Below are 72089 nucleotides of genomic sequence, written 5' to 3' on the forward strand. Positions count from 1 at the left end.
GGCTAATGTAGATATTGTACTAAAGATCAGCCCCCCACTCAGATCAGCTGGTATTATGTCTATAATGGAGTGGAATAGAAATTTGTAAATGACCCCAAACTTTTGACCGGTAGTGTATATTCTTATTTTATTTTAACAAATGGGCCTTACAACTGGCCTGAATCTCTGAATCTGCAGCCTCCTCTTCATCCCTCACAGTCAATTCTTCCTTTCCCTCTTCTCTTTCACTTATTTCTGCATCTCCTTCTGTGGTCTTTTCTTTCAGCTCAGTCGCTCCAGTCTTTGCCGGGATGCAGTGTGGTGATGGTGTTTAACAATAAAAACTACAACTCTAAACTATAAACATGAAACTGGAGGAGCTCTAAAAAGACTTTGCTCCATAGTTCCAGACAATGACTGATATGTTTGCGTACATGGCATCATTTACTTCATGCTTACTGAACATCAAACAATTTTACTGTATTTTTTTGGCAGATTTTTTAAAAGTAAACTCTCATACGTATACCGGTAAATGACTAAATACCCATGGACCCCCCCCCGTAACTATCCTACTGCAGTAACGTTACTGCAGTGTGTATTTGTATATTGACAGTTTCAGTGGCACAGATTTGAGGTCAAGTCGGTTAATGCTGCTACACTGACTTAGCAAAGAGAAAACTATAAAACACCCAACTCTGAACAGTCTTGAAACACAACGCAGGCTAAAGTTGTACATTTAGGGAATATCTAAGGTTACTCACAGCTCCTCCGTCACACTCCAACTCCAAATCCAGGTTATCGTATCGATTCTGTCAAACAGCGGTAACATTTCCAACGGTTAGTTAACGCAACCTTACTGCCTGGAGGATAAAAGCGACAGAAATACGAACGGTAAGCCGTTTTAAGGACGAATGCAAACGTTAACTCACCATTAAAGCTTGTGCACGCCCGTCCGTGTTCACCGGTTGTTGTTTTTTTCCGTTGGTTAATCGATGTTGAAATGTTTCTGTCCTCAGGGAGTTGTGTCTGTCCGTCCCAGTGTTGGTACTGACGTTGTTTTCACGCACGAGCTAAAGCTGGAAAGTTAAAAGGTCCCCCCCTCCTCAGTGGAGAAAAAACATCCTGGAAATCAAAGACTCACCCATCTTTCTCACTTGTGTGGGTTCACAAAGCACATATTACTGAAACCGAACAGCGGTTACTTTTCTTTTTTTTTCTTTCCCTGTGTTGTCCTCCAGGAGAGGGCGTGCGTGTCTGTCTCACCTTGGAGTTTGACACAAGCCTGGTGCTGCGTTCAAGTGCTGCAGTTGCTGCTGCAATTTTAACTGCCCCAAGGCTATGACAACATCACTAGCTAGCTAACTAGGGAAGAATTACTCAGATTTCAGAAGTAAAAGTAGGCATACTACACAGAAGAAATACTCTGTTACAAGAAAACGTCCTGCATTTCAAATGTTAAGTAAAAGTAAAAAAATAGTATTATTATCAAGATACATTTAAAGTTCCAAAAGTAAAAGCACCAGTATTAGTAATGCAGTACAATTAAAGCACTAGAGTAAATGTAGGCCTACTAAACCGGAAGTTACACTCCACCAGGTGGAAAAATAAATAATGAATTGCATGTGGTTGTGAAACAGTAAATAAATATTGGAGAAAATTATAAAATCTTAGAGAAACGCTTAACTGGCAGGTTTCTACAGTTGCAGTTTGATTTGCCCCTGACAAAACAAGCATTGCATAATTTCTTGTTAGCAGGCTACAAATGGGTGGAAAGTAGAAATGCAGGTCACATAATGCTGTTTTAATGTGTTCAAATATATTAAAAACAATCTTGTTGAAATGGCCTAAGGCAAAGAAAGGGATTTTGATGTTGTGTTGATTATTGTGTGATTATTTACTGTCTCATTAAGGTGCAAATTTCTATTAAATTTAAGGTAAAACATTCAAACCTGTGAGCAACACTGCTTATAGTCTTATTTACTGAACATGTTTTATTGCACTAAATGTGACCCATTGTCAATATAACAGAATCAATAAGTGCAGATAACAGAGTTGTAAAAGCATTGGCTGATAACACACGTCTACATGTCTGCCACTGATGTCTCTCAGCTGAAAGGGTCTCTCGCCGTGTCCAGTCAAAGAGCAGTTTTATGAAAATACCTATAAATGCAAACATTCCCACACAACCTGACAACAACAAGAATGTCACTATACCCTTTATTGTCCCAGGAACATAAAAAAGTACTAATTATTAAAGTAATTGATTATTGATGTGTTAAATGAGAAAGTATTACATCCACTATTTAATGTGTTCTCATTTAGTCCTTCAAAAAAACAACATTAACCCAAACAACAAAGTGCAGATTTGAACATTTAAATTATTGTCAAACAAAAGATCTTCTGGTGTGGTTATTATCCCACATATTTTCATGCTGTTACTAATTTCAGATAAAATAAACATTTACATAATGAAGCCGAACTGATCTTATTTTTAAGCACATTCTTACTTGATTTTTATACTTGATTACATTTGCAAGTTTGTTTTGCCATAAATATTAAAGGCACATGTAAATATATATTTGCAACTACTAAGTTGATGCTAAAGCCCTGTGCCAGGTGTAAATATTTCACCCTATTCTTTCTTAATATATTTATTGCACATCCATCACTACTGAAGCAAGGAGGAGGTAAAACATTACTGCCAATCTTTGGTTAGTGTAGCATTGAAGTGTTTTTTGTATATGCTGAAGTTAGTGTGTATGGTCTTAAGGATTATTCTTTCCAGGAGAGGAAGTAGAGCTTTCCCTGTCCGTCACCACACACCAGTTCAGTGGCTTTTTCAGGGTTGACCTCTAAATGCAGGACAGGACCTCCACACACAAACATACCCACCTGGAGGGAGAGAGAGAAAGAGAGAGCAGGAGGCAAATAGTTATTGGAAGACCGTCTACATCTTTTGGATAAATTAGTTAGTAAGAGAACAGAACTTTACGCTAACTTGCTTTCTAAGTTAGCGTAAGCGTTGATAAGAAGTCTGATACCACTCTCATCTCTGGTGGTCAAATATGAAGCAACAGCCAGCAGCTGCTTAGCTTAGCTTAGCTTAGCTTATCTTAGCACACAGACTGGAAGCTAAGGTAACAAGTGTCTAAATATATTTCTTACTTTGGACAGAGTAAGGCAAGTAAATCTGTTTTTAGTCTTTGTGCTGTTTGCCGCTTCAAATTTCACCAACAAATATGAGGATGGTATTAATCTCCTCCTCCAACTGTCCGTCAGAGTGAACATATATTTCTCATAATGTCAAACTGTTCTTCTAAGACTCTGGCGTACTTGTTTCTTGGTGTTTCGGTCCCACAGCTTCACTGTCCTGTCGTAGGAGGCGGAGATGATGGTGCGCTCGGTGAGTTTCAGCACACTGATCCGGTCACTGTGAGCCTGGGGATAAAAGGTAAGCCCTGGCTTAAAACAACGGCTAATTATATCTGATGTTTGCTTCTATGTCCTAACCGGTACAGGCAAACAGGATAGGCAGATGCCCTTTTTCGTCTTGTAGTTCAGTAAGATTTAAATGTAGGCCTTTCTACAGCTCAGAGTAGTGCGAAAACAATAAGTCGATCAAGAGAAAACTAATCTACAACCATTCTAATCATGGATTATAAATGCCAAACATTTGGTGGTTCCAGCTTCTTAAATGTGAGGATGCGTTGTATATCAAATATCTTTGGTTGATTGGACAAAAAACAAACAATGTGTAGACATCAACTCTGGCTATAGAAAAATGTGATGGGCTTTGTATTATTTTGTAAAAAGTAGGACTTACGTAGACACTTAAAGCTATATAGGCTGGGTGCTGGATCTTAAAAGGTGAATAGCCACAGATAAAGTTAATAGGATGGCACTCCAATTTAATATTTTTATTGCTACACAACAAAGTTGTAATGCATGCACACGCTGTGAAACGCCCAATGTGTTGCAATAAAAATATTAAAACTGCACTAAAGTGCTGTCCTAGTCACTATTTTTTACTATTTTGTGTATTTTTTTTTTTTTTTTTACTATCGCATTAACAAAATCAATGATAACCAATAATCAAACAATGTAGCACCCATTGTTGAAAGTAGTTGCAATACTGCACTAAAACCTATACCGTATGTTTCACCAGATGTATCTATAGTTTTCTCATTCAAGCAAATGCTGCGTTTTTATGCTAAACGTCTCATGTTGTGTTTCAGTCTCTCAGCCCTTACAGGTTTTCTGCTGCTCCACGAGGAAACCTCTGAAGGTTGGTTGTACCACATGTTGCCGCTCACGTCTCCCCACACGACAAACTCTGAAAGAACGTACAACACATTGGATAATCACGCAATTAACCAATACAATAAGAGCTGCTATGTGAAGGAGTGGAAGTATGCTTGAAGTAAACATAGTAATTGTAACCGCTGCGGCGGACACGTTATAGACGTCAGAACCTCTGTCCACAGTTCCAGCGGTTATCAGGCTTCCCTTCTTCTCCTCTTCCTCGGTCTCTAGGACCGTTGAGCTGAAAGCTGTATTCAAAGCACTTTTGGGGCCCATGGCAAACTGAAGAAAGAGAGGACAGAGGCATCCATCAACATTAAATTAAGCTTAGTGTTAGTTCATGCAAGACAGGGAAGTCATTCGCCCGCTGATTGAATTATCATTCCTTTCAGACACACACATATTACAGTTATTCTCACATCAAGGCAGTCCTTTTATAGACTCCCTCCTCTCTGTTCCCTGCTACACTGACGCTGCTTCACTCACTGCTGCTGCTGCTGCTGGCAACGCTTTGCCTCCATGTCATGTCACATCACTCCACACAACCCCCCAGCCTGCACCTTTCTAGTTTAGAGTCCTAACATGACTAACAGTTTCATTCAAACTTTTATTTAACCAGGATAAAAAAAACTATTTGAGATTAATAATCTCTTTTACAAGAGTGTCCTGGCAAGTGGCAGCACCACAGTTTCAAATAGACACTTACAGGTAAATACATAAACACACTTTCACTCATATTTAAACAACAATGTCATCATAAAATACCAGGGTCCTAAATCAATTTTAAAACAGTGACATACAGACTGCCTTTCTGCAAGGTCCTTTAAAAAGCCTTTAAAAGAATAAAATGAGACCAACTCCTTCAACTGGAGTTCATTCTGAAGCTGATTCCATGCAAAATTAAAAGCCTTTTTGCCAAAGTCAGTGCTGACTTTGAGGGACTGTCACTAAAACAGATCTGATATGTCCCTGCAGACCTCGAGAGGATGTATGTGTTCAGATAAGAATGATTAAGTCCTAATACTGCCTTATAAATAAAAAGATGCCAGTGCATCCAACGCCGAATGGAGTGAGAAAACCACCCGACCCGAGAATACAGCTAACAGTGACGAGTGAGAGATTTTAAGTTTGTGATGAATCTCAAGGCTCCATGACACACAGTTTAAATTGGTTTTCAATGTCTTTCTTCTGGCTCATTTTTCTTTCTTTTTTTACCTAGGGGGGGGTTTCTGATTGGTGCACTCTGTTTCAGCAGAGCATGCAGCCCGGCTGGTCCAAGGAGCACTATCAAGAGCGCAGCACTCAGGGCCAACCTGTATTTCCTGACTTCATTTCCTAACTGCAGTTGTAATTGAAATGTAGGGATTGAATTGACAAAAAAAAAACATTGTTCTTTGCCAGGTGGTACCATTTAATTTGCAATAATATATTTTCTTTTCGTGAATAAATCTGAGAAACATTTCTTTGGAGTTAGAATATTATGAGTATCATTTAGAGAGAAGTCGGGCAAAAACACACCATGAAGCCAATGTGGACCTTTCCGCCTTCTTCGCCCATCAGCCACATGCTTTTCTCGTCGTTACTGATCAACCCCAAAACTCTGACACTTCTGTTCCAGCTGCAATACAAGACAAATAAACAAAGAGCTTTAAGGTTGGTTTAATTAGTCAGAGCTTAAAAAATATACCCCTCAGTGTATAAGAAATAAAACCAAACTGCACCATATCTACAGCTGAGCTGAACTGTGTCAATAGTAACTTAAATCCTGTAAATATTCAGAATAAGCATTCTGACCCAGGATCCAGAGCTCCTCTAAAGTCCTGTTAAATTACTGTGCATTAAATGACTGATATTTACCACTTTTAGCTAACTGGGCAATTGTAAACTGGATGTTTTTTCAAAAGTGACAAAAGCCAGTAATCAAATGTGATTAAAAATACTTCAAAAAGCTAACAAATACATCACCAGCAATATGATAGACAGTTTCTAAAACTGTATGATCACCTCCACCATAGTCTATATCCTCGACGTTCCACTTCCGGGATCGCTTCGGTGCTACAGGAAATTCCGCCGGATGCGTGTATTTTTGCATATGTCCATTACCTTCCAATTTCTTTTTTTTTGGCGTTCTAACCTCCGGTGGATTTCTGAGGACTATGGTTACCTGGTCCTCAGATCTCTGCAGGGTAAATCCATACAGCTAGCTAGACTATCTGTCCAATCAGAGTTGTTGTTCCACGACTAAAACAACTTTTGAATGTACACGTTCCACCTAAACATGTTCCTTCCGGAGGCTATTTTGCAGCCGCACCGTGGCTACGTCCGACGCTAAGCGCGGCCTAAGACGATTGTGATTGGTTTAAAGAAATGCCGATAAACCAGTACATGTTTTTCTCCCATCCAGGAATGCTGAGTGGACTAGCCAGACCCTCCTCCATAGCCCTGTGGAGGAAGGTCTGGCAAAGCGAGACTACCTCCACTATGAATGGGTTTGCCTTAATTAACGTTTCCTCTGCCTCAATTCAACAAGGCCAAATTCAAATTCATATTAAAATGATAAAATATGAATGTATTCTTAAAATTCAACAAAAACGTAGACACAGAGTTTGATGAGTACTTAGTTATCGTGGGGTCCAGACGTCATCTTTTGTGACATCTGAGATAGTTCCAGAGTCGGAGACAGCCATCAGGACGGAGCAGAAGTGGAGGCGGACCATGGGCTCGGTCACTGTGTACGTGGTTACCTTCACCAGGCTGAGAGCAACAGAAACACATGGACAGAGCAGTTAACTCCTCACAACGTCTTTGATTTATTTCCATGTTTCTAAGTCTCCATGGAACTGACCCTAACCCTCTATTCCCAAAATGGGTTTCGCTTATTGTCTCATGGATGTTTGAGCTTTACTCTGCAGAAAGATGGATGTCCAAACACGTCTGGAGGGAATCTTCAAAAGGGTGTTCATCACTGGTGGAAGTAAAAGTACTTATACCACACTGTAAAATACTCTGTTAATGGTAAAGGTCCCGCATTGAAAATGTTACTTATGCATGTATCGTATGTATCATTGTATGTATCATCAGGAAAATCCTCACATTTATTAACTGGAAACCATCCAAACAGTTGTGTCAATCAACTATGTGTTTAATGGTCTAATCATTTCAGCTGGACTTGATTTAATTTAAATTAGCTATTAAATCAATTCAAATTTTTTAATTTATAATTTAAAAAAATGTCAGCTATGTGTTTTGTGAGTAAATGTCTTAATTTGTAATATAAATAGTAACTAAAGCTATCAGATTAATGTAGTGGAATAAAAAGTACAATATTTCTCTATTGAATGTAGTGGAGTAGACGTAGTAGTAATTTTGACACAATTTAATAACGAGAATGTGTAATTGTCAATGCACAGATTATCACTGCTTTCAAAGGCCAGCATATTTAAGTTCAAAATGCTTCAATATTTTCACATTTAGAACAGAGAGAAAGATAAAGACAGTTTGATTGACAATTTGCATTTCCTCCCTCATCTCATTCATTTGTGAAATGCAAACAAACGCTGGTAACACTAAAAGTTTTTTTCTTGTTTTCTTACGTTGCTTTCTTGTGTTGTTTCCTAAAGTCTTTCTTGTAAATGAGAATTTGTTAATAACTTCTGACTAAAAAAAAGGAGTGTAGTATTTATGGTAGCTAGTAAAGCGGCTGTTTACCTTGCAGTGCCGTGTTGTTGATTCCACACCGGCTTCCACACATCAACAGCAAGCTTCGCGTAGCTGACAGCAAACTGGCCATCAGGCATGGAGCAGATTGCTGTCACTGAGCTGTCTGAAGCCTGACACACACACACACACACACACACACACACACACACACACACACCACACACACACACACACACACACACACACACACACACACACACACACACACACACACACACACACACACACACACACACACACACACACACACACACACACACACACACACACACACACACACAGATTAATACACACACACACACGTGTCCAGTGTATAACCCTTTTTTTCTTGTGCATGTCTTCACCTGCTTGTGGCCGGCCACAGTGTTGTGCTGCCATAGTTCCAGCAAACCGGATTCATAACCAGCAAGAAGCAAATCCCCTCTCTGAGAGAAGCACAGAGCTGTGACCGGGCCTTTCACTATGGGTGGACTCTCTGAAAAGACACAACACAGAGGTGAACTGGGACAGCTTTCAAAATAAAAGTCAGACACAACATACATATGAGGTACAGTACAGAACATTGAAATCATCATCACACCAGCACGTGCACACACACTGTACAGATGACCATGTTCTGTCTCCTTCACTGAGCAGCATCAGGAGACTATTATTAGTGAATTCCAACAAATAGATGAGTAATTATGATGATCATGATCTCAATTATTGAATAATGTTTCAGCTGTATTTATGCAGTCCTGCCAGACTTATTAATATCTTATTTAGAAGCAATTTATAAAACATAATTTATCAATGGTTTTGGAGCAGTGCATTTCATGAGTGCACACTGACTGAGAATCGACTGTGAACCCTTTTCTTTTTTTAATGATATGTGAAGGCAGAATATAAAGTATTACCTATTGCCCATATCCAGCATCGCAATGAGCAGTCTTTAGAAACAGTGAGGAATTCTGAGACGCCTTCTTTGCGAGCAACTCCATGTATTGCACCGCTGTGGCCCTGGAAGGTGCCAAAGTGCTCCACCTGTACGTAAAGCCAAAAAAATAAATACAAAAAATAAGTGGCCGACTAAATAAAAGGGGCCACGCCGCATCGCTAGCTGAGCTGTAGCCGGGGTGCGCCTAATTGAACCACCCTGCAACATGTGTTACAAGTTGAGTTTTATAAAAACAAATAATAAAAAGCACCCATTCACAAGATTCTTTATCTATGCTGTATGGACAAACGCCTGTGTCCGCACAGTACATGTTCTGATTTCAAATGTTGACTTAAAGTAAAAAGAGAGGCATCATCAGAACAATGTACTTCAAGGTGCAGATTTCAACTCTAACATAATGCTGGATAATAAATAGTTAATTGTGATATTTTGTGAGTGGAATCTAAATCTGCAACGTTCTCTGTCAGGTAAATGTAGTAGAACAATGGGCCAATCCCAAAGTCCGGACTCACAGACTAACGGACTTTGGTGCGCGTTCTCGCGAAATTTGTTTAGGGTTGTCCCAATGTCAAATTTCAAAGGCAGTTAGGGTTTGAGTACACACTTACCGAGCCCTTTCCCTGGGTCTGCATCGATGCAGACTTCACCAAAGGGAATTACCCAAAGGTAAACAACAGTACGGCACACGACCATGGAGTGGAACGGTTGTCGAATTTGAAATTTTTTTGAATCAGTCAGCCGTTTCCTGTGATGTGATTTCCATGTGGAAAGCAACAAACTTAAAATGGAAATACCCAAACCGGCAAGTGTCAGCAACATCTTTCTTATTAAACGTTGCCAACATGTGATCTCGTGAAGTGCCGTCCCATCCCATTTACCTAACTGAGCCCATTTGGCCTCACACACTCACTCATTTAGCATCAGTTAAGTCTGTGAGTCTTTAGTCCTTAGTCCTCAGGGTTCACTTTGAGATTGGGCCAATGTGTCTTCAGTAGTATACAGTTTACATGCATAGTAAATGCTTTGGGGGCCTTCTGGAAGTAGTTTCGAGGTACAATGGTTCTGAAGAAAGCTACAAGCAGCAACGCAGGAGGACGAGCAATCAGCCCATTCTAAACAGGCACATTTTGAACTGGCACTGCACTAGTTTTACTAAACGGTCTAAAAAACAACTTTAAAACCACATCTTCACCCCATCTGATTTTGAGCGACAGACCTGCAGTGGTTTCCAGAGTTTTACTGTGCCATCATCAGACGCGGTGAACACAGTCATTTCTTCTGGGTTGAGGTCTTTGTTCTTGTCTTAAAAACAAAGGAAAAAAAGAAGAAGAAAAAATAATAATTTCAAAATAAGACTCATATTGTACAATATGAAATAAAGAGGGAGAGACAAATGATTGTATGTGTGCATTCATTTCCCAAGAAGTGTACCTGTATTTGGGAGGAGAGAGCAGTGGTGTATACGTTGCTTGTGCGCAGCAATGTGGCAGATTTCTATGTTTGTTTCCCAGTTCCAAACATGTAGCGCTCCCTCTGCACAGCCGGCTACCACATACAGTCCCTGCCCACAGAGCAACAAACAAGTCAACACACACACCATCTAATAAGGCTGAGTGTTTACTACGTGAAAGTCTTAAGAGAGAAAACAAAGAAAGACCTGCAGTTAATTAAATCTCTACACTACGGAGCTCGACAGTGAAATCTCATTGTGTAAATATTTTGTGAAAGCACCAATAGTCAACACTACAATATCGTTGCAGTATTGATATCAAAGTATTTGGTAAAAAATATTGTGATAATTAATTTTCTCCATATCACCCAGCCATAGGTTAACAATTCCATGGTAACACTGTTACGCTTAGGATTGTGGGTATTGTAGTATTTCTCCAAAGAGCCCGAACAAAATGTGTTTTTCTTAAAACAAGGTTGATTTCATACGGACTTCTGGCTTTGACACGAGCAGTAAACCTTCGCTTCACGACCTCGGAGCTCGTGGTCAGTCTAGACCAGGGGTCTTCAACAGAGGGTCCGCGACCCCTAGGGGGTCCGCGGAGGTACTGCATGGGGGTCGCGAAAGTTTTGGTTGATTAGACTTTTTTTTTATATTCCCCCCTCCCCCCCCCTGCAATTTTTTCCACTAATTGAAATGTCTTTAAATACACATTAACATGAATTCAACACACTGTAGTAAACAGATAAATGGAGGCAGAAGATGTCTTTCAGTCATCAATGCACACATGGCACTTTAGGACCAGTTTGATATAACACAATTTTATACAATATATATAATTAGGGGGTCCCCGCTCCATCTCGCCATCTTGGCCTGGAAAACGTTGAAGAACCCTGGTCTAGACATTATGGCTGATAATCTAAATCCTTTGGGAGGAAATTAAATTTTCCCATCCAGAATCACACTGTTGATCTCTTTAAACAAAGTACGCAAGCTTATATACTGCACCAACACAACCATTACATGCATAAAGATGTTTCAGGAGAGAAGTAAATAACATAGCCTGTATTTTCTCTGATGGATAAATGCAGAATTTGCTCACCACACGGCAGACAGATGTAAGAGGATTCCTCCAGGAGATTTCTCGGATACACTGGCCTGCCTGCAGATCCCACAAACACAGCCTCCCGTCGTTGGAAGAGCTAATCTGGAACGGAAAAAGGAGGCAGATGAAGACAAGGTTACATAAAGAATAACAAGTATATTGTAGTTATATGACTCTCAGTTAATAGCTCTTATTCAGGGGCAGACCTGTAACTCCGTTAGTTACATTTCCTTAATGTAATGAATATTTACCACACAGTCTGGAGTCCAAACACAGCCAGTGATCCAGTCTTTGTGAGAGTGAGGGAGCGACTTAGTGAGAACAGCAGGAGACAAACTCACATCCCACACCATCAGGGCCTGAAACAAAGAGACGGTCACTGCTGCGTTATTTTGTCCAATCCCACCATCATCTATATCAATACAAGGCAGACAGGAATGACTGCGGATGGCTAATCCAGCAAAGGAACTTCATTACATTGATGCAAAACTCATGAATATTCTAATGTAATATTGCCTTTAATTAGGGTTGCTTGATTATTATTGTTAAATTATTTTAATTTAACACGATTGCTTATTGACTTTTGGAAATATATTGCATTTTTAGAACTTAAAAAATAGAAAACAGTTAAACAAATCAACAGTGAACACACCTTGAACTGTGAAATTTCCCTTAATATTTTTTCTGTTGAACTTTTCAAATTGCCCCTTAAAACAAATCATATAAAAGCTACATTCAAGTGAGTGAGTGAGTGAGTGAGTGAGTGAGTGAGTGAGTGAGTGAGTGAGTTTAGCCTAGGGAAGAGCAAAAAGTGTGTTTCATTCAGAACACAAGACAAAAGAAAAGTTTACTTGCAAAACATAAGGTGCAAAATATTAGTTTTTCTCGATCACATTGTTTTTGTGATCGTCAGGAGCCAAAACTGAAATTGCGATAAAAATTCAATTAATTGCACAGCCCTACCATACATGATTCATTTGCAACATTGCCAACAATGGCCTTGTGCACCCAGTAATATCAAAGGAAGACAAACTTTATGAAATAAATGGTATGGCAGACTCTCTCACAGTATATTATTATTTTATATTATATCTTCCAATCTTAGAATCAAGCATACCAAAATCCCTGCACGAAATTAGCCACAAATCTGCAATCTGTCTAGATACAGTCAGTGTTTGTTTAAAAAACTAAATTCCAATATTGTCACAACACTACAGCGCACACACACACACACACACACACACACACACACACACATATATACATATACACACACACAAACACACTGTACCTGATCTTTTCCCCCAGACAGTAGCTGTCCATCATCAGGGCTGAACGCCAGACAGGTGACCCCCCCACTGTGGCCCCTCAGGAACCCGTGAGGCTCGACGGAGGAGTCGAGGGCCAGATCGCTCAACAACCACAGGACAATGGTGAAGTCATCTGAATCAAAGAGACATGCAGAAGGGAAAACAATCAAACAGGTATGAGTAGAAAGAGGGATGTGCACTCCTTCATCAACCAATTCAAAAGGTTTAACAAATATTACTATATTTTGGAAGGACTGATTCTTAATACAATTGAAGATGGTAAAAAACATGGTGGGAAAGGTTATTTAGAACTGAACGCTGGTAGGAAGTTTTGTATTTAATAAGGAGGATAGACCAATGGTGAGTTCTGGCTGGTATCAGGGTTTTTGTTTTGTGCCCCTTTTTCTGTCACTCTGACTACTCTGAGAGATCACTTTATCAAAAAAAAACTGTTGTCAATAAGGAAGGAAGCTCAAGCCCCTTATCAATTTTGTTAGTTTTAGTTTATTCTTTTGCTTTTCTTTCTTTCCTAGATTTGTTGTGTTTGTGGAATGTATTTTTGGGGGAATAAAATAAGAAAAATAACAACAACAAAAAAGAAAAGAAAGAGGGAAATTAAAAAAAAAAAGGAGAGAGCACCTCCTACCCGAGAAATATATTTTGTTTCAGTGGAAACCATTAGAACAGTAAAGTGACATTTAGGTTTTTACTTTAGCACCAGCAACACTAACCTGAAGCCGTCGCCAGGTATGTGGAGTTTTGTGCTAAAGCCAGGATGGTGCCTTGTTGCACACCAAACATTCCAGACATTTCCAGGCCTCCCAGCAGTCCCTCCTCTCCTGCCTTTCTCTTCCAGACCCTCACACGTTTGTCACTCCCTCCAGACAACAGCAGCCCAGGTTCGCCCTGCTCGGCGTCCAAAGCCACCCACAGCAGGCTCGGGATGGACACATCAAGTGTGGAGTCCCAGATCTTCTCACCTATGATTAAAGAAAAAAAGATGGCTGAAACACGTTGGCATGTTATTAAGACTGCCAACAGCCAAGAAGATTTTAAAGACTTTATAACTATTACCCTGTTAAGCCTTAGACTCCTTCAACCTTTTTAAAAATAATTATTGTCTGTTTGTTTATCAGATCTATTTTATGTTGTTTTTAAATGCACATTATTTTCATCTTGTGCATATTTATATGTTCTAATTCAATTTAATCATCAAAATGTATGGTTTTGTTTTGTCTATCTTTCTTTCTATCTATTTATCTATTTTTAAAACCTTATAAAACCCAATTTTGACGAACGAAAATTGTCTCTCAGAAACATTTAAAAATTATTTATTTATTATATATTTAAAGTTTATTTTTAAAGCACCCAAAAACAGATGTCTTACAGTACTTCACACTAACAGACCCAAGCAAGACAGAAAATACAGACACAATATGAGTGTAAGAAGTTAAAGTAATACAATTTAAAAAAAGAACGAAAGCTTTTTTCAGCTTGGTAAATTGTTTATGTTGCTGAATAATTATGTGACTGGTACTATACAGAACACGACTGTTTCACAACGAGGTTGTGACACAATTTTATTGAGGGGTCCTCGGCACATCTGTATTGCTTCTGTCAGATTGGTGTCTTCAATCTAGTCAATATGATTTGTTTTTGACATTCCTAACACACCTGAGTCCAGACTGAAGAGTTTGAGTCCTTCACCATGGTAACCCACAGCAGCATAGTCTCCATTAACAGCCACACAGAGAGCAGCAGCCTCAGATGTTACAGACTTCCTTTTCTTCAATGGAGGCTCCTGCTGGCACTAAAAGACCAAATGAGAATATCGATTTGGAGAGAAAATTCTGCGCTATGTAAAAAATAAATAAAGAAATGTGGATCTTTTTTCAACCATGCCAACCTGTTCATTTACACCCAGAATATATGTATATGGCATGAAAGATAGGCAACATGAAGTTAAACAAGTTAATACACAAGATAACTAAGGTACTTACTTCATTGCTTCTTAATGTAGTGACCGATCGTCCTAGTCCTCCTGACCAGAGCTGGAGCTGTTATACAGAAGGACATGGAAAAAGTTCCAAATCATCATTTGTTTGTAGTTTGCTTTTGTTTAAATAGTAACTATGTCAGCCAAATAGTGGAGTAAATCTATTATGACAACCCTGCAGCCTTGGCTCACAGAGTGAAGTTACATTTCTCTGATCAAGGTTGAACATGTACAGGCAATGATGCCTCACCGTGTGATCAGAGCCGGCGCTCAGCAGCATGGCCCCTTCATCCAAGAAGGTGAGGGCCTCCGTGGCTCCGCAGTGAGCCTGGAAACAAGCCACGCAGGTGGAGGTGGGCACCGACCACACCCTGACCTCTCCAGACATGGAGCCGGAGCACAGCATGGAGGAGGAGGGGGAGAAGGAGACACTGCGCACGGAGCGCTGGTGACCACACAGCAACTGAGGGAGCAGACAGAGGAGAAACAGTGGTTGTATTTAACAAAATATATATATATATATTATTTTGTAATGTGGACGAAAATGAATTTCCTAACAGGTTATTTTAATGCCAAAGCCTAGGGAGCTTTATCAGGATGCATGATGTCCTGGATCCATGAAATAACTGGCCTTTAATAATAAAAATCTGCCTGCCTCTATGGGAATTTAACATAGGGGTGTGTGGAGCCCGACCAATAAAGGATTTTTAAGGTCGATACCAATACAAACATTTGGTTATTTAAAAATCTGATATTCCGATATATCAGCCGAGAAATATATATATATATATATATATATATATATATATATATATATATATATATATACACATATATATATAAATTTTGTTTTTAAATCCAAAAATGCGTAACAAAACATAAAACGATTCCCCTAAGATTAGTTATTTGTAGTTATTTATGAGTTCTCACTAAAATAATATGATAATAATTTGTTTTATTGTCACAACAGAACAGAGGAACATCAAAATATATTAAAGTTATGACAAATAAAATGTATAAAAATACAAACATAAGTTATGAAACTTAAAGTCCTTTGAACAAAAACAAAAAAACAAATAAAAAAAATCAGAGTGTTGCCAACAGGGATGTTGTAGAGTGCCCTCGCTTATTATCGACCGTTATAAATGCTAATACCGAGGGAAAATGCCTAATAAGGCATTAAGAATAATTTCAAAAAGATTATTTTTTTATTCTTTTTTTGTACTCCACCGATGTAGCAGCACACTCCTAGAACTTTGTCAGAGACAACGGACAGTTAGAAAAAAAAGTCAAAATGGATGTAAAAGGACCACAGATATCCTTTTTTTAAATTCCTCATGTTCTTCTGCCATGCCAAAACCTGCCGCCTAAATTACCCAAAATGCAACTGGACTTAAGGTAATGTGGGTGTGTTATGTAGTGGGAATTGTTGTGTCTTTGTAAATTATAGTGTGTGGCCTAGACCTACTTTTATCTTTATAAATCCAGAGATAACTTTTGTTATAATTTGACACTATAAATTAAATTGAATTGAAATCCTATAATGTTTATTTATAATCTTTTGTTGCAGTTTCAAAATTATTACATTTCAGTTGATGTAGTGAGCATTAAACTCAGTATGCGACTATCTATATAGCTCACCGTGAGAGTTTTGTTCTGAAGCCAGTTCCACACAATCACGTTCCCATTCCAGCATCCAGCAGCCAGCAGGTGACCCTCGGGGTCAAAGGTCACACAGTTCAAAGGGCTGGAGCTGGGCAGGGCCGCGACCTCATTACCTTTAGTAGAGGACCACACCTGAAATAGCAGAAAAAACACTTACATTAAGAGAGTTATATTTTAATTAACATGCAATTTAGTAAAAGTTGACAGTATAATTTTACAGTAGTAATCTCTGTCTTAGATATTCAGATTAGGGCTACACAATATATATATATATTTTTTATCTTCATCACAATAATAACTGAAGCAATAAACATTGTGAAAAAATGAAACACATCGCAAAAGACACTCAGAGATTGTTTTGTGTTAGTTGAAAGAAAATATAATTCGTTCATTATTTAGTGGTGCCTTTTATATTCAATTCCATGTACAATAAAATAAGGTTTTATTGAGAATAGTGTTTTATTTCCATTTGTTTTAAATTCAACAAGCAATTAGTTTTAGCAGAATACTGAAAGCAGCAGACCTGCAGAATAGTTATTGTTATTGCAATTTTCAACAATGTTATGGCATATCACGTATTTTCCTCATATCGTGGAGCAGATTCCCATTAGCTGCAACAAAGTGGCTTCTAGTCTTCCTGGGGCACACATGAAATAAACAGCTGTCTCAAATCACACAGACTACATGGGAACAAAAAAGGCAGGATAAAGAAGCACTAACACAAAACACAAGCAACTGATATGGCAGCAAAAGTTGAACGTGATTTGTTTGAGACTAACTTTCAGCATGAAGTCCAGAGACACTGTTGCAATGTTCTTCCTGTCTGCAGTGATATCACTGGCTGTTATCATATTAGTGTGGCCCTCAATAAGAGCAGTCCTGCAAGAAGAAGAAATTCAAAACATCAGTAACCTGGGCTGTATTTGAAGAAAAACCCCAGATTCATACAGTCTGAGGTATTTTGGAAATTTTCCTTCAGACTCTCCCCTCACCTGCAGCCATTCCCAATGTCCCAGATCTCTATTTGTCCATCAAAGGAGGTGGTAGCAAGACGTCCATCCTTAAGAAATACACAGCTGGAGATGCCGTCACAGCTGCTCACCAGAGATTTTACTTCCTGTGCACAGCCAGGAGAGAGTTGATATAAGACAGCTTTGTTGCTTTTTTTCCCCAGCGTGGGACAACTGAACAGTAATTCTTTTTAGATTTATAACAAGACACATTTGCAAATAGTGTGTTTACATGCACTACAATCAAATTCTGCAGGAATCAGAAAGAAAGATTGGAAGATTTTATCAGCAAGTTTTCAGAGTATCACTGTGACAACAGCGTGCCATCTGATTACTGAGATGCTGCATTGACACGTCCAACAAGGAAGGTCTGCTTGGTTCTTTTCGTGAACGATTGTAAAGATTTACAAAGAATATGTTTAAGGAATTTCCTCTCTAACTGGGACCGATTGGTGGGATAGCTGTGGGAAAAGTACACACGGTGATACACTGGTAAGAGCAAAAAAGGTTAAACCATATATCCAGATAATTTAAATAGCTCACACTACTTTGCCCCCCTCTCCTTTGTAGAGTGCAAATGTTCCAATTTTGCAGAGCCACCTTCTCTGCGTCAGCAGTTTAGCGCCGCCCAAGATTGTGACTAAGGCTGAAACTAACAATTATTTTTTATGGTCGATTGATCTGGTGATTATATTGTTGATTAATCGATAATTAGTTGTTTGGTCTATAAAATGTCAGAAAATGGTGAAGAATGTGGATCGGTGTTTGCCAAACTTCCAAGGTGACGTCCTCAAATGTCTCGTTTTGTCCACAACTCAAAGATATTCAGTTTACTGTCACAGAGGTGAGAAGAAACTAGAAAATATTCACATTTAACAAGCTGGAATCAAAGATTTTTTTACTTTGTCTTAAACTACTCAGATTATCAAAATAGTTGGCAAATAATTTAAAAGTTGACAACTAATAAATTAATCTTTGCAGCTCAAATTGTGACTGGATTAAAGAAACCCAGAGTGTTTGTTCTCCTAACCCTAACAGAGAGTATCTGTGGTGTAGCCAGACCTTACACTGTGGCAATGGGACACTAACAATTGGTCAAGATCGCTACTCATTGGCCAAATAGAAACTATCAACACAAAGAAAACAGTCAAAGATGTGTGACATGATGAAAAAGTGACGCAAAGAAGAAGACACCAAAGGGAGGCCAAAAAAGTACATTTCTACTCAAAAATGTGTTTGTACCTGTCCGGTCTGAGTGTTGATGAAATGCAGCATTCCCTGTCCAGTGCCGACCACCATCAGCTCTCCATCCGAGCTCACAACCACACAGGTCGGTTCAGAGGAGAAGGTGGACACCAGCTCACTGCCATGAAACACACCAGACTATTAACAAATTCCTAAATTTCAATAATTAAACCATAAACAGGCTAAAAAGACAAAAATATATTCAAGCTTAAGATATGTTACATCTTAATGAAAACAAAAAGAAGCTGATAGCTTAAAATGGAATAAAGTTTTCTAAGTTCATTCTCAACGATAAATATTAGATTTTAGGGACACCTTCAACCCACTTCTTCTAACTAGGCCTGGGCTAAAATAATCGAGAATTTTTTTTATATTCCAACTAAATTGGTATTGTAACTGGAATTTACTTAAAAGCTCCCATGGCATGAAAATTTCACTTTATACATTTTTTTAACATAATATGTTCCCCCAGCCTGCCTATGGCCCCCCCAGTGGCTAGAAATGGTGATAGGTGTTAACCGAGCCCTGGGTATCCTGCACTGCCTTTGACAAAATGAAAGCTCAGATGGGTTGATCTGGAATCTTGCCCCCTATGAGGTCAAAAGGGGCAAGGTTACCTCCCCTTTCTATGGTTTGCCTGCCCAGACTTAGATATGGCACAATCTATGGAAAGCTCATTGTGGGACTGGTTCTAGTGGCTGTAATTCTGCACCAAGGCTGGATTTGGGGAAAGAGACTTCAGATATGGTTTTAGTGGGCCACTAAGGTCTATATAAGAGCAAAAGAGCACCGTGTCATGGGACCTTTAACCTTATTGATATCAAATCAGAAATGTAATCAAATCAGGACCTTATGAATTGGAATCAAATTGATTTGGGAAATCACTGGCGATAGCCAGCCCTACTTCAAACCACCAGACAACCTGCTTACCTGTTCTCCTGAAGACTCTGACTGTCATTGTTTAGCCACTCAACTACTCGGGCACCTTCCTTTCCCATCAGGCCTTGTGCCCAGGTGTGAGCAGAGGTCTCTGGAGGCTCGTTGAGGGCTTGCTGGAGGAAAAGAGGCGGCCAGGAGGAGAGCAGGGGGCCGTGACGCCGCAGGAAACTCCGGCAGTCGTCTAGATGACCCTGGAAGCCAACTGAGAGCACAAAGAGAAACTTGTAGGGAATAAAACACACTTATACTATATGTAAGTTATGTATTGTTTTAAGCACTTACCTGAAGGTGTAGACTTAAGCTCATTATCTACAAGAAAGGCAAAATTTGTCAGGATACAAATGTTAGGATTTTCTGTTTAGCCAACATTTTTCAAGGGGAGGTTTGCAGAGTAAAACAAGCCTTGCAAAAAATTCATTTCATTTCAAATTCATTGAAATGCACACATGAAGGATTAAATGTAGAACGTTCTAAAAAGCAGCCAAACTATCAAAAGGTGTTACCACATTCATCATACAGTTTCGTTATGCATCCTCACCGTACAAGTTGTAAGTCTCCAGGAGGGGGTGCAGGAGGCCATGGCGTACGTTAGCATACAGGAAGTAGTAGCTGGAGAGCAGGGAATGAAGCGCCTCCAGCTGGCCACTTTGAATCTGACCAAAACCAAAAGAAGGCTGTTAAAATCAACCGCAAATGTCATGATGAACGGCTGGAGCAAGTTGCTACCAGTCAGTCTCTCATTTCTGTACAGTCTTCTTCCTTTGACTTTTTTGCCATTTTTTTTGTTTTCTTGCACCCAATCAAATGTTTCTTGGTCACGATTCATCTCATGGCCGGTTGGCTTAGTTCCAGGCTTAAAACTCTTTCTATAGGCATTTAATGAAACATCAATTGAGATATCCCAACACTTCGTCTGAACATCAAAGCAGCTGTGTTGTACTGTGTGTGGTGATGGAAGATGACTAACCAGGCTGGAAGGCAGGTGCAGTACAGAGTTGGCCTCACAGTGAAGGAAGGTATCTGTGCCCTGCGGGTTGGCTAGGGCCCACAGATGAGCTGAGAAAAACAGACAGTAGAGCGATATAAGACTAATTAACTTAAACAGTAAGTAATACTTACTTGTACTACATTAAAACAGACTGTGTGTATTATACCTGCCAGTACGAGGTGAGCTCTGGTTCTGTCACTTTCTGTTGGCATGAGGAAGTCCTCAAAGGCCCTCCGCACCTCCGGGTTGGTTAGAGCCAGCAGGTCGTCAGTGTCGTGGCAATGAGACGGACCAATTAGACTGCAGATAAGATTTAGATCCTTTAGGACTGTTGTCTATAATTGGCCTCAGACCTCAGCATACTGTATCTAAACAGACCAAATGTGTATTCCCTCTAACTAATCTAATAATCTAAAATCACACAGTCAATAAACATCCATGAAATGGTGATCAAGCATTTATGATTAATTGTATCCAATTTAAGTGAAAAGGGCAAAAGGTGTTAAATAAAATAAACTATCATTACTGTAACTTATAGTACAAAAGTAAAGATAAAAAGGGACAGCTACAAAGGTGCAAGAATACTTTGAGTTTTGCACCAGTTTTAACTAACATCGGATTCATACCTTTGTAAGCTCTGCACTATACGGGTGAAAGTTGCCATGGGAATGCGTGTTTTGGGCTTCCTGGACAGTTGCAGTACTTCCTGCCATGTGACCTGCCCGTCCCGTGAGGACAAGTCATTGCATGTGTTCAGAACAGAGTACAAGTCTCTCTCCCTCAGGCCTGTCGATGAAGCCAAAGACAGTTCAGCATATCAACGCTTTGGTTATTATATCCCTTTAAATATTATAGCACTTACAGCAACAGCAAAAAAAAGCGTGGTCATCTTACCAGCGGTGCTGACAGTGAGAGCTGCCAGAGCCCCACGAAGTCCCAGCATTCCTCTGTACTGGGAGCAGACTCTGTCCAGGCTGTACTGCACCAACTGGCTCAGAGACTGAGGCAAGCCCTGAAGGCTCTCCTTCAACTGAGACACAGAGACAAAGTATGTGAAGGTAAAGCAACTCAACTGGTAGTAGGGTGGTTTAACATCTCCACTGATCTTGAATCGGTCAAGATCAGCAACATAAAAAAATGTCTGCCTGTAGGAAGAGACTCCAGTCACAACCAATAACAGTGGATTAAAACTAAATAAATTATGTAACGTGCTATATATTTCAAACATATGCTGTGCATTCATAAATCAATTGATAGCCCTATATGTCATACCTGCGACAAAAATAGCTGTACAGAAGAGTGCATATACACCGTTATATCTCTTTTGTGTTGTATGACTAAGAGTGGTAGGTTAAGGAATGGAATAGGTTTGGGGATTTAAGGTCTCTTGTTATGTTTTGTTTATGTCTTTAAGATGTCTGTTTTATTTTTTGTTTTAATTCGGTATTTTTATATTAAATGTTCTACATACAGATTAATGTAGTGTACTTTTACTTTCCCACAAAAATGAGCACTGATTCAACTTCTGTATGTCACCGAGTGTTCAATAATCTTTATCTCAATCAAAAATACTCTGCCATTAATTTATTTATTTTTTTATTTTTATTTTTCAGTCTGCCAGTGTGTAGCTTGGTCTGCACACCACTTCACATGAAATTTGCTCCCTACGACCCTGGAGGCTTCATTCTGTTGACTAAGGTGATCCTCTGACTTTTCTTCTTCAACTATTAGATGGATTGTTCACATATTTATGGTCTAGAGAGGAAAACGTTGACCACCCCCTGGCCTTTCATTTAGCTCCATCATCAGGTCACCATTTGATTCTGTCCTATACTTTGGTTTATAATCCAATACCTGTTAACCTACTGGCATTCCATCAGCCTCAGCTGCAATTTGTGTGTAGCGCTAATCAGCAAATGTCAACATGCCAACACACCACATCTGCTATTGCATGATCATACTGTCATTATCATTACGAGCATGTTAGCATGCTGATTTGAGCATTTTAGCTCAGTCTCACAGAGCTCCAGGCAAATCTGGTTTTAATATTGACAATAATGCTTTCTGTTATTAGCTTTCTGTACCTGTGTTACATCAGGTTACAAATAAGCATCTACCCTTTACAGTACATAGCATTGCTACTTCCAACACTTGAAATACAACCAGTAAATACCACTGTGGAAGTGTCTAAAAAAATGTATATAATTTATATATATATATATATATATATATATATATATATATATATATATATATATATATATATATATATATATTTAACCTTATCAAAAGAGGCAAAGTTCCTCAGGTCTTCACAGGCTAGGTGCAGGTAGAGAGGACTGGATGCTCCCTTCTTCATTATCAGCACCTGGAGCTGGATGAGCAGACACAGCATAGTTTGAGGGTTAGATTAGCATTAGATTAAAGAGTGCTTTACTGCTAGGGCAGCATATGAGCAATGTTTGGAGATGCACAACTGTCAGAGTTCACAAAATAGTGTGAAACACATGAGAAGTACCTGGTTGTTGAATGCAGAGTCACTGAGTTTCTTCCCAAAAGTGTCCAGGCCCTTCTGAACTATCTCCCTCCGGTCCGGCATGGTAAGCTGTCCCAGTGAAAACAGGACGGTGCTTCTTTTCTTGGCCAGGGTTTGTAACAGCGCTGCTTTGGTTGGGATGCTAACTACCAAACAAACACCCTGATAAGAGAAAAAGAGAATCGGAGTTTTACTGTAGCACACAAACGCGTAAAAAATTAATCAGTGTAGACAATACATTTTGGAACTGCATTCTAACCATGTTCGGTTTTGTTACATTGTCGACGAAATATTAGAATGTCTCTGCTCTGACACTGTACACACGTCAGATTGTTTATGCTGACAAGATTTTAAAAGCATTTCTCGGTAAAAAATGACCTGTAACAAAATTCAGGCCTATCCATGTCAAACAGTAAGAAGACATTTGGTAACACTTTATTTGAAGGTATTTACTTAAGAGTGACATGGCACTGTCATGAAAACATATCCCAGTCATGAAACATGAACCTTAACTTTTTACCCTAACAATAACTTGTCATGACAAAACCGAATGACATTTACTAAAAGAAGTGTTATGTCATAAACGTTTAAGACTTGTTTATAATGTTTTATGACATGTTCATGACATTGTTATGTAGATACCTTGAAGTAAAGCCTAACCAGACATATTCACTGGGACAGTTTCTACCCACAAGCCATCTCTCTGGTGAACAGCTGACTTCTGACCCACAGTGTCAGGTTCAGTTCTGGTCAATAACACTGTAACACTGTCTATACAGCACCTGTATTATTCCACTTATTTAGTATTACTCATCATTCCCACTCTCACATCTCAATTATATATTTTATTATTTATTCATCATTCTCATTTCCTATTTTTCAGAACTGTTCATATGTTCATACTGTTCATACTGTTCATATTGTAATATTATAACATAATACTATTTTATCCCAGTACCCTTGCACTACGCACATTTAAATAATTGTATTGATCTCTTCATTGCACTCATGCCTCTATATTGTTTCTGTTTAGAGTATGTACATATTGTGTATATATTAGTGTGTATATTCCTGTTTTGGTTGATATGTATGTGTAAGCACAGTGTGAGTAACGATGCTCCAAAGACAAAATTCCTCGTATGTGTCCTCATACCTGGCGAATAAAGCTGATTCTGATTCTGATTCTGATTTTCAAACCGCTGTAACATTGATCTTTATTAGTTGAATAAACACATTTGAGTTATGATTTTGCAGATTTAGACGGCTGTGGGTCAGGAGGTAGAGTGGGTCGTCCAATAACCACGAGGTTGACGGTTGGATCCCAGGCTCCTCCTGTCCCCAAATTCAAAGTGTCCCTGAGCAAGACACTGAACCCCAAGTTGCTACAGATGTCAGGCCAGCCTCTTGCATGGCAGCTCCGCCATCTTTGGTGTATGATGTGTGAATGGGCAAATGAGAAGCACATTGTAATGATCTGGATCCATGTATCGATTCAATGATCCCGGATCTAATATTATCGATACATATCGTCAGTAAGATGCCCCTTTATGTTAGATTCCCATTTCTTATTTATTCTAATTAATAAAAAAAACTGTTTGTTTTGAACTGAGGTAAATGCCTGGAGGAGCTCAGCTATAAAACTGACAAATCATAATTAAGTTGGTTTTTTAAAGTTTATATAAATGGTTAAATTGGCAAATTATATTGTCTCATATCGATTGCAGGCCCCTGAATTGAATCAAATCAAAATCATATTGTGACAGACTTTCAGCTATTAGCAAATATCATATCGTCGTCCGCAGAATCAATCCAATATTGTAGTGATAAAAGACGAGAAATCAAATTGATCGTGATTCTCTCTAGAACAATTCAATGCTTTATTCTGATAAGTTAATAGTGGATTATTAAAAGAATGTATATATTTAAAAGTTACTGTCTCCAGACATGTACAAATCAGAAAACAGAGTGACTGAAAGAGGATGGGATAATGGACAACAACTTAGAGTTTAAGCAAGAGTTCAGAAAAACAAAAATGGCCTAAAGGAAAAAATAAATAAGTTTTGTATACAAACATGATCTAATAAGACATTCATAAAATAATTAAGCAAAACATCTACGGTTTCATGTTCTAAAAAGCCAATTCTCCACCTTTAAACATGACAGAGCCTCTCACATGGAAGAGAGAAGGTGACTCAGCATGTTTAAGGCTTAAGCATGAAATGACTACAAAATAAAAACCTCAGTACACAAAACATTTCATTACAACTTGTGTGTGACAAACACTGTATATGTCAAAATCTAACAAACTCAGATTTATATGTATATTGTTTTAAATCACGCATTGTTGCATTGAGATGCATCGAGAATTGGTTTAGAATCGAATCGTTGGCCTTTGAATTGGAATCGAATCATGAGGTGCCCAGAGATCCCCCCCCCCCTCACTATGTACCACCTCACCAGAATAAGTGAACGTTTTCCTTCAGTTTCCTAGCCATGTAACTGACCTGCGGAAGCTGCTGTGGGATCCAATCCGAGCTGAGCTGACCTCTTCCATCTTGGACAAGATCCACCCCATCGACGAGCAGCACTAGAGGTTTAGTCTTCTTTATGTCACTCAAACTGGAGTGAAATTCTGACAGCAAATCTCTGACAAAAAAACAAAAAGCAATAGCTGTTAATGCATAGACAATATGACATACCTGTAAACTAGTTTAAGGACAGTTTTAAATCTTGCTACTTGTTAGAACGGGGAAGAGGTGATTCCTCCTCAGTGTCCTTCATCTTCCTCAACCACTGAACGAGGCATCGAAGTAGGTTTCCCACAGAGCGTGCTGATTGGCTGGCAGCTGTAGAGTAGGAGATGACATCACAGACAAGGTTTTTCCTGGACTTCCCTCCAGCCCTGAGGGTGTCTGCTAGAGCAGCCTGTGTGGAAAGAGATAAATGCAAATTTCCCATGTCGACAATTTACACAAGTTGCCTGTTTATTAGTTAAACTGAGCTAAAACTAATGCAGTCTACTAGAACAGTCCTGCAATGCATCCTACCGTTAAGGTGGGTTTGGGGTTATAACTTTTAGTTTTTTCAAGCAAAAATGCACGAAAGTAACTTGTTAGTTAGTTTTGTTGTTAGTTGAAGCCCTACAGTGGTTCTCATATGTTTACATGCCCATGCTTAAGTCGTCTAAAAAAGAGGAATAAAGAAAATCATGTTTTGGAAATTTTTCTTGAAACCTTAATTAAAAAATGAGGTAAAATCCAACCTTTAAGGACACCAATTTTCTTTGTGAATGAATAATGTATTGTAAATAAATAAATGTTCTTCCTTAAAATACAGAGGGCATAAGTATACATACCCCTATGTTAAATTCCCCTACAGGCAGGCAGTGCATAGTATCCTGGATCCATGAAATAACTGGCCTTTAATAATAAAAATCTGCCTGCCTGCATGGGTTGGATTTTACCTCATTTTTTAATTAAGGCATTAAGATCAATTTCCAAAACATGATTTTTTTTATTCCTCTTTTTAGTCAACTTAAGCATGGGCATGTAAACTAAGTAACACAACTGTATATGAAACCAGGCAGCACTGATGATCGCATATCACATTTAAATCCATACAACCAATATTTACAATTGATTAAGAATAATAATGACTTGGACTATAAGTGATGACTATCGAGCATATCAGTGTTTCTCCTACATGTGGAGTTTCAAGCAAGCTTTCAGCAGTCAGATCTGAGTGTATACATATAACAGGTAAGAATCCCTGATAGAAAAATATGGTAGAATATCATTTCTTTAAGAAATTTACCATGAAGACAGTTTTGCCCTCTCCAGGTCCTCCCTCCACCACCATAATACCCCCTTTGGCCTGGGCCTGCTCCACTATCTCCACAGCCCCAGACAGCTGCTTGGCCCTGCCGAAGAACTGCCTCTGCAACGCCCCCTGGTGCAACTCCTGCTCCATCACATCGGACAAAGCCTCTGCCTCGGCATCCTCCTGTCACACGGAGAGAAATGAGGGGTTTATTTACTTCTACTGAACGGTAATTGTGTTGACAAATGTCCTAGGATACCTCTTTAGTTTAAAATTATATCAATCAGTATTGATTAAACAGTTCTGCCATGTGGACGTGCTGGACCACTTTAGAAAAGATACATTATCCTAGATTAAACTATCCAACAGTATATAAAGCAGTTTTAAATAGATCAAAATAAACCAACTGAAATAAAAGAACTGTGATTTTCCTCAAACTGCTGTCCACCATCCCGTTGAAAACCTCTTCCTCTTTGGCTTGTTAACTTCTGTTCAACTTTCCCTCGTTCATGTGTTGAGCGCCAACTCGAGGAGCCATGAAGTAGCCACCATGGGAGCAGGGAAATCTATCCATAGGGCCTTATTTTATTCATTAAAATATCAATAATTGGCGCCAGTGTATCAATTCTCTCATCGCACAAAAGACAACAATATATTGCCGTATGGAAATTTTGTCCCACCCCCATAAGACATCCTTAATAACAATAATCCAATAACAAAATAATATAACACTGACAGGGGTCATTATGTATATTAAAGCTATAGTGCGTAGTTCCTGTCTCCCCATGAGGAATTCTAAGTAATGACAACAACACTGTTGGCATGTCCACATGCTTCTTTTACAGTGTGGTATCGCTACTTTTACTTAAGTAAATTACTATTAGAATTACTTCTTCCACCCCTGGTTTCACATAGCTTAGTCTGCTTAATGAGGAGTTTGGAAAGTGTAATCGATTGAATGGTCAGAGGGACTAACTTCCACAAACTGCTTTACTACAGCCGCCCACAGGTCTTCCAGCACAGCTTTGCCAAAGTCCTCCAGGTTTTTCAGATAGGGATTCCCCCCCACAACGCCGCCCCACTCACACGAGTAACTGGGACAGAAAAACAGACAAGTAGACTCAGCTTAGGCACTTCAAATTACGATTTAGTGGCTTCATTACAGAAGGCGATTGTCAGTTTGTCAAAGAATATTGTACTTTACCAGTTAATACTAAAAATACAGATTTAACAAATACTACTTTTAAAATAAAAGTCTTAAATGAGAAGTATTCTTAAAGAAGAGTAACTGTTGTTTAACTATTTGTTAATTGTTTTTGGGACAGATGACTCACTTTTCAGTGACTTTGACTCCACTGGCCCTGATGCTATTCTTCAGAGAGGCCATTTTACACTCAGCCTCCTTCGATTCAGCAACAAAGTCAGATTTCCACGCCACAGGAACTAATCTGAGAAACATCGGAGGAAAATTAAATTATAACATAAAATACTTGAATAAATTCACAGCAAACAGTTTAGTATAACAGCCTTGAAACCAACTGAATGGAAACATAGACATCCTATGTCTGTTTTTAAGATGTTTTTTTCATTTTTTATTAAATGACTCAGTTATTCAAACTTAAAAGTTTACATTACCTATACTCAACACCTTTAAAATTCACTTAAAACTGGCTCCTAGAAAACCAAAGATGACCTCACTTTCAATTGTCACATGTCATCACCCATGCACTTTCCCATTTAAATTGAATGCAGAATAGAGGTGAATGAATAATGTCTTTGTCATCATGTATTTTTGTTTTGTTTTGTTTGCTTTGTCAATGTATATGTCACCATTACGTGTACCTTTTAAATTATAGTGAATGAGTGCTGTATGACTGCTGGCTGTCTTTATGTTAGTCCTATGTCACCTGCCTAGGACTACAGATGGAAAGTAGCTATGTTTTACTAATTGGCATATTTACATGTTGTTTTTATACAGCAATGCTCATAAATATGCATGGTCTCATTTCAAATAAACCTAATAAAAAAAATATTGTCCTGATAACTAAGGTCTAGGGGCTACGTAAGTAGCGTAAAAGGGTCAAAACGGTCAATCTACAGTCAAATGCACAACAGGCTACAAGTTACCTGTGGTTGACCTGGCCTTGCGTCACTCAGAAAACAATCGACCAATCAGAAGAGAGGACCATAACTATAAATAAGACCTGCTCTTAGCAGAGCTTCTAAGAGGCAGGAAAAGTTAGACGAATGTGTGAATGTGAGCATGGATTATTATTATACTTGGAGATGTTTGGATCTCTGAAGTAGCCGAGCATTCGCTGTTGTACTGTGTCGGGGTAAAGAGCCTGGAACTGACGAATCTCCATCTCTGTGATGGACAGGCCTGCTGGGGCCGACGCCAGCTGCACAACAACAAATAAATCATGCATTCTGTCATTATTTTAGAGAGAATATCTTAAATAGAAATTCAAATCTAAAAACAGACACTCTCATCCTCTTTTACTTTAAATTATAAAAGGTAATTTGATTATATGAATCATTCATGCAAGACTACCTCTATTTTCTATATTTTCTAATTCTAGCTTATCGCGATATTCAACAATATATCATATTTCCATCATCTCATGCAACCCTTATATTGACACTGATGTTATAATACCAAGTCTTACCCAGCTGTGCTGTGGCAGGTCAGGCAGGACAGGCTTAGGAGGCACCAGGCCGTACCTCTCCCCCAGGATGCCTACCATCATTTGGCTGCGACACACCTCTGACAGGCACAGCTCGGTGGCCCGGCCCGACTCCTCCTCTGTCACGCCCCAACGCAGCTCTACCTCCTGCAGGTATAGGCAGTGCGGCGCAGCACGACGCCGGAGCTCTGGGAACACGCTCCGCACCAAGATGTCGCGCTCGGCATGCATGTCTCTGAAGGTGGAGGAGATAAACACACGAACGCCTCGCCACCTGACAACAGAGACAGTGTTAAACCAGCAGGGGAAAATAAATGTCTCCTGGCCGTCAACGTTAAGATGAAAGCTGTTCAGATTTGCTTCTTTAAGACAAAATAAAAGTTACCTTAAGTTGGGGCTGGCTGGTATTGGAACAACATTATTTGCGGTCTGAGGGCCTTTATGTCCCTCTGGTGGTGGGACGTTGTACAGTTTGTCTAAATGTTCAACATGGTCCAGCAGCCTGGATGATCCTCGTTCTGCCACAAACCTGGTCACAAATAGTTAAAGAAATAGTTAAAGGTCCCATATCATGCTCATTTCCCCGTCCATACTTGTCTTTTGGGTTTCTTCTAGAACATTTTTACAAGCTTTAATGTTTTTTCAAACTGTCTGTCTGGATATAGCTGTATCTCTAGCACTCTGTATGAAACACTAAGTTTTAGTGCCTGTCTCTTTAAGCCCCCTTCATGAAACAGCCCACTCTGCTCTGATTGGTCAGTGTTTCCACATCTTCTCAATCTGCACCGTCACTGCATACGGGGTCACGCCCCTTCCGGTGGACCTCATGGGACCTTAATTCGCTTAAACAGTTTACCATTAAACTGAGACTTTCCGCGGTGGAAAAATTATCTTTTAAATTGACGAACATCATATTTGTAATCCATGCCACAATTCAAATGGGATAAAAAATAATTTGCCTCCCCCCATTCATATTTTTTCCGAATAAAGATCCCTAGGACCAAAAGTAGAAGGGCGTGACTTCGGCTCTCATATATAGTATAGCTGTGACATCACAACCATACAGAAGTCCCGACGGTTCATTTAAAAGGCACAGTTTTTGAATACGGGCTGTGTGCATTTCTCTGGGGATTGAACGTCTTGATACTTTAACAGTATTTATACTGCACCTCAACTTGCTTTCTAATAAAAAAAAGACATGTATATGACACCTTTTACGATCTACTATAAACATCAGCTGCTGGCTCCAGCTTCATATGTAACAGACAGATAAGTATAAGTAATATAAATCCTATTAAGTTCCTATCACAATCAGAAAGCCAACATTTTGCTTTAAAGTGCCATCGGACATTTCTTCCATTTATATAAATCCTCTAATTCTGTTTTTTGGGACAAAAGTGAGCAAACAGACATTTTACCTCAGCATTTGTTCACTGAAGCCGGACAGCTTCACACAGTTCCTTTCAGGGATTACCTCGTCTGGCATACTGCAAGTAGAGGATACATCAAGAAATACGTTCAAGTTAGACACAGGAAAAAACACAAACCAGCAGAAAGCCAAATGGTATTGAATTTCATTTGAGGCTGTTCTGTACATTTTAAGTAACAAATATTAAAAATTACCTGTCTATGCTAACAGAAACAATGCAAGAAAGCAGAGAGGGCATGGTTAATTCATGGTTAATTCATTACCTCTGTAACAAGAAGATCTGAACCACAAGGGCTTTGTTGTTTACGTCCTTCTGGTAGCTGTTGATGGCCCACTCCACTTCATGATTGACACAGTGGTCAGTTAGCATGATGATGTTGTCCACCTGAGATATATAAGCATGTTAGGTCAAAGATAACAAGGACACAGTACTGTCTAAAGCAGCGGCCTTTGATTTTTTATTGTTAAAAATTGTGTGACCTGAAACTCCGACCGGTTATTAGGACTTATAGTTCCAGTCCAAATTAAGCCAGTATTTTATAACTGCATGTTAATAGGCAGATGTGTGCCATCTACAGACAAGAAACGTACTGTAAAAGCTGCTGCAATTGTGACACGAGTGCCCCCTGCAGGCAAATAATATTATAACTCAAGTGTGTCTTTATTTATTTTAATAAAGTTGCTGTTTATTCCTGAGGGAAGAGGGGGTACACCTGAGGGGGATCCTAACCATTTTTTTTTAATTATTAGAAATAACAGCAGAGGGTGGAGTTGGTTAAACTACGTTCTGTCTGAGGTGCTATATTTTGAATTATCATTGAAGTATCATTGAAATAACTTTAAAATCAATTTTTTTTTTTTTTTTACACAGGTGGTAGGAGTATTAACTGTAAAACCTAAAAAACACAGAAAGACTGAAAATAAAATAAAACTGACTTAAACACCTATTGCCTGCAACAGCTAGAACCTTCTGTGGCAACAGGGACAAGTGTAAACTTCTGAACTTCAACTGCCATTTTTTTCCTTAATAGCTTTGTCTTCGTCTGATAAATGTGCATGACTGAGCTGCAGGACAGTCAGGTGCTTCATATCTATTCAAATTGGTTTTAAATTAGATATTTGTACATCCTAGCTGTTAAACTTTCTACACATATTTGTTTGTCCCTTTCAGGCAACGTTCATCATAGAGTCTTTGAGATGTTTAACATTTGTTGTGTTAGCATATATCGTAAGAAATAAGGACAGCATGGTCTTTTTTTATTTAAAAAATAAAACAACTCTATATGTACAAATAAACTAACCTTGTTTTTCTTGGTTAACATTCTTCGGATGGTAAACCGGTCCAGGTTTTCACTTGGCGTCTCTGTTAGTACCTGTGAAAAAAAATGTTTTCATTAACAAAGGCAATTCAGTAGTGTCCATCCTTATCTTGACACTGATGTTTCTAAAGTTAGAGGTTTTCTAAGTTTCTTTCTTTGATATGCGACCCATTAATGTATTTAATTTTGTATTTTTAATCCTAACTGTTATTGAATTCCCTGTTGTAAAGTGTTTTGAGACCATGTCTTATGTTGCTACTGCACTTGAAATAAAATAAATTTGAATATGCTGAAGGCTGAGTCCTTACTACACTGTCCTATCAAATAAAAGGCAAAAGGCCACCCAACAAAATCTTTTAAAAAGTACTTATTTCTGTTTACTCACTCTACATGAAAGTTAAAATTACATGTTTCAAGTTAAAGTCGACCACACAAGAAGGATTCCTCAGAAAAAAGCCCTGACCTGTATTTGCTTCATCACACTCCTGACATTATCCAAAAGAATATCAGACTTCAGCTTGACTTCTTGACTGCAATTCCAATCGTAAATGCAGATCTGACTGTCCTCTGCGCTGCTGCCAATCATCAGAGAGAGCAAAACTGCCACCTCCATTATCTGAGAGAATGTAAAAGGAGAGGAGAGATAAGTAATGAGTTAAAGAAAGTACAGTTGGAACAACACTAATGGGGGTTTTAAGCTGAGTCAAATAAGTCAGTCTTCCTTTGTTGCTAATCAGAAGAAAACTCACAGAAGGAGTCAGCTTGTCCTGCTCTTCCTTCTTCTTCTCCCTCCCGCTCTCTTCTTCTTCTTCCTCTGTCTCCTCATCGTTATTTTGCTCGGGGTCTGGTGGGAGGCAGAAGTCTTGTTTCTGACCCCAGTCGTCCTCAGCGTACATCCTAGCGGGGAGCAGGATAATGGTGCGTCCAGGGAGCGGGGGAACATTGTAACGACAGGAGAGCTGCACCGCCGTCTCCAGAGCTTTGCGGTAGCGGTCCAACAGAGCGACAGTGTACCGCCTCTGACTGGATGCACAGACACAGAAACAGAAACAGCAAGCAAGCAAAGTTTATTCTTAACGCACGTTTAACAGACACCATTTACAAAGCACTTCACAATCAAAGAAATAGCATCTAATACGTGGTAGTCATGTAGTGTAGGCCTAAATAAAGCAAAGACAAAACACCAAATAAAATACTGAAGGAGACGCACATTTAACATATGTACCACCCAAAGGCCTAACTGAACAGATGGGTTTTTAGCTGCTTTTTAAAAGAGCTCACAGAGTCTAACAACCTTAGGCGTACTTTTCTTTTCAAATGGTCAAATTGTTCCTTTAGCTGTTCTAACCATACAAATTTTGCACCTGAGCAAAAAAATAATGCTTGGCTGCATCTTTGGTGTGCAGCAGTTTTGCTGCGATGTTTTTTCACCTATATTTGTGATTATTTTTGGGCATTTTTAGGCCTTTATTTGACAGAACATCTGAAGACATGACAGGGGAGAGAGAGGGGGGGAATGACGTGCATCAAATGGCCGCAGTCGAACCCTGGCCCGCTGCATCGAGGAGTAAACCTCTATCTATGGGCGCCTGCTCTACCAACTGAGCTATCCGGGCGCCCCATCTTTCACTACTTGTTTGAGTTTCTATAGGTGCTGCTCTTTGCCTTGCCTTTTTAAAGTCACAGCAGCCATCACTGGTCGAGGTGACTAACCAATTGTTTTGCTGTTTATTTTAAACTGCTTTCACTTCTCTCACTTCCTGTGCACCGGAATAAATATATATATATATATATATACATATATATATTTTATTTTTATTTTTTCTCAGTGTTGCATCAGCTACAGACAACAAAAATAAAATTAAGTGTACATTTAAAATGCAATAGATTGGGACAGAAACAGAGAAAATAGCTGGAACTGAAAAAAACATGTTTATACTTGGCCTTTAGTAGCTGGTCCTTCTTGGCTCGGTAGAGTCGATAGATAAATGGTACTCCAAGCGTCACCCTCAGCCGGCTCCTCGGAGTCGTGTTCCAATCCAGACACTTGAAGCGCTTACTTTTGGGAATCTTATTCAGGATGCCCTTCAGGATCTCTTTAACAGGGGGGACAGCTTTCTCTGATGCTGAGGCTAAAAGAGGAGGAACAGCATGTGTTCTTTGTTGCAGTACGTCAGAGGTACACTTGATAAAGTGGCCTTCACGTGATCCATGGTAAAACTGCTCTGCGCAGGCCGTTCCTATGGGTAGAGCCGCGTTGTCGCTGACCTTTCAATTCCAGATCAGATACCGACGCTGCGCTTTGGCTCTCTGCTCTGCGCCCTAGCTCGCCGTTTTACCACGGATCATGTTTAGGCGGCATAATGCCAATATCTTAGTTTGTCAAAATTCATCTTGGTTAATATTGGGTTGTGGTTTTATGTTTGAAGCTGGCCAATCATTTGGCATTATTCAGATTTTTTCATATTCTCAATAAATCCAATGAAAGGACCAAAACCAACAAGGTGTTAGTCCGTCTCTCACTAATTTCACCTACCCTGACTGGGGCACTCCAGTTCAAGCCATTTTATTTCATATTAATGTATAAATTAATGTATGATGTTAATGTATGCACCAACCACCGAGGCATATTCCTTGGCAATAAATCCTTTTCTGATTCTGATTTTGATTGGTTCCTACTGAAGATGTAAATCTTCAGTGGATCTTCTTTCAATCTTCAATCTTCTTCTTTTTTTTTTAAAACAGCTTACAGCTCAGTGATTTCTTTATCTTAGTCTGATAGCAACCTTAACATTTTTGAGTTTTGGATTTTAGGAAACAAGACATTTGAGGACGTCACCTTGTGCTGTAGGATTTTGTGTTGGACATTTCACTGCTAAATTAATCAAGTAAATACTCTGCAGATTAAATTGATAATAATAATAATAATAATTAGTTGCAGCTCTTTTCTTTACATAAAATGTGTTGACAATAAGAACAATATAAAATATCACCTGCTTTACTCTTTTAAGACCACAGCAACAGAAAACATACTTCTGTTACAATAACATGCAGTTCTATTCACATTCACAGTTTTTAAATTATATATACAGTATATATACGGTATATCTTACCCAAAGTGTTGAGTTCCATGATGACTTTGTAGGCAGCGAGAAATCTGATGGGAAACTGACGGCTCTGAATAACTGCTTTCTGTAAACAAATCAACCACACATAGTTACAAAGATATCTTTAATTACAAAAGAAACACAACAACAAACTGATGAACACAAATATGACTCTTTTCTCTAACCAAAGCCCAGTTTACTAACTTTGTTATAATCGTTACAATGAGGATGCAGTACATGCACCCTGCTGGATCTCACCTTGTTGGTCAGTCTGCTGAGGATCTTCTTGTGATGAGCCTCACTGATGCCTTTAGTGATCATGTTCCTCAGGTTCCTCAGCATGGCCATGAATGGAAGAGACTTATTATCTGCACGGTAGAGACATTATTCATCAGTTTGTGTCACCGTGGATAGTGGGGGTGTACGATTCAGTATCAATGTTGGATTAAAAAACGATTCTCGGTTCAAAAAATAATTCACAGTATGTAAATGTAGTTACTTTTCCCATGTATGTATGTAGTATGTATAGCATAGTATATATATATATTATTCAGGTGGATTTGTTGGTTATTTGTTATTTTATCAGCCTGTGATAATGTATGTGCATGTTGTGTGTGATGTCTGTAATCCCCTTGTTTCCCCTTGGGGAAAGCATCTATCTATCTATCTATCTATCTATCTATCTATCTATCTATCTATCATATCTATCTATCTATCTATCTATCTATCTATCTATCTATCTATCTATCTATCATGTGATTTTTTTTAAAATATTAATCGCTTATTGGAATTCTCCGAATCAATTTTGAATTGGTTGAGCTCAAATCGCAATTTGAATGTGAATTGATTTTTTTTTACACCACTAATGGATAGGACTGGGTACTGAATTAAATACTTTTTAGGCCTCAAGTTGGCTAACCCTAAATATTGAGTATCGAATGCCAAATTTCAATACCTAGGGAGCAAATCTCATCAGAGTCAGTGAGCCAATAGGTTTGCAGCATGCTTTTACCAAGCTCTAATTATGCTGGTGATTGCCTGTCAGCAATACACATCGTAAGGATGCGCACAGGGACGGGGCTTACAAAGCAGGAGCTCACGAATGGATAAAAAGATTTGTGCCGTAATGTGTAATGTTGTCATATCTTTTTGTTTAAATGGTATAAAATTAGTATCTGTACCAAAAATTTCAGAATGATACCCAGCCCTAATCTTGGATGTGTGTTTGTATGTTTTTAAATGTATACATCCTTAGACTTATGTCCCATGTAAAGTGTGTTGAACCGGATTTGAATAAACATATTTAATAGTTGTGTGCTAAAAAAATGCTGGATTGAATCTTTGGATCAGATTGGAAATAGCCAGTCAGTAAAGTTCTGACTGACAGAACTTTTTCCTATGACAGAACTCTTTCCTATAGTGATGCACTTGGAACTGGTGATACAGTAATTACACTCATCTGGACAGCAACTGATAACAAGGTGGGGCTTTACTACTTTACTTTTAACAAATGTGAGGAACTGGAAAAAAAGAGTGTTAAATTTCCCTGGATTAATGGAACAGCTTGACATTTTGGAAACAATTGTCTATCTGTCTATGTATGTGTGTGTGTGTGTGTGGTGTGTGTGTGTGTGGTGTGTGTGTGTGTGTGTGTGTGTGTGTGTGTGTGTGTGTGTGTGTCTCTTGCTGTTTGTGTCTCTGTGTTTGTCTCTGTCTGTGTGGGTGTCTGTGTGTGTGTTTCTGTGTGTGTGTGGTGTGTGTGTGTTGTGTGTGTGTGTGTGTGTGTGTCTCTTTTGCTGTTTGTGTCTCTGTGTTTGTCTCTGTCTGTCTGTCTGTGTGTGTGTGTGTGTGTGTGTGTGTGTTTGTCTCTGTCTGTCTGTCTGTCTGTCTGTCTGTGTGTGTGTGTGTGTGTGTGTCTGTGTGTCTGTGTGTCTGTGTGTCTGTGAGTGTGTGATAGACCTATGAGCTTCTCCCAGGTGGAGGCCTTGTTGCCCTCCCGACTGAGCAGCCGTTCCCACGTCTCTGGCTCTTTGAGCTTCATTCTCTTCCCGGCTCTCTCCCTGTCCCATGCACCCTTTATTCCACTGTGGGTGAACGTCTTCAGATCAGCAGGATACCTGCGATCAACACAACAACACAACAACAATCACATATTTAAAATAGAAGCAGGACATGCCGAGTGGTACGACACTCGGTTACCCACCTCAAGGAAAATATGTCTTGATAGGAGATGTTACAAATATTTAAATTATTGTGCCACGTATAACTAATTTATAATGCATTATAAACAATTTATTACAAGTTGATGCACTGATTATAGATGATAAATGTGGAGAGTGGAGTTTAAGTAAACTGGAGTCCTGGAATAAACTGACAGAGAGCAGGTGAATGCTTGTCATGGGCTCTGGGAAAAATACTTTATCATAACTAAGTTCAACCAACTGATAAAGTGTGATGAGTCCAATGCACTGTCGGAGCCTCTGCGGGAGTCAGCAGGGTGTGAATGTGATTGTGTGGCTTACTTTTTCCCCAGAATTGCCATAACGTGTTCAGCCGGTTCTTTAATGTGTAGCCTCTTGATCATCTTCTTAATAGTGAATTCACTCTGCTTTTTATCTACCACCGCCTTGCTGCCGTCTCCCTGCATCTGTGCACATACACAGACACACATACACCAGTGTTACACATGAGACCAGGTTTCTTCAAAAACACCAAGAAGATGGGTCTTGATGTTTAGAATAATTCTCTTTTATTAAAATCACAATTTCTGTTAAAAAGATCCCATTTATGCTAATTTCCTGTTTTTTGTTTGTATTTTGGGTTTCAACTAGATTTTTTTTTTACTTTCTTTAAAGCTTCAGTAGGTAACTTTTGTAAAAATGTATTTTTTACATATTTGTTAAAACTGTCACTATGTCCTGACAGTAGAATAAGAGACAGATAATCTGTGAAAAAATCAAGCTCCTGTGTCTCCTCTCTGTGCTCCTGCTGCCACTTGCAGAAAAACACCGCTCCCGGTCAGAAACAGCCAATCAGAGTCAAGAGGACTGTCTTAGCAGTGTCAATCACTCGTGTACGCGCTGCTCATACCCCTCCCCCGCACAGCGCGTAACAGCTCAAGATTGCTAGTGCACTGCAGCTGTGCTAATCGCGGAGAAACAACTTTTCAGGAAAACTGCCAATTTCTCGAGTGACACTGCTCAGAAAACAAAGACGGGAAAACAGAAGAAGACCGATGATGAAAAGCGAAATAAAAAGACAGAATTAAACCGAGCCCGAAATAAAACGAGGGTCAACATCGAAGCGGCTTTTCAGAGGTGGAGGGAGCTACGCCTACTGGAAGGATTCAACACGGATTCTGAGCTAGCGTTAGCCACATTTCTGCTCGACATGTAAGTATCCCTGCTTGATTTGTTTAATTTTTAAAGAACAAGCGTACACAACTAAGATATTGATGGTTACAGTACACTGGTGATAGCGCAAATCTCATTTAACTCTGTAGCTTGTTGCTAAATCTTACAGTTAGCTTGTAGCACGGCAGGACTGTTGTAGCAGGTGAAGATTAACTTTACTTGCTAACTCCTTCACCCTCAGTATAAGTAATATTGTTTCGATGCCTACATTTAGTAAGCCAAAAGGTGTTTTTGTTGATCACAATAACTGTAGCTATGGTTAAACTACTTTTATTGTGCGCTGTCCCTGTCAACGTTTGGCAAGGCAGACTTCTACTTTTGATTATTTTTTTACATACACGTTTTCTTCCCCCTGAGGATGTAATTTGTAAATCAAATGTCTGACACACATTCTTTGTGCTCCTTCAACAGGTCAGACATGGCCCAGACTCAGAGGCACGTGAAGGAATCGTCTTTCAGTCCAAATCAAAATGTTCAGGATTTCCTTGTGCAGTAGTACTTTGCAAAAAAAGCTGATTTATTTTACCCATATGCAAAATAAAACCTAAGATATATTTCTAATATGTTGTTATTCCTTGGCTTATTGAGCTTCCTCACTGATTCATCATTCCTACTGAAAGTTTACTGTTTTAAATTGATCCAAAAGGTAATTCAGTAATGTATTGTGTAACGTGCTACTTTTGTTCACACAAAGTGTGAGCGATTACATAAAAAATAATTTTAAACCCTTTATTGAAAAAATTTACAACACTTTTAATACAAATATTTTAAATAAGCAATTTTTTTACATAAGCTATACCCTCCTCAGAATAAATCCCCTCTACTGTCCATGAGGATGTGGAAAGCATCGGTGGCCCTGCTTACTAGCCTGCGCGTTCACGGCAAGCTCCGCTGTGGGGGAGGAGCTGTGGAGGGGGGGGGGCTGTAGAGCAGCAGAGAGCAAGGGGGAGGGACCTGTAAGGTGTGCTTGTTCAAATTTTTTGGCTAAGTCCACGTTTTCTCAGAACTCCCTACTGCAGCTTTAATGTTTAAAAAACAGTATTTTACCCATACTGTCTGTCTGACTGTGCCTGTATTCCCCCTCTGTCTAAAATGCTCCATTTTACCGCCTGTCTCTTTAATACCCCTCCTTAAAAAGCCCAGTCTGCTCTGATTGGTCAGCGTTTCCAGGTATTCTGAATCGGTGCACTCAGAGTATCTGCACTGTCATTGCAGCCGGGGAATTGCTGAAACGATACTGTAGCAGCATTCTCTACCTATATATAGTATATCTGTGTCTTCACCACTGCACAGGAGTCTTAACGGCTTGTTTAAAGGCACAGTTTCTGAATTTGGGCTATGTGCATTTCTTTGTGGATTGAGCGTCTTAATTATTATTTATACAGCACTTCAACCTCCTTTATATTAAATAAAGATAAGAACATCTCACTATTTACAATATGGCACCTTTTACAATCTGAACTAATCCCATATCTGCATACACAATAGAGATGGATCCAACTAAATGTGCCTACCCCTTGCTAATCCCCATTTTTAACATTACTATGGGTGGCACTAAAAAAAACATTCAAAAACATTATTTAGTGACAGAATAGTACTGCACATTGACTTACAAACTTCTTCAGAACAGATTCATCTGATCTGAGCAGGTTCGCCCACTGTTTCAGCTGCTGAGCATTTGGTTTCTGGAAATCAAATATAGTGTACATAATGAAGACAGTATATTTTAGGCACAGATGCACAAATGATCTGTCTGTTTATTACTGTAACAACAGAGTAAAATTTGAGACCAAAATGTATGCTTCTGTACCTTGGCTTTGCGCTTGTTGCGGCTGTGTTTACAGCGGTGTTTGCGTGTGTTGTATTTGGCCAGCTGATACTCGTTGAACTGCTTGAACTTGTCAGCCATTGCCTTCTTCAGGCACATTGGCAGGGAGCGACTGAAGCACTGGAAACAAGACAAAAATGATGTGAAAACTGGAAAGAACTAACAGAACTGACGCATTCAGATTCCATCACTGGCTAAGACTTACTGTACTAAAGATTCTGACTACTTCTAGCCAATCGGAGGGCAGCTGTACAGCAGCACAGAAGTATCTGCGCACATGTGGCTTGGTGGAAGGCTGATTGGCAGCCAGAGCCAATAGGAAGTTGGCTGTGATCCGGATGTTCAACTCCTGTCGAGTGTAAACTGCCACCTGAATTGTAAAAGAAAGAACAAGCTCACTGTGCATAAATTGATTGAAATTTTTATTAACTTTTTTCTATCATGATCATGATGATCCACTGGCTCAATTAGATGGAAACACATCTCTTAGTTCAAATAAAAGTTCAGGAGCTACAATCAAGTTTGGCATACAAGTAAAAAATGGCTTCAGATAGATATCCCCACACGCACATTAACAGAAACCTGCATACACACCTTAAGAAGAAACTGTGGGTCACAGACAGAAATGTCCTTCGCCAGGTTTATGATCTTAGTCCAAACACTGTTATCTAAGTCCCAGTTCTCCTGGCCTGGAGCTGTGTTCTTATTGACCAGGGAGCAACACACCAAGTTCAGCAGGAGGTACTGAGGCACAGAAAGTATGTATTCACAACTCAGAGTTATAGTCACTTTAATCAACACATAAAACAAGCACACAGGAACATCTTTTGGGAGCACTGATAGAGAGAAATGCAAAGACAGCACCCAACAGAGACCATTTCTGTGACATGCATACACAAGGGGGTGCTCAATTAAAGAAAAAAAAACCTTATCACGGATATTTTGGTCAATAATGAAATCACGTTTATTCAACACAACACGATCACTCATTGTCTTTTGGAACGATTCTGCTACTGAACTTAAAAAACTGTGAAACAGTTTCAACAGTGAAAACACCAAGGATCTGTGAATTTCCTCTAATACTGTTCCTTGTTTTCCTTCATTCAGAACAAAAGACAAACTAAGAGTTCAATTGCAAAACGTAATGTGCAAAATATTCGTTTTAGTCGATTACTCCAATTTGCGATCATTAGGAGCTGAAATTGTAATCCCGATCAACATTCGGATTAATTGCACAGCACTAATACACACAGAATGCAGTGTAAAATATTTTCTCTGACCTTTTTATCTTTTAGCTCTTCTTCGATGTTTTCATTTCCTCTTTCAAGCTCAGCGAATTCCTCCTGTCTGATGACCATAGTTTGCTTGAGTTCTTGGCTGCCCGAGTCGGTTTCCAGGACAGGTAATTCCATGGTTGCCCGAGCATCCTTCTTGCCTTCCAGCAAAACATCCTCTTCTTCAGGATACTGCTGATGCAGAAGAAGTTAAAACAAGAATATACAAATTAAGTAATAAGAGATTCATTAAATATAAAGACAAATGGTCAAAAAAGCCTGTCATGTACCACACTTGTTTCTTCCAAACAGGACTGCATCATTTCAGATGTTTCCTCCCTGCCTTCATCTCCTCCATCCTCTCTCTGCTGTTCTCCACCCAGAGCATGATGAAGGAATGAAGGAGGATGAGCAAAGGGACTGAGCCGTGCACTGCTGGCCAGGGATGTGTGGAGCAGAGAGGCATTTGAGGCAGTTGTAGAGGAGGTGAGGGAAAAAGAGAGATCAGGGGAATGTCTGCTTAGGAGCTTGTTCTCGGTGCTGAGAAGAGAAGATGTGAGGGAAGGGGACAAGGAAGAGGTGGAGAGAAGGGAGGATGAAGTGGAAGACAGACTGGAGGGCTGGAGAGAGGGGCAAGAAGGCTGTGCTGCAAAGAGTGGGGAGCAGCGCTGGGGCATCAGTGTGGAGGTCTGAGCCAAGAATTTATTCTCCAGACTCAGAGGAGCATAGTTGGAGGATAGACTTCTCCCACATATGGCCTGATGCTGCTCTCCTTGGGCAACATTTGCAGTGTGTAAAGTCAACGCCCTCATGCCTGCAGACAAACACATCAATCAGAGGGTCAAAGGCACAAACACAAAAGCTTCATAATCCTGCAGGGCAGGTATTGAGACAAGCAATTCAGCAGCATTCCTTCAACTGTTTAAACAGTGTGCATTATGGGTGTGTTGGTGGGTTGCTCAAAGCATCATTAAAGAGGGCAAAGTCTAAAAAGGTTATCAGCATAAGCACTGACAGACTTTTCACAGAGTTTCACCAGGAGCACCTTAATGCATGGATAATAGGCAAAAATCAGCCAAACACAATGCCAATAAGTAATATCATAAACAGCAGTAAAATTCAGTTAGGTTCTGATCAAAGGCAGGCAATGCAATACCTTACTGCAGACCAGAAGCTCAGCTCTAGACCACATTCAACCTCTTTCCCTGACAGAACATATTTAAATAAATTAATAATCATTTTCAAGTTGTCCCAGGTTTTTGGTGTATCTTTTCTTCAAGTTAGAAAAGTAGTATTTGACAGCCATTCAATCAAAAATGTCTCGTATAAATAACTAAACTGTGTAGTAAAGTCTGGCATTTAACAATCAGAAAGAAAATCATATCACCACTACATTATCAGGACCAGCCACTGGATTTAACTGCTATATGTTAACTAAACTGAGACATTATCCATTTGTCAAGATGTTTTCTAGTGAACTTTGTTACTATTTTTATTGACTCAATTGTATATAACTAGCTAGGTGGGGTGATAAGCCACGAATAGCCATATAATATTATATGCAGAAAACTCACCGGAAAAAACAATTTGATGTACACGTGCTGCGCGGATTCTGAACAAACGTGTCCTCTTGTGTTGAATTTTACCATTCGATGTAATGTAGTGTTGGCATCTATTTCCATAGACAGTTGAAGTCTATCTATGAGCTATACGTCAAAGGCTTGGGTAACTTTAACGCGTAGTTCCGGGTTTATCAGAACAGCTGCCTGGCTACAGGCTACCGGGCATAGGCTGCCGGGTTCTCGACTGTCTTGAGAGCGCTGATTGGTCAGAATTATTGTGTACTTTTTTACCGTAATGGCACATATTTGGGTGCCTACTCTCAAATCACAGAACACTAAGTCAAATAAAAGCGGAACTGCTTTACATACAGTATATATTAAAAATACAACAATTACTATTACTGGTACATATGATTTTATGTTTATATTAAAAACTGCTCAGGTAAAAATAACCCCAGCATCCCCCAGCCTTTAGCAGATGGTATACTAACTTGGGTCAGAAAGGGTATTAGGTCAGTTGGCGACCTTTATACCAATAATGTCTTTGCCAGCTTCGATCAATTATCTGAATTATTTGACTTGCATAGGCACAATCTTTTCAAATATTTGCAGATCAGACATTGGATTAAGAGCCAAACAGTAGAAAAATTTCCAAATAAACCAGAGGAAACTCTGCTTGAATCATGTTTATTGGATCCCAAACGTACTACTACAAAAGGACTTACTTCATCTGTTTACAAAATTGTTCTTGACTATTCACCAGCTTATGACAAGCACTCAAAACAATCTAAATGGGAGTTGGACTTAAAGTGCAACTATGATGACAAAAGCTGGAACAGATTACTAAATTCTTCTCAAACCATATTAACATCAACAAAACATAGACAAATTCAATTTAATATTCTTCACCGCATATATTATACCCCATATAGGCTGAATAAGCTAAATGCTAGTATCTCTGACAAATGCCAGAGGTGTAGGATGTCTGTAGGGGATCTTCTTCATATGCTTTGGAATTGTGTACATTTGCAAATCTACTGGAATAATGTAATTCAGGCAACTTCATCAGTTTGTGGGCTACCTTTAGAACCTGACCCTAGGATATGGATACTTGGAGATGTTTTGTCTTTGAAATTAAATTCCTGTAAGAAATACTTTATTTTAATAGCATCATCTGCAGCAAAAAAGTGTATACTTAAAAATTGGAAATCTATGGAGCCTCCAAACCAAAAACACTGGATCAACGAACTGTTGTCGTACTGCACGCCTGAAAAGATTCTCCATTCAATACGGGGGACATTGGCTAAGTACGACCAGATATGGACTCCCTTCCTGGACATTCTTACCAGCCTAGACCTGAGAGACTGATCTGGAGTGATCTATACTGTCTTGTTCAATTCCTCTAATATTTCTGTTGTATCCTTTACTCCTTTATCTGACCTTTTAAGAATATGGATAGTGCTAAATATAATGTTATTAAGTGTGTTGCTACGCATAGAGAGAGTGGGTGGGGTGGTGTATTCTCTTCTTTTTATTTTTTATTTTTTATTTTTTTTCTTTCTTCTTTCTTTTTTGGGTGGGGGGGAGGGAGTTGAAAGGGAAAAAAAGGGGGAAAAAAAGAAGAATATTGTATCCTTGATGTAGATTCTGTATGGACACACATTCTGAATAAATATATATATCCAAAAAAAACAACTGCTCCGGTGACATGGTGACGCTACCGTAACAGTTTGTGAACGGCTCAAAAGAGGAAGCGAAACCGCTCTATTTCCGCTGCAGCAGTGTGAACGGGCACGTCAAAAAAGAAAGGAAAATGTGGACAGTTTGGACAAACTGAGGCGAGAGAAGGAACATCTAAGAACATATACCACCTTTATTGAACTCGGTTGCCAAGAAGTTGTTATTATTTAAAGTTAGCAGACAAACATTTGACAGTTTAAGGGTCGTTTCGAGGTTAACTTGCCCCCCTTGTTCTGTTCGCTCAGAGGAAGCAGCTCGGCTAGCCAGCTGAATTAGCTAGCTCGCTCGCTAGAGATGGGGACGAGAGCAAGTCGCCTGCAGGAAGACCCGGTTCCCCCTGCTTTCGGAAAAGATGGCACAAAGCGGGATTCCTATAGGCGAACCCGCTGTACCAGGCCCACCAGTCTTATGGTCGACTTCTCGGGGAGCTTCGATGACACGGAGGCCAACCGAAGCCGATCAGAGGAGGGCAGTGACTCGGACCTGGGGCAGCATGGGGCGAGCGCCGACGGCAGCCCCGCTGACCACCACAGCACCCCGTCTAGTATTAGCCAAGCGTCTCCTGCGGACGACAACAACAGCGAGGGGAAACCCGAGGACGACGGTAATATAAGCCCGGAGCGTCCCGTGGTAGTGGAACACCAGTCCGGAGAGGAGACAGGCCGCACGCCCCACCGCACTTTTTCCGAGCGGCTGCCCGGGAATAGGCACTCTTCCGCCCGCAGCGTGGGCGCAAGATCCGCCCGGGTTCGAGGCACACACCAGCGGCCGGTTTCAGAGGCTTGGATCGGCCTTTACCGTGTTAACAACCGTCATGGGAGTAAGTTAACATGTTGACACAGGGCAGTAGTATTTTATATACATGTATTTTTTATTGTTATTTGTGGCGCATAAATAAAGCATGCCCTTATAAGTGTCTGTAGGTAATGTTTTGTGATTTACCTTGTTTTTAGATGTCAAAACGGCTTAAAGGCATGTATTACATGGAATTTATGGATGATGTTGGAGCTTGGTAATATCATCTTAAATGTATTACTCAATGACTTCAACATTAAAAATGGGACGAAATTTGGGGATTAACTGTTGAATCGTCCAAATGACAGCTGATAGTTAACTGAAGAAGATCTGTGGGTGACGGGTATAGAGAAAATAATGGTTATCTGGATATGATAGTTAAGTACGGGTTAGAGGTATTCATTGTAAACTTTACTTGGTCATACTAGTCTAATAAAGTCAGAGATACTCACTCCAGAACAGCCTTTAAGGCCAATAACATCTAAGACAGTTTTAATAGTACATAAACTCAAAGACATTCAGTCTCCTATAACTATTAATTTTGCTTTAAAATGTCTCCCAGAGCCTAAATACCCAGTCAATAAATTTAAAATGGATTATTTGGGAAATTAACATTCCTGAAGAGATAATCTCTTTTCCCGTGCTTGCATACTGGCGAAAATCGTCAGAGACCCTATTGTACGAAGCAGAGCTGTGGCGTAAACCTGGAAGTGGCGACATACATGCCCTTTCATATCCCAAGGCCTGTTGACAGTGGTTGTCAGTCGCAAATCATGCGACATGCAAGTTGAAAACTTAAAGTAACCAACTACCTTGTTGTTAAAGTGCAGTAAAAATGGGAACTTGAGTTTGCAGAGGAAGTGAACATGCATACTTGGTCTGTATTAGATTAGACAAGATGGTGGTGGTGCATGACATTGAGAGCCAAAACACAACATTGTGGTGGGTTTTCCCAGGCCAGCCCTCTGGCAAGTGTTGTTAATGGGTCACAACTTCAAATGCCCGCTCACTGCTGGCAACAACCGCTCATACAAGAAGAAGGGAAATGTAGGGCAGCAAGGCACACTGTCTGTCCTTTCCACTCATGGCTCTTGTGCTGGTTTTACCTTCAGCCCTAGTCACTGTTTTGCAGTGCATGCAGTCAAATAAAGTCCCAAACTATTTTGGGTCAGTTGTACTCCAGGTCAAGTCATTTACACTATCTCTGGGATGATTGGGTTTCAGCCTGCTCTGTGGTTCACCAAGTCAGCCCGTGTAATCTAGTCGTCCAAACATGATGGGCACATCATCTATTATTTATGTCCCGCTGTGACACACAATGTGTTAATCTCAGCTATTTTGTGTCTTTGTTCTGTGCAGATATCCGCTGTCCTTTCTGCTCCAAGCCCTTCCCCGGGGGTCGGATCGAGGATCACCTGTTGAGCTGCCTCACGTCTCCTCCCCTACCATACAATAGTAAGTATCATATCACAGAAATGGCCTAACGCCTGTGCTTTTAAAGTCTAGAAATACTTTGTGTGTGTGTGTGTGTGTGTGTGTAGCGGATGTGCTCAGTAAAGACAGCGGCGAGTGCTCCATCTGTTTGGAGGATCTGGTACAGGGAGAGACCATCGCCAGGCTGGCTTGCCTCTGCGTCTACCATAAGAGGTAACAAAGTTCAGTTGATGTATTTGCATTACAATAAAATACAGGCAGATACAAATGCAAAGGGGAGCTTAAAAAATGCAAAATAGTGCTGTGGAGATTTAAGAACATGCGTTGTGCATTTGGCAGGAAAAATGGGTTTGTCTATTTCCTGATCTGAAAAAAGATTTTCAAAAATATGGAAACAAAGGTTGTTCTGCACTAGTGCATATATCACTGCTCATTTCTGATAACTAGAGTCCTTTTCCATGAAATGATGTTCTAAACAGCCACTGCTGAGTTAAGAATCATTATTTTGAACATTAAAGATAAACTGAACTTGAATTTGAATAATGGTGATATAACGGATGTATTTTATTTCTTCTCATTGGTACAATTATTAAAATGGATGAATTTGTTAAAAGGGATAAAATGGTAAGTTGAAAGTGTCCCTGGGACCTGCTACCAGGTACTTTTTTTAGTACTACCTCAGTCGAGGTTCCAAGCGAGCTGAGGCGATACCAAAAGGTGACGGATCACTGTGTTTTTAGCAAACAAGAGTGCGGAGTGTGTGTCCAGAACACACGGGACATTTAAAAAAAAAAATCTAGCCAGACACCGACAGATTATCTACTCTCTGCACTATTCTCACTTATTAACTGTTCAATATTTTTTTTTGGAAAACTTTATGTTGTTTCCAATATCGCACACTGTTACTTTAAAAAAACAAGACAATATATCGAAGAAAACTTTTTATTTAGCTTTTCAAGTAGCGCATCAAACCCTCCCGTACCTCCCTGCCAAGAAGTTGGGGGGGGGGGGGGGGGGTCATACTGTATTGACCCTGGCTGCAGTAATGAACTGTAAAGGGCTAAGGCAGCTGGGGTTACGACACATTTCCATAGGCTATGGATAATAATGCGTTTACTAGCCGCTAACTAAACCACAGAATCCACCGTCCCTCTCTACTCACCCTGAAGCTAGCTGATGTTCACCGTCTCAGGGCACGTTGTTGATGCAGAAACAGCTGCTAGTTCCATAGTAAAAATCTGCCAACTCTGCACCTGCCTAAAGTAAAGTAAACCGCAAAACTCGTGAATCCTCCGTGCATCTATGGTCAAACTGGGGTAACTCTCCTATGTGCAGCTAACAAGCGATCCCGTTGGATAAATTCGTCCAATTACATTTTATCATTTATATGCCTCTATTTTCTTAAACAAACAGGACCTTAACCATGGTTTTATAGTTTCTCTAAATGCACACATTATATAAGCAGCATAAGTGCTTGGATAAAATAAATGAGAGTGCATGACAGTAGGCTGCGCCCACACATACACACGCACACATGCGCACGCACACACACACACACACAAAAAACTTTTAAAAAAGCTATATTGATTTGTATAATTTTTTATTGTAATTTATTTTTAATTATTATAACAAACAAGTTATAAACATTTATTCTTTCAGTTCATCTTTAAGGAAGTGGATAGCCCAAGTGCAGTGTTAGAGCCAAAATTTGTTCACTTTATGTAACAAAAGAAAAGATTAACAGCTTGTATTTCTTTCCTCAAGTAAACAATGTGAATATTTGCCAATTGAACTTTCACAACTGTAAAAATAACTGCACCATCTTTACACTTAAATTAGATGTCACAGATATACCGCAGTTTCATAAGTGCTTTAAAACTTTTGAGTTAAAAAAAAATAATAATCATGAAGTTGTGTAAGGTTTGCATGTTTCAGCCCATTTAGTAAAATTTCCATTTTCAAGGCATTATGTAATGTTCAACACTTTCAAGGTGTTTTCCAACTTTTAAGGAGTCATTGGTTTCCCATAATTTCAGAGATCGGACTTGCTGAGACTTGAAATTTACGAAGAATAGATAATCAGTCATAGTGACGATCCTGTCTGGTATTTTCTTCCCATCATGTACACTCCACTGACACAATAAAAGTAGACATGAGAAAGTTGAAACCTAAAAAAACTTTTATCTCAGATAAAGCACACACATGTCTATCTTTTGTCTTGGTTATAGTGCACATAAGCTTTTGGTTTGGTGCCACAGTTTGTAGGTGTGGCTGCTTAGCTGTGTAAATTACATTCTGATCACCCAGTAGAGCAACTAAGACTTGCCTGGAGTTTTAGAATCTAAAAGATGACAGTGTTGAAAATGATCATGCAGTATATGTTCTACACTTCACACAAAAAGCGTTAGTTTTAATAACCAAATTCATATATTATTGTAGGGCTACAACAAGCCCATTTTTGACTTTTTTTCTTAATTAGTTTATTAATCATTTGGTCTATTAAAAAGTAGAGAAAATAGGGCATCACAATTTAAAGCTTGACATGTCTTCAAATTGTTATTGTTCAACTAAAAGTCCAAAACCCAAACATACTCTTTTAACTATCACACAAGAGAAAGAAAATGCCAAAAATTGTCACTATTGAGAAGTGGGAACTATTAATGTTTGGCATTTTTTGCTTGAAAAATTACTTCAACAATCAATGGGATAATTGAATTAAATTTCATGTATAGTATCAAGTCATAACAAGAGTTATCTCAAGACACTTTACAGATGGAGTAGGTCTAGACTACACACCATAATTTACAGAGACCAAAAAAATATATATTAACCCTCATGTTGTCCTCGGGTCAAATTAGACCCCTCAAAGTCATAAATTTGGGATTCTTTTAACCACATTGCTTCAAAATAACATGGATGGTTCCATGAGATGCTCTTCACAAAGGAAATTAAGGATCAGGTCTCCATTTTTAAAGAATTAAGGGTGTTCAATTGTATATCTATGATTATCCATTACCTTCATTACTCTAATCTTAACCATTAGTCAAAATCGTTCTTAATTTCTGCTTTTTTCTTACACTAAAATAAAATAACAGTTGATATGAATCAGGTTTATTGACCATGAATTCCAAAAAATAAGTGTGAAACTAGTGCACATAAATAATTGAGAATATACTGGTGTAATTGGAAAAAAGTGCCCAAAACGTTGAAATAAGCGTCAAAAACATAAAAATAAAAAATAAAAAAAGAAGAAGCATGCATTACGTGGGGGAAAAAAGCAACATAAATGTAAAAAATGTTGAAAAGAGTGCTAATTTTGACCCTGGAGGACAACACAAGGGTTAAAGTAGTTGCAGACTATTTACTCTGCTGATCAACCACTTAGGCAAGGCAAGGCAGCTTTATTTGTATAGCACATTTCAGCAACAGGGCAATTCAAAGTGCTTTACACAAAATCAGTTAAACAGATAAAACACAAGTACAAACAGTTAAAAATCATAAGCATTAAAAACTAATAAAACACATGAATAGACAGTTAAAAACAAATAGAAACATTAGGACACATAAAACACAAGAATAAAAGTTACAGTGCAGCATAAGAAAGAAATGAGCATTAATTTAAAGAAAGGCAGCATCATAAAGAAAGGTATTCAGCCTTGATTTAAAAGAACTGAGAGTAGCAGCGGATCTGCAGGTTTCTGGGAGTTTATTCCAGATATGAGGATTATAGAAACTGAAAGCTGCTTCACCCTGTTTAGTTATGACTCTGGGGACAGAAAGTAGACCTGTCCCAGATGACCTGAGAGGTCTGGGTGGTTCATAGTGTAGTAGCAGATCAGAAATGTATTTTGGACCTAAACCGTTAAGGGATTTATAAACTAGCAAGAGTACTTTGAAATCAATTCTTTGAGACACAGGAAGCCATTGTAAAGACTTCAGAACTGGAGTGATGTGATCCAGTCTCTTGGTCTTAGTGAGGACAGCAGCAGCGTTCTGAATCAGCTGTAGCTGTCTGATTGATTTTTTTTTTTAGGGAGACCTGTAAAGACCCCGTTACAGTAGTCAAGTCTACTGAAGATGAAAGCATGGACCAGTTTTTCCAAGTCCTGTTGACACATAAGTCCTTTAACCCTTGATATATTCTTAAGGTGATAGTAGGCTGACTTTGTAATTGTCTTAATGTGGCTGTTAAAGTTCAGGTCTGAGTCCATGACTACACCAAGATTTCTGGCTTTGTCTGTTGTTTTTGAAATTGTTGTTTGAAGCTGAGCGCAGACTTTTAATCTTTCCTCTTTTGCTCCAAAAACAACCACCTCAGTTTTTCCTTCATTTAATTTCAGAAAGTTCTGGCACATCCAGTCGTTAATTTGTTCGATGCACTTAGTCAGTTTTTGTATTGGACTATAGTCCCCTGGCAATAAGGTTATGTAAATTTGTGTGTCGTCCGCATAACTATGGTAACTTATTTTCTTGTTTTCCATAATCTGGGCTAGTGGAAGCATGTAGATGTTAAACAGAAGAGGCCCCAGAATGGAGCCCTGCGGAACTCCGCACGTCATATTTGTACGCTTAGATGCATAATTACCTATTGACACAAAGTAATCCCTATTCTTTAGGTAGGATTCAAACCCGTTTAATACTATGCCAGAAAGGCCAATGCAGTTTTCCAATCGGTCTAGTAATATGTCGTGGTCGACCGTGTCAAATGCAGCACTGAGATCAAGTAATACTAAGATTGAAATTTTGCCATTATCTGTGTTAAGGTGGATGTCATTAAAGACTTTGACAAGAGCCGTTTCAGTGCTGTGGTGTGGTCGGAAACCCAACTGAAAGGTATCAAAACTGTTGCTTAGTGACAAGAAATGGTTGAGTTGTTGAAAGACTACTTTTTCAATGATTTTACTTAAAAACGGAAGGTTTGATATTGGCCTATAGTTGCTCATTAGTGACTTGTCTAGGTTGTTCTTTTTTAAGAGTGGCTTGATTACTGCAGTTTTCAGGGCCTGTGGAAAGATACCTGAAAGAAGAGATGTGTTCACAATCTGTAGAAGATCAGAAGTCAAACAATTGGAAACATTTTTGAAAAGTCCCGTTGGTAGAATATCAAGGCAACAGGACGAGGTTTTCAGATGTTGTATAATGTCCTCTAGGTTTGTATGGTTGACTTAAGTGTAGACTAATGGTTTCAGCTCTATATAAGTGAGCAAAATAGAGTGAGTACTAGCCCAACAAACTAGTTGCATCTTATCTCTGGTCCTGTTGCATTACAGTGCCAGAGAGCCCGTTTTTAGAACGGTCATCACGTTTAGTTTGGTTTCACACCGTGAGTGGATTAAGCCTCAGGAGACGCCACATTCAAAACCCCACCATAGAGGTTCTGGCACATCAACATGACGTAACCAAACTGAATGTCTTCCTCCGTGCAGCTGCATTGATTGCTGGTCCAAGGTGAAACCCTGCTGCCCTGAACATCCCTTCGATTGACTCGCGGGTTACATCAATCTGCACAGTGACCAACCCGACTCAGGTATATATGTGTAAGACTCACTAAATGACCAGAATATGTAATTAGCAAGTGTTTCAACACAAGTGCCAATACCAATCTGAATGTTTGGTATTGTTACCAAATGCTCCTTTTTAGATGGCTGACTTTGGGCAAACACAACCATTTTTATTTAATGTAAAAAAAAAAAACAAGTAGCTCAAGTTCTAAAATGTAAAATGTCAGACCACAAAGAACACCTCCTTGATATGGTCATATTTGGATGGATATCATGAACTATGTGGTCAGAGAATAAAGCCCAGTTCAGACCAAAGATATGCCACGGCCACGAGACAAGCTGACACTTGCTGCTACATACAATGCGCCAGTCTGCACCGTTCTGAAAGCCGCCAGTTTACGCCAATGCCACTAGACATCTCCATAGCAAAGACTCACTGTACTTTTGTTCTAGCTTCTGACTTTTCAGGCTTTTTTTGCAGCTGGATATATAATTTATATCATCTAATAGGGTTGTTGTGGCGATTGTGATGGTTGACCGGCATCACGATGGAAAGCCACCATCGTCATGCCACGCCCCCCCACCCTGTCAGACACAAGCTTATCCTAGTGGACGGGAAATTGACAACTGCGTCGGTCTTAAACTAGCAAAGACCATAGACAGTGAAAGAAATGGACCAGTAGATCCCGTTTTTCTGGACGGAGACCAGTGAAGACTATTAGAAGCACTTTTCCGGTGAGTGCTGAGCGTTACTGGACAGCCTCCAACTGAGCTTGACGACGTAGTTGTGACTTGAGCAATCTGTCTGAAAGCATAGCTCCTATGGCGCCATTTTGACGCTAATTAGTGTTCCATTGACTGCCATTAATTTTGGCGCCACTTTGGCAGTGAATAACTTTACATCAGAAGCGTTTAAAGACGCCATTTGTCCGTTGTTTATTTCTAAAGAAACACGACAATGTATAAAAGGCTCCATTATCTTGTAGCTCACGTTATGGCTCCGTAGCAGATGTTTTTGTAAAAATAGGATGTGTCATAACCACGCGACTTGCTGTCGCATCGTTGTCTGTCGCTGTTTAGGTTTAATTACTAATGTTAACTAATATTTTAGTTAGCAATATTTAGCCTGTGCCTATGTTATCTCCTAACATATACTTACACTCTCTGTCTCTGCTGATTGGGAATTATTGAGATTTCTCTTGGAACAGCTACCAGAAGACTTACAACTTTCAGACAGGTTGCTCACGTCACATCCACGTCTTCAAGCTCAGTTGGAGGCTGCCCAGTAACGCTCAGCACTCACCGGAAAAGTGCTTTTAATATCCTTCACTGGTGTCCGTCCAGAGCAGCAGGATCTGTTGGTCCATTTCTTTAACGGTCTATGGTAAAAACCAGTTTTTGCCGACTTAAGCAGCTGAGACGCAGCAACACCATCAACCAGCTTGAGTCGGGCTGAAACTGCTATGTTCTAAAACGGTTTTGTTTCGTTGCAAATCTTTACTCTTTACTGGGCTTAAGTTAGCAAGAGTGCAAACGTCAGTTCTCAGTATTTGGTACATTCCAGTCTGTGATAAAAAGAAGTATTGAAGCTCAAAGCCCAGCCCAAGTATTGTATATCTAATGTAAATAAATCCTTCAGATGTGAACTGCACTGAGTCGAGATGCCGTTTAAGGACAGTATTTTAATAAATATAAGAAGCAGTTGTTAAGGCCTTGAATCCATAGCAACAGGCATCACACATTCCCCCAAGGAATTTCACATTGACACCAAAGTAGGGTGCAAAACACTTACCTTGACTATTTTTATATTTAAGTAAGACAGCAAGTTAGGAACATGCACCAACAACACCAAGACAGATTCCTTGTATGTAAAAAAAAAAAACGTACTTGGGAATAAAGCCCTTTCTGATTCTGATTCATATGAAACATAGTGTGATGATCATATTGTATTATCTTTTTACAAATGATCTGCTATCATATATCGTATATATCAGGCCACTAAATGCAACATTGAAGTTTTTGATGTGTTTTGAACAGACAACATAATTGAACATCACTATGTGGTTTTGCATGCAGTTGCCATATCATTTGATAAATTTATAAAAAATAATTTGAATGTGATATTGAGTTCAACCATGTTATCCAGCTCTGTTGCAGACTATGTTTAAATACAGTCATTACAATATGCGTTCTTTCATCTAATGGTCACTCTCTTTTCCCGCCCTTACAGGAGACTACACTGAATCCTAATAAAATCCCAATAAAAATGTGTCATTGAACAAATAAAAGCACACAGTCTATCTCCGACACAAATCTATATTTGAGTGGAGAACAGACGATCCTAAGAAGAAGCTCCTGTTAGCGACAACCAGCGTTCTCCAATTGGATCGGTCCATTTGAACTTGGTCTAGGCCTTTTCAAGCCAAACTTCAACAGTAGTAACAGTCACTCTGTCTCCGTCTAATCTCTGATTGGAACACAAGTCGGGGAAGTTCCATTTCCATGTTAAGGACTTGGCTTGAAGCCGCAGAACATACAGTATATATATATGTATATATATATATATATATATATATTATATAAGTCCAATAAGCAGTATCATCCCAGAACAATGGAACTCTCCCCAGAAAGATCTTGAATCTGGGGAGGAACACAAAAAAAGTTAACTGTGACTCTGGATCCTCTACTGTGTATTTTTTTTCTTTCCCACCAAACGGGATTGGTCATTTTATCAAGTATTTTGCAGAAAGAGTATTGTTCCATGTCCTACATTGGATGAATGTTTTCGTTCCTCGGCTAACCCCAAATGAACCAACCTCACACCGGAAGCGTGAACCATAACCACATAAACGTTGCTTTAGTTTGAACCGGCTGAAGGTTGAGGGCTTGTTTTGCTGAACAGGGGCTGCCGTTACTAGGTGTTTTCTTTTTTTACTATTACCTGTAAACATTTCAGGGAAAGTTTGGGGGCTATTTTTTTTGTATTTCTTTTTTTTTTGTAGGTCAGGTTTTTTGTAGGTGGTTAGTTAGCGCTGAGTTTAACATGCTGCTACTTGCTGAGTGTTTAGGAAGATTGTAGGTATTTCATAGGGCCATGGTAGCGCTGGTGTTGCCACCAATTTGAGCACTTTTGTCCTTCAAGGCTGACTTATTTTTTATCTTTTTCACATGAGGTTGTGTGTGTGTGTGTGTGTTTGTTTGTTCGTGTTCAGGAAAGTGTGTGTGCCCAGAAGTCTGCTTGGTAAAGCGGGTTAGCTTTTTTAATGCTAGTTGTTCATGCTGGCAAACATCCTGTTGCACATGGCATTGGTACGCAACATGGCATTCTGTCCCACTAACTCCCTCCTCCCTCCTCATTCTCAAACTCTCTCTGGGGTGTAGTCCGGATTTTTTTTGGACTAGACCCCAAGCGACAGTTTCGCCATCTGGTTACATTAATGCCAGATCGAGGAGGGATAAAGGGATGGAATGAGGGATGGATTTTTGGGGGCATGTTTACACAAAGTGGCATCTGCCTTTCTCCAACACTGGAGGCTATGGACAGCTGACGGTTAATTATTACATAACTAGCCCCCACCCCTTTCCCTTGCTTTATTTTTTAGATATCTCATCACATTATGATCATAACTATTTCTAAATGGGTTAAACGACTTCCCTTTTTTGCCATTTTGTGTGTGTTGATTGCCTTTGCCTGGTGAAGGGTTTTTCGTGTGCAAGCATGTATTTGAAGTGTTTTTTTGGGCTGAACTGAGGTGGAAGCCCAACAGTTAAGCTGCTCAACAGATGCTGTCTGATACAGGTTGTACACAGGCCAGGGGAAAGAACAAAAACATGAATTGATTGCTTTCGCTGCCTGTTCCATGTGTTTAAATTTCTGTGCTCACAAGTGGTATGGATCCGTTTGGTGGTTAGCCCAGTGCACAGGTCTCCTACTGGCTAGTTTGTTCACCCCAACCTGTCTTCCTTTTTTATTCTTCTTATTTTTCCTGGTCCCTGATGTTCTGCAGTCTGAGGTGCTACGACTTGTCCGGCCACTAGAGGGCAGCCCTGTGCATGTTTCTTATTTTTTGTATATCGGAGAATAAAAAAATAACGCCAAAAGTCCGTCTGTGCATTTGGGGGCATTGTGTGAGAGAGTGCAGAAGACGAGGTGCATTGATCATTAGATGTTACATTTGTTGTGGTGATAAGTTATGATGTTGTATACTTTGGTCGGGAGAAATGGGGGTGTTTGTCTGTGTGTGTGTGTTTGGGGGGGAAGGGTGTGGTGGTGGTGGTGGTTTGGTTGTCGATAAAGATAATAGACAATCTAAAAACCCCACGTTACTCTTTTGCTTTCTTACCCCCCCCTCTAAGCTGGTGTGGTGCAATACCTCAATCTTTACCAATGCTTACTAAACACTCTGTGTTAAATAGCTCTTCTCCAACCAAGGACACTTTTTTGTATAAATGTCCCTAAATCCTTGGTCTGGGATTAAAGGGCACTGATCCGCCGTCTGCCCTGTGCTTGAGGTCAGTGTATTAGATGAGAATCTGCAGCCCCAAGAAATGGACAATCTGCCTTTACTCTGGTATAAAAAAACAAAAACAAATTGAATTTTATTTATTAAATTGTAAATAAGTAATGCAATTTAAGAAAATGGCTTGGTCTTTGTCTGTTCATTATACTGTTTCTAAGCTCCAATCTTTTGTATGTCCCAGAAATTGTTTTTATATGTATTTTTTACAATAAATATGTGTGAGATATGTGTGACCGTCTGTTTTGTGTTTTTGAGTGTCAATGATGTGTTGTGGCTGTTCGTCCTGTTCAGAAACGGGACACACTGTCCCGAAGAATTGAATTGCTATATATGATGAGAATTTAAATTACTAATCTAATCTTTTAAACCAACTACTTTTAAAAGAGCAGCACTCCTCAAATCTTTTAAAGTAAACTAAAGATACAGTTACAATTTTGCAAATATGGGCTTTAATTATGTTTGAGCTGCAGCTAATGATTTTCATTATTGATAAATCTGCAGATTATTTAACAAATTGTTTTGTCAAATGTCAGAAATCTGAAAGACTCACACATTTACCCAGAGGTCAAAGGTGGCATTTTAACATTGCTTGTTCTGGCCAACAGTCCAAAACCCACATATTTAGTTCACAGTGAGATCTGTCAGAAAAAAGGAAGAAATTGTTACATATGCGGAGCTGAATCTGGTAAGTGACACAAACAATTGATTATAAATATAGTCGTATATACATTTTCAGTCAATCGATAAATCAACTAAAAGGTTGAATGAAAAACATTGAAAAACAAGGTGTTCAAAAGGTTAAAAACACCAAGTTTAAAGGCTTGTGTCCATTGTGGTCCTTTGGGAGGGAAAGTGAATAACACCAAATGGACTAAAACATTGAGGACAATGTGGGTCAACTAATCGAAACAAACAAGTAAAACAGATCAAAACCACAATCAAAAACAAGGGCTAAATACCAGACACACAAACAGACCGTACAATATTGCTAGCACTTCAAGGATCTTTTGATTTAATGTATGGTTTTCATGACCATTTTTTTTAGAAGACTTAAAATGAAAGTAGGAGGTGTTCAACAGTTTAAGGTTGGAAGGTAAGCCATTCCACTCGACAGCTGCCGAGTATAGGAACTAGTACTTCCCCATGCAGTTCTTAAAATGGCAGGGCCTGTAATCTGTGGAACTCCCCCTAGTGGAATAGCTGTGTGTATCACTAATTTTAGAAAAATAATTACATAAATACTTGGGTGCCAGGTTATTTCTATCTTATAAACTAATTACAGTTAAAGTTGGAAAACTATCTCCTCTGCTCTGAGCCACCCAAGACTGGAGAAATGGTCAGGAAGACGATGAGTTATAGGATCACTCTGATCAGTTTATTTTGACAGATTTGTAGCTTGTCTTTGAGGTCTTTAGTAGTGCCTGTGTACCAAGGTGTCCAGGCATGGACGGCCAGGATTTTCAAGGTGTTAGTATCTAAGAGGCTGGATATTCTTGCCAGGAACTTTTTACCTTTGAGATCATTTTTTGGGCCCTAAACTCCCCTAATAGTTTTTTGTCCAGTATACAGCCCAAGTAAGTGATTGCTTCTTTGGCCGTAATTTCAACATACCCTAAACCCCATTGACTTTTTCAGTTTAACTCTGGACCCAAAAAGAATCAACTCTATTTTGCCAAGACGGAGAGACAGCTTGTTGTCTGTTAACCAAGCACTGAGGTCAAGGAGCTCTAAACTAAGCAACCTTTCCACCTCTGATTTCTCTTCATGAGAGACTAGAATGGCTGAATAATATGCAAATAAGAACAAATTACAATAAATGGCTGACAGCATGTCAATAACATATAACAAAAAAAGAGATGACCTAAAATACTCCCCTGGGGATCTCCACAAGATAATTTAAGGACAAGGTCCCTTTAACATCTACTACCTGTTCTCTGCCAACCAGGTATGACCTCACCCACTGAAGAGATGTACGAGAAAAACCCAGAGCTTTGAGTTTCTTCAAAAAGATATCATACTGAACCGTATCAAAGGCCTTTTGAAGGTCTATTAACACCATGTCACAAAAGTTCCTCTTGTCTAACTCTTTCCAAATAGAGTCTGAACAATAAAACAAACAAGTATCAATGGAATGGGCTTTTCTAAAGCCTGACTGGAAGTCAAATAAAAGGTTCTGCTCTGCTAAATAACTGTCTATTTGTTCATAAATCTATCCTATTGAACACAGGATAGATACAGGACGAAAATTTCCAGGAATAGATTTGGGCCCCATTTTATATAAAGATATCACTCTTGCCACCTTAAATTTATTTGAAAAATTATTTTTTTCAATGGATAAATAATAAGGTAAGGTTATGACAGGAGTGATTATTTCAGCAGCATTCCTTTAGAAATCTGGGAGGGGAGTTGTCAGAACCACTAGCCTGAGTTTGTGTAATACCAGGCCCTCTGTTACTTGTTTGAAATAAAAAGTATTTGTCTGGACTCTGTTTCCTTCATAAAACTCATGCACCGTCTGTGGATCACTAAAAACAGCAGAAGTAGATGGAAGTAGATTACTTGCAATTGTTGTGAAGAAAGTATTAAAAGTATCTGCCACCAATTTGATTTTGTCAATATGGACCCATTAATATCTGGGCCTATTTTACCAAGTTTTTGCTTAGGGTTCTCTTTCGTACCCAGTTTCTTGCCCACAGTTTCTTGGGATCCTTTTTATGCTCCTCAATTTTAAACATAAAAATATCCTTTTTCGCCTCATCCACCATTTGCTGCACCTTATTTCTAAGTATGTTATATTCTTTAAAAAGAACAGGTAGTTTGGTTCTTTTTAACTCACTTAAAATTTTATTCCTTAAGTAAATGGTGTCCAAGATATCACTATTTATCCAAAGAGGATGCCTATTCTCCTGGACATCCTCCCAGTAACCCTCTGTGTCCCTGTGGCTGAAGGAACTTGTTTTCTTTCTAAAATTAGAGAAGGTGAAATGCACTACATTACTAATAACTTTTTCAAATGCTGGAAATCTTTTATTACTTATTTCAATGAGCTACAAACACTTTCCAAATTAGGGTGTGCATTCACCCACAACCACTTTTTACTCCATTCTTTTTTTATTTTTTATTTTATTTTAAATGTTCACTTAATTTGGTTTCTTAATAAATGTTTGTTTTTGTGTTTATGTGTGTGCGACTTGTAAGACCTATCTTGGGGGGGGGTGATATGGGATTGGGGATGGCATGGGCTTGGGAAAAGGAATCGCTATTTTATCCTTATTTATGTTGTATTACTATTGTACAACGTTTGAAACTATTGTCCTGACTTCATATAATAATAATAATAATAAAAACTTGAAGAAGATATGGTCAATAGCAGTTTGGCCATATTCTGGTTGGGACACTAATTACTTGGGTTAGACCATGCATCTTCAAGAAATCACAAAAGCCATTGTACAGTGCACCTTCTGTATTAAAAACATCAATATTATTATCTGCCATTAAGATGACTTCCTGGTTTAAAAAATCAGGACAACCTGCACGAATGCATTTCAAGGTTTGGATGAAGTCATTCTGATTTGGAGGTCTGTTAGCAACACCAAACAATGTGGGTTTGCTTTTCGGAAGTAAAATATCAATCCACATAGCTTCAAGGTTGACATTGTCCAGGTCCTGTCTTAAATTACAATCCATATTCAACCTCACAAATATGTATATCCTTCCCCCTCGTCTGTTCCGGTTTTTGCAAACGATGGAGTCAGTGATATGAGAATCTAACCATGTCTCTGAAAAACATAGTATTCTTGCCTTGATTTCCCCGGCCAGCTCACGTTACTCTGTGATCTTTGGCAGCAAGCTGCGAATGTTTAAATGAAAACAGAGCAAACCCTTCAATGTAAAAAAACGGATATGTGCTCCTCAGTGAAGTCCAAGGTGTTACTTCTCACTGTAGTGGCCTTGGGCAGCGGTTTAGTAGTCACTACTGGTGTCTCCAGCAACACACAGTGCTTGCAGCCTCCTCGCCTCCCCCGGGTAGCAGCCCCGTCAGTGACTGACTAATGGCTCCGTTGACCTCAGCAGAACACTGCGGCCTCCTTCTCGTCCGCCTCTGCACCCGGTCTCCAGTGACTCTTGAGTTTACAGCCGCGTTCGCACCAAGCTGCTCCCGCTGTGTCTGCCGCAGCTGCCACTGTCCGCGAGCCTCATCGCAAACCACGTTGGACGGTACAACATCCAGTAGACCGAGGTTTGTTGTCTTTGTGGGATGACTTTGTGGGGGTCTTTGCTAGGTTCAGCTCTAAATTCTAAGTTTTTCTAAGTATGTACCAAAGTTGCCTGTTTGATTTTAAATTACTTAACTTACTACTTGATTTATTAACTTTATTATCTTACTATTTGATCTATTGTGCCTTTAATACACATCGATATCATTAGAAAATATTCACATCTAACGAGCTGGCTGAGGAGAAGTTTGACTGTTTTTACATAAAAAAATAAACAGAATTATGGAGAATAAATCCAAGAAACGTTCAAGCGTCTAAGCGTTGTGGTTACCGAGGCAACATTATGGTTGCATCTACATCACTAGCCAAATTGGCCGAGATGAGGTGGCTAACCGTATCACATGCTGGCGCTAGCATGTTAGCTCGTTCCCAATGGCAAAACATTGCTACAATACACACTAGTTCACCATAATCTACAAAAGAACTACTTCCATGTCCCTGTTCTGCAGGGATTCCACAAGTGTCCCTCGTTTAGAAGAAGTCTCCCAGCTAATCCTGCCTTGCACTGACCAAAGTTGGAAAAACAGTAGCTAGCTGATGTTATCATCACCTAGCTACTGCGCATGTGTGACTCCCAACAAAGATAGTATAGAGGTGAGATGTCTCACGCTGTAGCTAAAACAAGTGAGATGTCTCACTCTGTAGCTAAAACAGAGACCTAAACACACAGGGTCAAAAGAGGATCTGCAGCAAAGTGCAGTAGAACAAAAATATGGTGTTTTTTGAAAATGAAACCATGGAAACCTATTCTGCTACAACCTCAAAATACAATTATGTACCTAAAAATTAGCATCAAATGGGCACTTTAATACATTTTTAACTTTTAGAATATGAACGTGTATGTAGTTGACAAAATAAAATCTGAACACAAAGTCCACTCAGTGGCTGTTCTGGAACTTTCAATGGTATTACATGATCTTCCTCTGCCTTGTTCTCTGCTGTTTCCAAGATTTAAAAAACTTTATGTTTAAATAATTTTTTTTTTTTTAAATTGCATTTTGAACATCTACCTTCATGTTAAAGTACAAGCTTTACTCCTAAATAACTAATCTAATTAAATTACATCATGCAGTATTGACACAAACAATACATACCTTTTGGCATGATCAAAGAGGTTACAATGAAATGTCATCTTGTATGAGCCTGATACTGTAATCTGACTGAATCGCCATTTAGTTCACTTTCAGTTTGAATTTATTTAAAGAAATCTGAGATGTGGGGCATTGAGTCAGAGGACTGGGAACAAGCTACACACTTATTACTGCAATTGCAATTTCTGCCTGGCAACAGCTGACACAAAACTTTGTCAGGTCAAGTATTCTCAGACAAAAATCGGATAATAGTGTGTCCTAAATTGTTCAATCTTTAATTTTGTACTGAGCTTGCAAACAGTGACAATCACAGGGTAAACTGTGAAAGTTGCAGTATAATATTTTATATGTATACTATGCTTTCATTGTAATCAAGTCTGGAAAATAACATATAGTTGTGGTCCCTGCTGTATTACTGACATGTTGACCCCGGGAAGTCCCCAGACCCTACTTTGATGACCTCTGATGAAGTATGAAGAAACGGTGGTGTTTCATATTTCCGCACTGAGTCCTTGCAGACAGGGAATGTTTTTTGTTTCACATTGCCAGGAAGTGAAACTCTACACCAGATTGGTGGAACAAATGACACCCAAATCACCACACAAGGTATTTTTGTTTTGTATCGTCACCATCTCAAACAGCACTGAGTGGTGTCAGAGACAACTATAATCCGGCAGCAAAGGTAAGAAGAACATTCACTTTATTCTCTATTCTTTTGTCTCAAAGCAATACCTACTGTTGCTTTACTGGTACTTTCAACAAGAATTCAAACATTATTTGGTTAAGAATAATCTTTTAAAAGGGTCTATACTCAAAGCACAAAACATATATTTTGCCAGTTACTCCTTAAGATACATGGTACTTGCGCGGTCAGTGATAACTTTTATCATCTACTGCACTGTTCAAACGCTGCACTGTTCACTGCACTGCTCACCATTGCATACAGTCTACCATAGTATCTTTCCTTATCATGGTCATTGCATCTCTATGAGTGATTTTTATTTTTACTCTTAAGTATGTGTGATATGTGTGTATATGTGTTAATTGTGTTATGGTTGTCTTGCTACTGGATGCCTAAAATTTCCTTCGGGATAAATAAAGTATCTATTTATCTATCTATCTATCTATCTATCTAGCTATCTATCCATCCATCCATCTATCTATCTATCTATCTATCTTAAAAACACCTGCCTAAAAAACCCCAAACAAAACACTCAATTGCTAGATTCTGCTGAGGTACATCCTATTTGTTTTGTGTGATTTGGGTGAATGAGAAAGGAGAAAAGAAAGCAGATGCAGCAGGTATTACTGCAACAATGGCTCTTTAAAACAAATTTCATTTAATTTTACTTTGAGTTAATTCAGTTTTAGATTGTCAATTCAATGATTACTTTTGATACTACATTTAAAGTACATTTTAATTCGGAATACATCTGTACTTTAATTTATGTAACATTTTGAATTTAGATAATAAGTAACTTTTCCGCATTAAAATGTCTGCAGTGAATCTATTGTCTTGTTACTATAACTTGCTACCCTATGTAAGAACTGTTGGAGAATCAAAAACCCCGGTGTTTTGGTAAAACCATAGTTTATATCATGACACATGACACACAACACTTGTTTTTCCCCCACAATGTTTGCTGAGTGTAAAATCTGTGTCCCCACAGCTGGAGTTTTACTTCCTAATGTTAACACCATTATTGGGCAAAGAGTCAGCAGTAGCTCTGATGTAAGAAACTCTGATATTGAAAATGACCTGTGTTTCATTAAATTGAACCAACAGAGAAAGACAGAACATTTGGGAGACAGATTGCCATTTTAGGTCAGACTCCAAAGGTAATGAGTAAATCGTAGTATATTAGCAGTATAGTACAGGAGGAGTCACCATTTTGTTTAATGACTCATTCCACTGTACGCAAATATGTTATGGAAATTTAGCTTCTTTTGAATATGTGGCTCTTCAGTTAAGGTCCTCCCCTCAAGCGACATTTCAAAATATCTACAGGCCACCTAAATATTATGCAACCTTTATTGATGACTTCACTGAACTGCTGTCTATAATCTGTATTAACTTTGATTGTGTAATCATTGCGGGTGATTTTAACATTCATGTTGACAACCCCCAAGACAGAGGGACCAAAGAACTGTGTTGTCTTTTTGAGAACTATGGACTGACTCAGCATGTGACAGAACCCACGCACAATAAGGGGCACACTCTGGACTTGATTGTCTCCAAGGGTCAGAATATTTCCAAGGTTGTGGTGACTGACGTTGCTCTCTCTGATCATTCCTGTGTTTTCTTTAACGGCACTATCTCGGTGCCCAAAAGTGTCCCAACGATGATAATAAGAAAACGGTCAATCACTGAAAACACCAGTGAAACATTTATTCAGATTTTCTCCTCCACATCCGCCCTTTCTGGGGTCTCAGTTACTGAGCTTGTAGATGATTTCAATTGTAAAATTACAAATGTTATCGATGCCATTGCGCCCACTAAGGTCAAAGTTGTCTCAGATGAGAAAAGATCTCAATGGAGAAATGTCCTACTGGTGAGAACAGAAAAAAAGAGTGTTGAAAAGCTGAGCATAAGTGGCAAAAAACAAATCTTCTGGTCCATTATAAAACCTATGAAGAGAGACTTCGCATTTATAATTTGGAACTGAAGAATGCAAGGAGGTCCTTCTTCTCTGCCATTATCTCTAGAAACAATAATAATTCACGTGCTTTGTTTGCTACTGTCGATAGGTTGACAAACCCTCCAGTACCAGTAGCATCTGAACTTTTATCTACCAAAGCCTGTAATGACTTTGCCTCCTTCTTCAAAGACAAAATTCAGAAGATTAGACAAACAGTCAGTGCCTCCATATCAAGTACAGGATATGTGTTGTCACAGTATTCAAGCAAAACTTGTTCCAATATGACAGAATTTCATACGATCAACCATAAAAACCTGGAGGACATTATACAACATCTGAAAACCTCCTCCTGTTGCCTTGATATTCTACCAACGGGTGTTTCTAAAAATGTTTTGAATTGTTTGGCTTCTGATCTTCTACAAATTGTGAACACGTGTTTTCTTTCAGGTATCTTTCCACAGGCCCCGAAAACTGCAGTAATCAAGCCACTCTTAAAAAAAGAACAACCTAGACACATCACCAATGAGCAACTGTAGGAAGATATCAAATCCGTTTTTTAGTAAAATCATTAAAAAAGCGTTTTTTCAACAACTCAACTATTTCTTAGACTTAGACTTAGACTTAGCTTTATTAATCCCTTTGGGATGACTCCCGCAAGGAAATTAAAGTTACCAGCATCCGATACAGCATATGAAGGAGAAAAAATAAGAGTACAATAAACACAAAGTAATACAATGATGCACAGGACAACACACAGTACATGTGGTTACATGAAGGGATTATTTGAGGTGACTAAACAACAGTTTTGATACCTTTCAGTCGGGTTTCCGACCACACCACAGCACTGAGACGGCTCTTGTCAAAGTCTTTAATGACATCCACCTCAACACAGATAGTGGCAAAATTTCAGTCTTAGTATTACTTGATCTCAGTGCTGCATCTAACACGGTTGACCATGACATGTTACTAGACGGATTGGAAAACTGGGCTGGCCTTTCGGGCTCAGTACTAAACTGGTTTGAATCCTACTTGAAGAATTGGGACTACTTTGTGCCAATAGGTAATTATACCTGTAATTATAATATAGCTGAGCATACAAATATGACGTGCGAAGTTCCCCAAGGCTCCATTCTGGGGCCTCTTTCTGTTTATCTACATGCTTCCACTGGCTCAGATTATGAAAAACAACAAAATAAGTTACCATAGTTATGCGGACGACACACAAATTTACATAACCTTATCGTCAGGGGACTATAGTCCAATATAAAAACTGACTAAGTGCATTGAACAAATTAACGGCTGGATGTTCCAAAACTTTCTGAAATTAAAAGGAAAAACTGAGGTGGTTGTTTTTGGAGAATAAGAGGAACAATTAGAAATGTCGGCGCTCAGCTTCAAACAACAATGTTAAAAACAACAGACAAAGCCAGAAATCTGTGTGTAGTCATGGACTCTGAACTGAATTTTAACAGCCACATTAAGACAATTACAAAGTCAGCCTATTATCACCTTAAGAACATATCAAGGGTTAAAGGGTCCTGTTATGTGTCAACAGGATTTGGATAAACTGGTCCATGCTTTCATCTTTAGTAGACCTGACTACTGTAACGGTGTCTTTACAGGTCTCCCTAAAAAATCAATCAGACAGCTGCAGCTGATTCAGAACGCTGCTGCTCGAGTCCTCACTAAGACCAAGAGAGTGGATCACATCACTCCAGTTCTAAAGTTTTTACACTGGCTTCCTGTGCCTCAAAGAATTGATTTCAAAGTACTTTTGCTAGTTTATAAATCACTAAATGGTTTAGGGCCAAAATACATTTCTGATATTCTACTACACTATGAACCACCCAGACCTCTCAGGTCATCTGGGACAGGTCTACTTTCTGTCCCCAGAGTCAGAACTAAACAGGGGGAAGCAGCTTTCAGTTTCTATGCTCCTCATATCTGGAACAAACTCCCAGAAACCTGTAGGTCCGCTGCAACTCTCAGTTCTTTTAAATCAAGGCTGAAGACCTTTCTTTTTGATGTGGCCTTTCTTTAAATGGTTGTTCATTTCTTTAATGTTTAATTTCTTATACTGCACTGTAACCTTTATTCTTGTGTTTTATCTGTTTTTATTTTTTATTTTTAACTGTTTATTCTTGTGTTTAATCTGTTTTTGTTTTTAACTGTTTTTTAACTGTTTTTGTGTATAGTACTTTGAGTTGCCCTGTTGCTGAAATGTACTATACAAATAAAGCCTTGCCTATATTTAAGTAAAACAGTAACTTCCCACTGCAGCTGCTAGACAGAATGTAACCCATCAGACCTGTGCTAGTGTAAGCTGATCCTTTTATGTGACTGAACTTCTGTCTTTGGCCCACAGTTTGACATCCCATCACAATGTCAGATACGGAGACACAGGACGCTCCTGGTTATGATGCGTCCTCTCCACCACCGTTGTACTCCTACGAAGGACAGCAACCTCCACCCTACTCTGCCACCCCGGCATTGTACCCTCCACCCAAAATAGATACAACGTATAAATATCAACCTACCACTGGGTACGTGTCTTTCCGGGACATCATCCCAGAGGCCTCGTCGGACACAACTCCCCTGATAGCCTCATCTTCTTTTAATGACAAGACAGTGAGAAGAGCATTTGTTAGAAAGGTTTGTACAATTTGCTATGGCCACTTTATTCCAACACCAGGATGGGAAATGCGAGACTTGTGCTGCACCATAAAAATAAATTATTTAATTGCGATTATTTTCACTGAAAATAGAAATAGAAAAAAAAAAAATATTCAAATGATATAGTGTGATTTATGCGAGGATCTGTCCCAAACAAAAGCATTTTTCTTCTAGTCTGTAGGAAAGGATTTGTACGCCGGGACTTCTCTGCAGCACAACACTACTTCATTCAGAACAGTTAGACACATATATTGCCTTTAAACCAATATTGCGCCCCCTTGCGATTTGGATACTGCAGAATTAATTGTGCAGGACCTAGTTAAGGCCCTCTCTTGGTCGCGAGAGAAATTTCAGGGATAGCAAGACGATTTGCAGGATTTCTGGAAGGCTAAGTCAGATGTAGTGCATGCTGGAAAGTGTAATCCTACAAGCTCTTGTAATAAACACTTGGCCAAGGAAAATTTTTCAAATCCATAAATACCGCACACAGATCACAGATCAGCTGTTTTACCTGAAAACATTTATATACACCTATAAGATCAGTTGCTGTGCAGAATATTTCGTAATGAGGCTGTTTATTTTTTATAAGCTCTTGTTGTTCATGTTTCCCTGTGCAGGTGTTCAGCATCCTGACTCTCCAGCTGCTGTTCACCTTCAGCGTGGTGTGTGTGTTCACCTTCTCCAGTGTGATCAAAGAAGGGGTGCAGAACAACATGGGGCTCTACCTCAGCTCCGTCATCATCTTCCTCGTAATCGCCATCGCCCTCAGCTGCTGCAAGTCCTTCAGTCGCTGTCACCCCTGGAACATCGTGGGACTGGTGAGTAACAACCACAGGAGCATAAAAACCCAAATATCTAACGGGGGGATTCATTTCACACAATATAGATACAGTAGTCATTAATATTGAAACAAAACATTTTAATAATAGGACAGTTTACCCTGAAAATATGATAAATTGCTTTGTAGTTTAAAAGGAAATATATAAAGGATATGAAACACTTAAGGTCACACAGTCACATCATGGAAAGAGAAGTGAAAGGTTTTGGCCAAGGAGGCAAATTTTATCTCAACTTAATTTACAATTGCGATGCCGGACCAGTACTTTTAAAACGATTCCGATTCCTAAACAGATTCTTGAAAAACTGAAAAATGAATGAAATTAAACTGAAAATTATTTACATTTGACAATATATTAACGTTTTAAAGAACTTAAATATACAATAAGTAAACCTAAGTTACCTAACACACAACAACAATAATTTAACAATATATAAAAGTTACACTATTAACAAGTAACAACAAAATAAATGTTGAGTTGGTATGCTAACCAGAGCCCAGAGGGAAAATCTGGCATTTTAAAAGTAGCCTACTTTTACGGTAGCTAGCTAACGGTAGACTACAGAGAAAGTGATATTTTTATGTACGTTTTGGAATGACAGAGGGAAAATATTTCAGTCAACACATTAAGTGGAACTGAAATGAGGAACCAAAATTTGCGTTCAAATCCGATCCGATTCCTACCGGCTACGTAGGAACCGGTTCCATAGTGGAACCGGGTTTCGATACCCAACCGTACTAAATGTTGCTTAATAAATTTGAGCATAAACTACCCAAGTAGAAGTAAAAGTATTAACTATAATTACTCCAAAACTATGTCTACATAAACAAATATATTATGTATTCCAGTACAGTAAAGACATCAAAGTACTAATGGTAAAACAGTTTGACCTCTTTGTATTTAAATGGGCTCTGACAAACTGGTACATTTTCTATTGTTTCCAAATAAAAACTTCAGTTTCTTCTAACACGCATGCGTGTGCGCATACGGACACACACACACACACACACACACACACACACACACACACACACACTAACACACACACACACAGATTCGTTGTGAGTCATTGAGGTTTTGTTGGCATAGAAAATAAGGACAGGCTCTTCCTGTATAGTGATCATTAAATACACAATGCAGAGGCACACTGCAAGGGCTAGGAGGAGTGTTCACCCAGCAGGGCTTCTGGTAGAAAGAAAAAAAAATGTCTGCACTTAACAAGTTTTTCATTAAGGTCTATAAAAGACTATAATTATTTATTAAAAACAATCTGTCTCTGTTTGGAGCAGTTCAACTTGTAAAGCTACCTATAAAGCAAACTAAGGAAAAAAGGCTTTGTGAGATATTGTTGGCAATGTTCAATACACTGAATGTTGTGCCTCCAGGTTGTGGTCACCCTGAGCTTGTCATACATGGTGGGAACCACCGCCTCCTTCTACAACACCACTGCTGTGGTTATCACCATGGGAGCCACGCTGGCCATTTCTGTCGCAATCATTGCGTTCTCTGCACAGGTCAGACAGCCAGGCTGAGCCAAACAGCTGCCTTTCTAAATACTTCCTGTATACAGACATCATGTTCAGCTTGTTGTAAAAAATATTAAATGTGGGATGTTCAATTTTTTAGGATATAAAACAACTTGGTTTTATAAATGCATTCTTATGTATATTGATAAGCATATCATGTGTGGTCTGTAATATATGTTTGCTGTATTATAAAGAACATTTATTGATTTAAAAATTATGAAAAATGTACTTAAAAGCAGCTGTATAGTATATGCAATATGTGGACAAATTTTGTATTAATGAAATCAATGAATGTACTAATGTGTTGCTGTTATTTACAGACTCGTTATGATTTCACTATTTGCTACGGCATTCTGCTGATTTTGTTTGTGGACATGATCATGTTTGGATTCTTCTGCACCTTCTACTACTCCTACATCACCGATATCGCCTACGGATGTCTGGGTGCTCTGCTTTATTCACTGGTATGGGAAAAAAGAACAATGTATACATATATAATAATACTACTCTCTAAAGGGATTTACAAACAAGACTTATACAGCATTTCCCTGCGTAGTAGAAGGCCAAAAACATCTAATACAGGTTTTTTCTGTGCTTCTGGTCACCTCAGTAGGTTAAACAGTTATATTACTGCTGCTTTTACTTTGACCTGTTTTGCAGGTTCCTAAGCTCTGTGTGGAGTCACATTGCACAGCTCCACTTAAAGGTGCTTTAAGCGATGTTGGGTGATGTTACTTGTTGTTGATGTTAGAAGTATTTTCAAACAAAATGAGACTAGCTTACACCTCCCTCCTCCTCATCCCGTCCCCTCCCTCTCCCTTGTGTGCTTTTGCGCACTAACACCCCCCACAACCCCCACCCCCAAATCCTTCTCGTTGGTTATTGGCTGGAACGCTGGAACACTGTTTTGTGTATGCTTCGTGGTGCAGGTGGGCACAGTTTGTTTTTGTTGGCGTTTGTAGACCCTGGGTTGTATAAAGAGACTGCATTTTTTTACAGTGTGTTTGGGGAACAGGCAGCTAGCGGATAGTGAGGAGATGTTCTTTTACAGTGTGTTCAGGGGAGAGGCAGCTAGCGGATAGCGAGATGTTTCTGTATATGACAACAAATGTAGCTTAAAACACGCGTGATATTGCTTAGAGTACCTTTAATTTAAAATCTTTTTTTCTTTTTTAACATTTGACCTCATGACTTGGCAGTGAAATAAGGCCCTGCACCCCCACACGGGTGCTTTAATTAACAGCTTCAGCAGAGAAAAAGTCATGAAGACCCAGCCTTGAGAAGAGATCTGATCAGGCCAAATAAATGAAACCCCCTGTGAGCAATTAGTTAGCCAAATTAGGGCTTTGAAGGCAACCACGTCTAAGTGAGTGCAGTGGTCAACAAGCCAGAAAGTGGGTGTAATAACTAAGATAAAACAGGATTTCTTTGGAA

At 39.2% G+C, this 72089-nt stretch overlaps 5 protein-coding genes across 12 annotated transcripts in view; 2 read left to right on the forward strand and 3 right to left on the reverse strand.

The window, feature by feature from the left end:
* The window catches only part of apol1 (apolipoprotein L, 1), a 25040-nt gene extending 23796 nt beyond the window's left edge, over positions 1-1244 (reverse strand). For 3 of the 7 annotated variants that reach the window (XM_032531594.1, XM_032531591.1, XM_032531589.1), the window contains exons 1-2: positions 909-1244; positions 741-788 (exon numbers count right to left, since the gene is read on the reverse strand). In XM_032531594.1, the coding sequence (XP_032387485.1) occupies positions 741-788; positions 909-911 (51 nt within the window). In that variant the 5' untranslated portion in view covers positions 912-1244. The remainder of the gene's footprint in view (positions 1-740; positions 789-908) is intronic. The other 4 variants (XM_032531590.1, XM_032531596.1, XM_032531592.1 and 1 more) reach the window with 2 other exon arrangements.
* Positions 1245-5829: 4585 nt separating this feature from the next.
* tep1 (telomerase-associated protein 1) lies at positions 5830-43872 on the reverse strand. Of its 2 annotated transcripts, none has more exons than XM_032532536.1 (52): positions 43633-43872; positions 42349-42872; positions 42065-42250; positions 41379-41528; positions 40990-41154; positions 40767-40904; positions 40570-40641; positions 38066-38190; positions 37503-37660; positions 35802-35911; positions 35550-35628; positions 34376-34568; positions 33186-33459; positions 32900-33052; positions 32419-32490; positions 31381-31502; positions 31107-31175; positions 30074-30217; positions 29671-29962; positions 29282-29403; positions 28336-28449; positions 27978-28095; positions 26996-27184; positions 25920-26107; positions 25687-25828; positions 23165-23344; positions 22928-23020; positions 21541-21676; positions 21273-21432; positions 20813-20946; positions 20626-20714; positions 20197-20311; positions 19941-19967; positions 19650-19860; positions 18717-18837; positions 17457-17581; positions 17244-17343; positions 16441-16596; positions 15050-15262; positions 14804-14860; positions 14478-14613; positions 13535-13783; positions 12785-12936; positions 11745-11852; positions 11491-11595; positions 10370-10499; positions 10155-10240; positions 8898-9024; positions 8346-8476; positions 7990-8111; positions 6899-7035; positions 5830-5899 (listed from the first exon to the last, which is right to left on the reverse strand). In XM_032532536.1, exons 2-51 carry the CDS (start codon positions 42868-42870, stop codon positions 6903-6905), a joined length of 7293 nt encoding a protein of 2430 aa, XP_032388427.1. In that variant the 5' UTR covers positions 42871-42872; positions 43633-43872; the 3' UTR covers positions 5830-5899; positions 6899-6902. The 2 variants fall into 2 exon arrangements, with proteins under 2 accessions (XP_032388427.1, XP_032388426.1); XM_032532535.1 differs by having other exon boundaries at positions 42065-42253.
* A 1527-nt stretch (positions 43873-45399) lies between these two features.
* zgc:66427 (E3 ubiquitin-protein ligase znrf2) lies at positions 45400-55528 on the forward strand. Its single transcript, XM_032532543.1, has 5 exons — positions 45400-46180; positions 47515-47610; positions 47697-47802; positions 53016-53116; positions 55321-55528. The coding sequence occupies exons 1-4, from the start codon at positions 45655-45657 to the stop codon at positions 53071-53073; spliced, it is 786 nt and encodes a 261-aa protein (XP_032388434.1). The 5' UTR covers positions 45400-45654; the 3' UTR covers positions 53074-53116; positions 55321-55528.
* A 7947-nt stretch (positions 55529-63475) lies between these two features.
* The window catches only part of si:ch211-284o19.8 (protein lifeguard 1), a 10155-nt gene continuing 1541 nt past the window's right edge, over positions 63476-72089 (forward strand). The window contains exons 1-5 of the mRNA XM_032532542.1: positions 63476-63660; positions 67983-68269; positions 68908-69108; positions 70515-70643; positions 70976-71119. Coding sequence (XP_032388433.1) covers positions 68000-68269; positions 68908-69108; positions 70515-70643; positions 70976-71119 — 744 coding nt within the window. The 5' untranslated portion in view covers positions 63476-63660; positions 67983-67999. The remainder of the gene's footprint in view (positions 63661-67982; positions 68270-68907; positions 69109-70514; positions 70644-70975; positions 71120-72089) is intronic.
* parp2 (poly (ADP-ribose) polymerase 2) overlaps positions 70665-72089 on the reverse strand; it is a 15880-nt gene continuing 14455 nt past the window's right edge. The window contains exon 18 of the transcript XR_004334501.1: positions 70665-70674. The gene's annotated coding sequence lies outside the window, so the exon portion shown is untranslated. The remainder of the gene's footprint in view (positions 70675-72089) is intronic.

Source organism: Etheostoma spectabile, chromosome 12 (assembly GCF_008692095.1).
Source record: "Etheostoma spectabile isolate EspeVRDwgs_2016 chromosome 12, UIUC_Espe_1.0, whole genome shotgun sequence".
NCBI lineage: Eukaryota > Metazoa > Chordata > Actinopteri > Perciformes > Percidae > Etheostoma > Etheostoma spectabile.

Coding starts and splice junctions, on each gene's coding strand:
- zgc:66427 (XM_032532543.1), top strand. CDS start 45,655: ATGGGGACGAGAGCAAGTCGCCTGCAGGAAGACCCGGTTCCCCCTGCT. Junction 46,181..47,514: donor TGTTAACAACCGTCATGGGA/GTAAGTTAACAT, acceptor TGTTCTGTGCAG/ATATCCGCTGTCCTTTCTGC. Junction 47,611..47,696: donor TCCTCCCCTACCATACAATA/GTAAGTATCATA, acceptor GTGTGTGTGTAG/CGGATGTGCTCAGTAAAGAC.
- tep1 (XM_032532535.1), bottom strand. CDS start 42,870: ATGAGGGCGTTGACTTTACACACTGCAAATGTTGCCCAAGGAGAGCAG. Junction 19,861..19,940: donor GCTTAAGTCTACACCTTCAG/GTAAGTGCTTAA, acceptor TTGTGCTCTCAG/TTGGCTTCCAGGGTCATCTA. Junction 11,596..11,744: donor TTTGGACTCCAGACTGTGTG/GTAAATATTCAT, acceptor TTTCCGTTCCAG/ATTAGCTCTTCCAACGACGG.